Raw genomic sequence first — 72,089 nt, forward strand, 5'->3', positions numbered from 1 at the left:
CAAAAAAATAATTAAAAGCCGCAAGTCATCCGCCTGGGCGGAAATTCATGTCCGCTCGGGCGGGTCGCGGAAATTTTAAATGTGCAGACTTTCCTTTTCTCTTCCCCATTCAAACCCTACCCTCTTCCCTTCGAAATTCCGCCGCCTCCTCTCTCATTCTCGCTCAAGTAACTTATTTTGTGCCGATTTCAGGCCCAATATTGTGCCACCTTCACCAAGCACAAAGGACGTCAATTTTCCAGCTACCACTTTGTTTCCCCGGCCACTGCTGCAACTTTCCGGCCGCCACTGAGTTCCGACAACGCACCTCTTACTCCATGCTTCTTGTTCTTCACAAACCATCAACGATGCAGCCTAAGAAAGCTCGGGTAAGTCACGATGCTTCTTCGTCATCATCTCGTAATTTCCAGTTTTTTAAAAAATGCTGCTAAGGAATGCTATGAACATGAAAAAATACAACGAGCTTCGATTCGAGAGCGTGGTTTCCAGCTTGTGCAAAACATTTTTATTATAAATAAAATTGAAAATAGAGGATGGGGAAAATTTTCTACCCAACCGCAAGCCACGGTGGCACTAGTAGTGCGAGAATTTTACGCTAATGCGGTTGAGAGGAGCGATAATAAAGAAATTGTGAGAGGGAAGCTGGTGGATTTTAGTTCGATACAGATTAATAGGGAGCTTGAGACACCGGTTGTGGATGATTCGGTGTATATGGTATGGGCTGCAGATCCCGACTTAGACTTGATGATGCGCAGAATCTGCTATCCGGGGTCTCCGTGGAAGACACCTGGTTTGTACACTTGTTTCATCGAGAAATATTTGTTAGTCCCGGTTGCGATGTGGTATGCATTATTGGCCACACGATTGATGTCAGTCGGGCACAATAGTGACGTACAGAGGGAGAGGGGAGTGTTTCTTTACGCATTGATAACCCATATGCCAATAAATGTGGGGAAAATTATTTATCCACAGATCCAGCTGAGTATTCACAGATCCGGATGTGGCATTATTCTTTCCCCACATTATCACCGAGATGTGTGCGTGCGCTGGGGTCATTTTTCAGGATGATGATGAATGGTTGCCACCGACCAAGGCCCTTGATTAGGGGTGATCAAATTTTTTTATTAACCGACCGAACCGCCCGAATCGAATTGTACCACACCGTTTTATTAATCTTTTATAAAAACCGCGATTAAAAAATAGTAATCATAAACCGCACCGCATACGTCGTTTGGTTATTTTTTTCCCAAGAACCGCACCAAACTGCACCGTTTAAACAGCTTGTAATAATATTTTGCATAGGATTATAATAGTTTTTAAACAACATATTCAATTAAAGAATTCGTCATTTATTATATCTCAGCTCTCTTCAAAATTATTACTTCTACAAAGTAAACTTATCTTCTTCTTAATTATTCTTCATATTAATATTTTGTCATAGTATTTATTTCTTTTACCATAATATTTTGCTTGAAATTTGAAAGTAAAAAAAGATAAAATAGTACAAGTGTCATTTTTGTTGTAAGTGCGTTGTGTTGTTAAATTATTAAGTTAGTTTTGAATCTTGATTACTCTTTTATCTAATTTTATCTTTACATGATTTGAACTATATTTTAAATTTAAAGACACTATATTATTGTTGTTTTCAAATAAATTATAATATATATTCTAATATTTTTCATTTAAAAAAACCGTAAACCGACCGCAACCGCCTGAAACCGCTCAAAACCGTAAGATTAATTCTACATGTAAAACCGCGATTATTTTTTAAAAATACTAACCGACCGCATATGGTAATTCGGTTTGAATTTTTTAAAAAAAATCGCAAAACCGCACCGTGATCACCCCTACCTTTGATGACGCCAGCTGGCTACAGAAGACTGCAGTATGGCGGAAGATTTTCTCTCAGTTTGGCCCTATTTGGGACAGCTTGACTTTTGATCCACTGCCACAACAGCCCCTACCACCGGGCCCCACGACCTCACCGTCACCTTTTTCAAGACCGGATGGACGAATTCGCTGCATTAGTTGACCATCAGTTACAGTGGCAGGTTGTGAGGCAGACATATCAGATGACTATTGATTTTGTGCTTTGTCTGTCCTTGAGCCACAGTGGTATTGACTCGGCCCTTTTCCACAACCTATGCCAGCTTTCCCGCCGCCATTTCAGTTTCACTACGCCGATGATCCAGAGCTGAAAGCTGGCGTCAATCCCTTGGAGGAGCACTAGGAGGATGATCATTGAGAGGGGAGTCATTTCTATCCCTTCCTTTATTTCTTGTATTTCGTTTCGATCATTTTATTTATTTATGTTTCTGTTGCATGATTAGGTTCTATTGCATCCATTGTGTTATGCATTATCTGTCTCTTTTTCTATCCTCTGTTGCATTAGGGACACTGCTCGACTTTAGTATTGGGGAGTGTATGGGTATTGTTTTGTGTGTTTTCTTTTTGGTGCTTTGTTAGTTTTATTCGTTGGCATTTAGTTTTAGTCGTTTCGCATTAGTGTGTGTGTCAACCTACAGTGTTCGAAGTAGTATTTGTTAGCCAAGGATGATTAAGATGTGATGAGACATGCCCTGTCTATCGTATACTCGCATTTCTTTAGCACATACTGTGGTAAAGACATGAAGTTTCATTTAAAACGTTGAATTCTCTTTGCAGGAATGTTAGAACTAGAAGCATGCATGATAAGATGGTGGAAATTTAAAACTAAAGTGGGGAATATAGAGGTTTGAAGCTGTGAATTGAGCTTGACTATATTCTCTTGAATCGAGGTATCTATCAGCAGCGTAAAAAAAATAGAACGATAGAGATGTAAGATGTGGGGGAGCCGAATAAAGGAATGAAATCATATTCCTGGCTAAAGCTGGAGATATAAGGTGCTGGGGAGCCGAATAAAGGGATGAAATCTTATTCCTGGCGAAAAATGTAAAACACATGAATTTGAATCTGAAATGAAAGGTTTTCATATAGTCCTTTTATTACTGTATTCCAATTCAGTCAACAACAAAAAAATGTTGTTGCTGGTTACTGAGTGCAGAGGAATAGAGGAGAGTAAGATTTAACAAACTGATTGAAATCTCTGACAATGGTTGAGAATGGATCTCTCTATCATATATGATGCTAGGACTAATGACACACACATATATGTTCAGGATTTATTTGAAACAATTTCTAGACCCAAATTCGAAAAAAAATAGAATACTTTATTTGCGAAGAGTTGTGCTTTTACATTGATCAACAAGAGAATATGTTGAGTTTCGCTGAGGCTAATTGATGACTATGAATTCACTGTCGAACTATTTGGGTCATGCTCTGTTTTGTTGTGTCACAAGTTTTGCTCGAGGGCGAGCAAAATGTTAGTATTGGGGGGTTGAAATAGATGGATTTTACTTGTTTTTCATGTCATGTGATATCTCATTGTATTTCATTTATCGTTTAGATTGCATGAATTTAGTGTTGTTTTGGCATAATTTATTTTTTCTTGTTGCTCATAATGCTCTTGGTTGAAAATGCAAGCAATTCGTGAATAAATTGAAAATAATGGGAAATTTTTTAGAGCTATCCACCCGGGCGTACATTTATGCTCTCCCAGGTGCGTCAAAGAAAAATTGAAATACAGGATTTGCGAAAACCATCCGCCCGGGTGGAAACTTATATCTGCCCGGGTGGAGTTGATTTTTCGGAAAGATTTTTGACCGATTTCTTCCCTTATTTTCTGAAGGAGGCTGATATGGACGGGATTTGGGGATGATTTTGAGATGATTGAGACATAATTCAGCAGCCTAGGGAGGAGAATAAGGGAGAAAAAGCTTGGAGCAATTGCTTGGAGTTGAAGATTCGAAGATTTCCCGGCGTCATTCCTCGCACTTTCGTCACAAATAGTATTTCTAATTTAGTTTTATCATTTAAACATTGTTGTGTTTATTTTACTATGAATTCTAGTAGCTAAACTTAATTATTTGTTGGGATTTAAGGGGATCATACCTCGAACTTTGATTTAGTTAATTTATGTTTCGATTTTTGCTTTATTCTTGAGTGTGCTATTGTTTCGCATTGTGTTATTAAAGCGTAGCTACCTTTAATAATAATTTTATATTGCGAGTGAGTTCGAGAGAATAGTGTGTGATAAGAACGAGTAGCATAGTCCGTAGATCTACAATTTGCATAGACTTATGAAATTGGATACGCGCCGATAGTCATAGTCCGGTAAAGCGAAAACTAGGGGATTTCATAGATCGATACGCGATTCACTCTTGATAAATAATTAAAGACATTTAATTACTTCACTGAGTAGAATTAGTTTGGCATAACTCGAGAGGTTGTGTTCAATTGAATAGGAAATCCGGTCAGAAGCGTAAATCATTATCGAACGAATTAATTAATTAAAGAGAGGTAGGTAAATTGAAATTCCCAACAAATTTATTTCTCATTGAAATTTAATTAATTGGTCTAGATTCTATATCTCATTATTTAATTCTTGAATTTTATCTTTGAGTTTTAATTTAATTTTAGTAGTCATAAACAATCATTCAAATTTCGTTGCTAAAGATTTGATAACTGGAAATATTAATTGTAAAATACAGTCTCCAATGGAACGATACTCGTACTCTCGTACATCATACTATTACTTGACACCGTGCACTTGTGATTAATTTTCGAGCATACAAAACCATATTTTTATTGAGGATTCCACAGTGCAAGTTTAGCTCGATCATTACATAAGGTTGGTGCCATAAGAAAAGGATTCGAATCAATGATCTTAGGCTAATATTATTATTGGGTCGAGATAATGTTTAAATTTTAATTGTATTTATCGAGGATAGAAATCGATCAATAAATTTTGGTGATAAAGTCTCTTAAGTCGAACTGCATAAATGATAATATAATATGTCAATGAACTTCCTAGGTATAGTTTAAGAAAGTAAGATGCAATAAGTTCGGACTGCAATTTCTAATGTTGAGAATTTTGAGAAAAGTAAAACTCGAGGCCTGAGTAGAATAGAACTAAGTCGCCATAAGTCGTTCTAAGTTGCGATTCGCAAATAAATATTTCAATAGGCAAAATAATTAGGATTGAGGAGACGTAAGGACAACTTAACATTTATTTTATAAGAATAGCGCAGCGGAAGCATGGATTATTGGGATACTAAAATTAAGAGTCTAAAATTTTATATTATCAAGATAAGCGAATTTCGGGGACGAAATTCAATTTAAGGGGAGTAGATTGTAACATCCCGAAAATTTGAAGGTTCACGTGAACCACATGCATGCAAGTTATTAAATTTCTTTGGTATTTTATTAAATTGTTTTAAAGCATTAAATTAATGTTTATTTCATTAGTTTGTGTTTTAATTCATTGTTTATTTAAAGTTCATGCATAATGGTTTTTAAGATGCATTTCGTGCTCGAACGAGGAACGTAGACCGGATAATTATCAGGAAAATTATTTTTAAAACCTGATTAATTTTTATTAATTAATATAAGGTGTTTTAAATATATTTTGTTTCAAGAAATGGGCTTTGTTGTACCCGCCTGAGCATATTTTTAATCGGTACGTAAATTTTATCGATTCGGGGGATTTTTTGAGTGCTCGGACAATATTTCAAAAACGTACATGAACGATATATTTTTCTGGAATGTGTTTGGGCTTGTTTGGGTTTTTTAATTGCTAAATGGGCTTAAAACCAGTTTAATTCCTTTAAAATCCAAATTAGGGCCATTAGTGCAATGTTTAATATTTAAATATAGCTTAAGCATAACCTAAACCTATTCCTCCACAAATCAGCCGCCCACCCCAACCTTTCAGGATCTTCCCTCACATGTTCTTCAGCAAAAAAATTCCAGCAAGCTCGGCCAGTGAGAATTTCTTCAAGAAAGCTTCCTCCCGCCTCCCCGTTTCACGTCCCGCACGCGTATATTCAAGCTTTTCATCATATAAATGCTAAGGCACAATTGTATCTCGTTTTCTCTTCATTCACGCCATAAATATGCTGAAACATATGTATTTGCATGTCCCTCCTTCGATCTTGCTTGTGTATTCATTTTTTTGAAAAGTTTTACATGAAATTCGTTTATTGTTGCATGATACTCACGTTTTGTTGTATGGTTTCAAAGGGGGCCTCCGATTCTTGATCATTTAGGGGCGAAAATGTTGTGTTTAAGGTGACATAATGATTGTAGTCTAGAGTGTGCTCGATTCTTGGTGCATAGGCTGAAGGGTTCCACTGTTTGCTTGAGTTGTGTGTCATAAAAAAACCGTCGCCCTCTATTATTTAAAATTATGCGGCTTACAGGTTGGTTTTCTGAAACCGTGTTCAACATATGATTCATAGCACTCTTTGTTATCTTCTATTAGATATCAAATACGTAATTTTTTTATAAAAAACGAGGGAGATAAGTATTTTATCGTAAATCCGCGCAAGCTGTGAAATATTTGTGTCACAAAACCCGTCACCTTCTGTTATTTCAAATTCTGCGACTTATATGTTGGCTTTCTGAAAATGTATTCAACATATGATTTGTAGAACTCTTTGTTATCTTCGATTTGATAGCCAATTCGTAATTTTATGATAATAAAAGAGGGAGATATGATTTTTATCATAACGCCGCGCAAGATGTGAAATCTTTGTGTCACAAAACTCGTCATCCTCTGTTATTTCAAATTATACGACTTATAGGTTGGTTTTCTAAAAATTTCTTCAACATATGATTGTATCGCTGTGTGTATCTTCGATTCGATAGCAAATTCGTTGTGGGGCCCCGGGTCCGATATCTAATACTAATAATTTTAAATGTATCAAACCAAACGATTTAATAAAATATATAATTTATTGTTCACAAACTGACATAAACATCGTCAGAATAATTTAATGGTCTCAAATGTTTGAAAACATCGTCAGAATGATTTAATGGTCTCAAATGTTTGAAATATAATTTTCAAACATGCCAACATAAAGTAGTGGGCCAAAAAAAATCCAAACATCATCACATAGCTCCTAAGACCCGAGAATCTCACTCTAACTCGTATCTCCTCGTCTGGAGCTGGACTCTGGCATCCCAAGCCTCGCCTCACCTACCTTCAAGCACATGAAAACAAGAGGTAGCCGACGTGCCGGTGAGTATAAACCCAGTATTATACAATCAATAACATATGAGAATTAAAATTTCAAATATCTCATATAAAATTCATAAAGATGCAATAAAATGCAATGCATGATCAGAAGCTGTGGGCTATCAATAAATCTCAAAATCAAGTGAATCATCTGGTCATAGGGTACCCAAGGGAATAGAATCACCCAGCAACATCAACCGACTCAACCGCTTGGGGTGGGGTGCTGTGTTCTACAATCCCAGGACTATGGTGCGCCTATAGAGAGTGTTCAGGCCATAGCAGCGACCTCCGCATGCACTATGCCAACTCAACTATAGCCCCATACGTCCAACAAATCAATATATCAAGGCGACCTCCGCCATATCAAATCTGAATCAAAAAGTGGCTCAATATGCAATGCAATGATGCATTTCAATCTCATCAAGTCAATATCATAATAAGCTCATCTCAAAAGATCAATCATCAACAAATCACAAATAATTCATCAAGCCATCGAATTTTCAATTTAAAATAAAAATGATACTTTTACCTCGTATGTTACCGATCGTAACATACTTTTCAAATATTACCAAAGGAAGATCGAAATGTGTAGGTGAGAAGTCTTGAACCTTTGAATTCTTCTATAACTCAAGAACATTGATCATCTATCAAAACAGAGTATTTTCTGTTCAAAATTCATAATTAATTCAATACCGCTTCGAATCAATATCCGTAAATTTCTTAACCATAATATGCCATAAAAATATTTATTGAATCATTTTGTCAAACACATGGCATGCATGCTAAATAAATTAGCTCCTATACTTTGCCATCGGCTTCAATTCCATTTTAAATTCAAACCAACACAATTTCAACATCTCCAACATCTCAAATATCAACACAAACATCAATTCTAAACTTCATCCCATTTCCAAACTTGAATAAAAATATAAAATACTTACACCATCTTGAAGATCTTGGAGAGAGGATCACAAATCTAACTTCATTTCATAATTTCCTTGAACAAATCTCCCATAGATTGAAGAAGAAATTAGAAGATGAAAGGAAAAATGAAGAACCCTAGCTCTAAACCGATGGAGTAGGAAAAAAGGAAGAGAAAATGATACAAAAATCATTCCCCAATCAAATATATACCATCCAAACCTCAAAACACGTTTTTTGTACAAGTGCTGGGCGCCATGGCACGTGATTTGGCGCAGGGGCCCGCACCATAGTGCCCAACACCCAAAGTTTCAGCAACCCGCGCGCTAGGGCGCCTGATCCTGCGCGATGGCGCGCGGTATTCTGCCCAAAACGCATTTTTAACTTCAGAGTTTGCGAAAGTGGTAAACTACAAAGTTGTAGCTCTATGTCTTTTCTTGCATCTCCCCAAATTTCAGGCAATTTAGAGATCTGAGTAAAACGTTATGCCCATTCTTCCAACATGTGTTAGTGCAGGAACGACGATACACACGACACACTTCGGGCCACTTTTGTCTCGTCTTCTCTAATGATTTGACCAAAACTCAAAATAAAAAAGTTATAGCCTTATGTCTTATCTTTCTAATGAAAGTGACCTCACATCAATTGGATCAATATACAAAACATTATGCTAAAAACCACAACTATTGCCACATTTTTCATACCGTTTCTGCACTTCCATTACCTATTTAGCTCAAATTCAACTTTTGATTCTACCCATCCATTATCTATTCCATTCTATAACATCATTACCATTCATACCATAACGTAAAGCCAAGAACCATCACAACTACTGCCATATTATATCAAAATTCGGGCATTACATTCGTAATTTTCTAATAGGAAACGAGGGAGATATGATTTTTAAGATAAAGCCGCGCAAGCTGTTAAATTTCAGTGTCACCAAAACCCGTTACCCCCGGTTATTTTTAATTCTGTGACTTATATGGAAATGTGTTCAACTTATGATTTGTAGAACTATGTGTTTTCTTTGATTCGATATCAAATTCGTAATTTCTGATAAGAAATGAGAGGGATATGATTTTTATCGTAAAATCGCTCAAGCTCTGAAATTTGTGTGCAAACGTTGAATAATTCCAGCAACCTTTGGGCTTGTTTCGTGGGGGAATGGGTTGTTTATAGGCTGGTCATCTAGGTTTAAGTCACGATTTAAGTTGGAAAATAATCGGTTAAGTTTCGAATCGATTCGGAATAAAACCGAGACCCCGATCCAAGTTTTAAAATGAAACGGTTAAGTTTGGTATTGTGCTCGAGTTTACATTTGATAATGCTTTTAAATATGTTTTTGGACATTTTAAGGAGTTTAGTAAGCTTTGGGTCAAAATTTAGAGGTCCAGGGGTAAAACGGTAATTTTTGGTTTCTCCGGGGTGAGATTTTGGTCCTGCCAGTGCCATGAGTACAAATTTATCATGTTTTAAATTTTTACGCATCAAGTTTGTGATTTTTATGAAATTTTGATAAATACGGTGCATGCTTGGTTTTAAGAAAAAAGTTACGTATATGCATATTTTTCTTAAGTGGTAATATGATGATGTTTTTGAAGGATGAGAATCGGCTGTGACTGACCATGTATATATATACGATGACATGAGATATGATGAGCTGAGGCCAAGGCTCAGTGGAGGGGTAATGTTGTTTCTGATGTCCCCGCAGCCCGGTACCGTGGTTATACGTAGATGGATCCATCGAATAGAGCTGATACGAAAGTCACAACTAATTAACTGAATTCAATTGAAAGAAAATGTATACGTATATGATGACATGAGATGACATGTTTTGACAAGATATGATTTTACACGACACGTTTATGTTCATGCATTTAAGTTCACGAAATATATGTTGAGTATTGGTATTTTGCACTGCTGTGTGTCATGTATACGTACTTGTTATTCTTGGTATAGGTGTGTTGATTCTTTAGACTCACTAGGCGTGTGTGATGCAGGTGAGCTTGATGATGAGGGGACTGAAGGTGCCGAACTCTTAGTAGGCAGAACTGGTGCGGTGACACGACCCGAGGACTGTATGTTTTCCGCATTACGAGTTACGCGTTTTGAGAGCATATGAACATTTTCATAACGTTGATGATTTTAAGATTTTATACGTTTATGTTTACGTATGATTTTGGATGAGTTTGGTTATTTTAAACTACATTATTTTTACTGTCAAATATTTAAGATCATTTTTAAATGTTATATTTTTCTATAGAGTGTATGCATGCGAAACTTTTAAATGTTATTTCGAAAATTCGAGCTTTTATTAAAAAAGAAAAATATTTCTCCACTTTTAAAATAGTAGACGTTTCAGTCATAGTCATCTATCATCTTTTGGATATCTCTAAGATATCCGGAGAGTTTAGAGTAATGCAAGACCATTTTGAGGAACCTATTACTTCGAATCATAAGTTTATCTTAGAATTCTATTGTTTTCCTCTTTGTTCATGAAGTCTAACATTGGTTAGCTTTTCTTGTAAATATTCAAAAGTATTAGAATAAGTTTGTAAATATTTAATCTCGAACATATGTTCAGATCGAAAGTTTTTGACAAAAAAATCTCCTTATCAAACGTTTAATTAAACAATAATAATGACAATGTATGTTTGAAATAAATTTACCTTGGTTCTGATGTCATTTCTAGACTTGTCATAGAATCAAGGATATTTTGTCAAAAATTGGGGAGTTCAAATTAAAATTTTATATCATATGGAATAAATTCTAAAGTGAAACTTGAATTGAGAATTTTCCTCTAATTTATACATGAAAAAACAACAAAAAGTTATAAACAACCAATTCATCATAGATTAATACATTTGTGAGCTGAAATTCCATCACGGCGTCAACTATATTCATTAGGTTCACTCATTACATGTAAGTGCAATATTGAAATAAATAAATAGCAATCATGAGCAAGTGGAAAATTAAATATATTTGTCCATTCATGAAAGTGAAGTTTGTGATAAATAAATACACACAATAAATTAACTAATTGTCTGTTGCCAAATTGAACTTTGTTTCCTCAATCATCTAACAAAATATAAGGATTTGATTTATAGTAAATTATTAAAAAAATTATTACATAAATAAAAAATACATATATAAAACATCGATAAAAAAAAAGAAAAAATGTAAATCGATATAAACTAGCCCTTCAGAATGTAACATAATAGTGAATAAATTATTACTAAAAAACTATATATTTAAAAAAATTAAATAAATTAAAATTTGGATTATCTTAAATAATTAAAATAACTGTTAATTTTTTTCTTTAAAATACCATTGAAAGTTAAAAGAGGGCCTCATACTAAGTGCTCTTGTTTTATATAGCAACTACTTGGTTGTTGGGAAGAGACGTGAAAAGATGCGTAATAGAGATTAGCGGGTTGTGGCACAAGTTTATCAAATTTACTTTTATTTTAGTGTCATTTATCAAATTTGAATAAAATATATTATGTATTTTATTAATTATTTTAAAGACACTTAATTCTCCGTTCTAAAGCACGAGCTTAAATTATCGAAAACAATATCATTTTAATTAATTTTCTTGAATACAATTTTTTAAATAAAAAATCTGAACCAATAAACAAAAAATCTCAATCAATAAACTAATTAATGGTTAAAACTGTTAGAGTAGGCAAGCTAACGGTTGGCTAGGGAATTTATTCACTCAAGTGTAATAAACAATTTTTATTTTAATATAATTTAACTTTTCATGGTCTTGTTTTACTTTATATGTTGTATACACATGCAATCAGCATAGATAAAGTCCTTGATTACTTAATACAAATGAATCGTAATTCGATGTTGAAACTCATTTGTAAACACTGTATAATTTAAATTCGTTCCTAGTCGATTCAGCCGCCTAAAACATGGATAAATGTCGCTTGAGCTCGATACTAGCATCTTTGATATTGTGTACCGCGTTTCTTGGTAAGGGTATAGAGATGTCCAAATATGCAGATAAGTAGTCATTTGATGATTATACTGAAGTACCCTCCATCGGATTTTCCAAGGGGTTATCATTCATCGAGAGGATAAGTCTGTGGTTATGATTGTACACCATTAATCCTTACGACCCGGGACAACACTGAAGCTCTATATGCTAGGGCTGTGCTTTGACTCGTTTACTGACTCCAGGAGAGTGATCAGGTGGCGAGATTGGGTACATTTGCGATACATGTAGGAGCCAGTACATTGTAGTCGGGAATTCATCGCTCACCTACAATTGTAGATATCCTATGTAATATGATGAAATAATAATGCATGGAATCTCTTGCCAGAGTATGAGATGTACGTTATAGAAGGAGTTCTCCAGTTATACATGCGATGCCACTAGTTATTCTCAAAGATGTGTCACATAGTTGTCGAATTATTATGCAACCCTCGATGAACCAATGGTTGCAGATTCGATCTGGATATATGAGATGAAGGGTCCGTACTGTACGGTAATCATAATCGATTGGTTCTTGCAGGCACTATCAGTGATACCTAGGGAATTATGGGGCGATACTACTAGACGCTCTTACCATGATTCGATGAGTTTAATCAGAAATATGATTTCTGAAATTCTCATTATCAATAGTTGATACATAGAAAGGGGAAAATTAGGATAAGCCCGAATAAAAGATTATGTCTTGAATCACAAAGAGTTGTGTATCCCTGAACCATTGAGGGCCACACAAACATTGATTTACTTGTTCTCGTTAAAATAATAAATTCAATAAGTTGAGTTTATAAGAAATAAGTTTGATATGGTCAATTGATAAGCTTATAAATACAGTTTATAAAAGCTTATAAAAATTTTGAGAGCATGAATGCTAAAATAGTCAAAAAGAGTGCACTTGTCTTATTTGGACATTGATGATCTCTAAATTAAAGTTTGTATCAAAATAACAATAAGTTGAAATTGTCACATCGATGATGTTGGATCGTCGATCGAGATTATGATGAGACTAATGTAATGAGACCATGATACATGAGCTTGTAAGAGTATAAGCCCATAATGCTAATTTATTAAAGTTCAAATGAACTTTAATAATTAAATTTTCAAGGAGCAGAAAATTGTTTTTCGCTCTTAAAAATGGAACAATTTTTAAGGAGAAAAAAGTAAATTTGAACTTCGTGAATTTTTAAATCAAGAGGGAATTTTAGTAAATATTGCAACCAATCACATTACGGCACTGTTCTAAAAGGTGGCGTCTAGACCGTAGGTAAGACATCATGTATGAGTCAATTACTGAATATCATATAATATTGGTCATTAATATAATCCACCCCTTATTTTTTCTATCAAATATGTATCCATAGGTTTATCAACCGGTTGTAAAATACAAATATATGATATTAGTTTTAAAGATGTCTTTTCAATTAAATTAAAAAAACAATTCTCCATTAAAATTTTCGTTAGCTCTCTCATTTGTATCAAATATCTTAAATAAATTACCTATGTCATCACCAGATTAGTGTAGGGTGTGTTTGGCCAACTAGTTTAAGTAGTTAAGCAATTTTTAGTGTTGCCACTAAGTACGAATTAAAAAAATCAAACAAATTTTAGGAAATTTAAGTCAACTTATATATTTTAAACAACATCCCAATACCCTAAACATAAACAAGAGAGCTGATATATATTATACCAGAGATTAACATCAATAAATTTACAATTTCAAATATATTTTTCTTGTTTGAATAAATTCAAATCAACCATGTGTACATACAACACTCCCCCTTAGATATTGATTGGTGGGAGATCAATGATTTCTCGTTAATTAAAACCTTCCTCGTGAGTGTAGCTTAGTGGGAAAAACCTGATTCATTCCATTTTGACATATTGATTATGTTTGGGGACATCAATTTTCTGTGGAGCATTCTTTACTTGTATGTGTGACTTTGACACATTTGTATTAAAAAAATAATTAGGCAATTGATTTTCTATTCTTTATAAGTCTGATTATTTCAACTTCTTGATCATATTGATTATATTTGTGAATTATAGTGAGATAATGTTTTTCGTAACAACCATTTTTTCGGTGTTATTAAGGATACAACTTTGCTCTCCATATTGTTGGTATTTATTTATTTTTAATGAAATTGGCAATCTGAAAATTTTGCATTAAAACAAGTTATCTAATAAGCACTAAAAATATCTAATAATGGATTGTGGATCATATCTCACGTAAATCTTAAATCTAGGTTGTAGAGGCATTAATTTTGGTTCATTGTGTAGGTATAGGGATGTCAATGGGTAAGATATGGGTCGGATTTTATACATATATCCACATACTCATTTATAAAATTCAACCCCATACCCAACCCCATATCCATCGGGTAAGGAATTTCATCCCTATCCCCATACCCATCGGATTATCGGATACTCATACCCTACCCAAATACCCTATTATTATATACAACTGAATTTTTTCAAATTTAAATTGTTTCATTGAAGTTATGAATATTTAAAAAATTATTTAAATGAACAATATGAAAAATTATTAATGATAAAAATTTACAAAATAAACTTTATAGAAAAAATAACAAAATATTAAATAATTTTATATTAATTAAATAAAAGTATGCAATTCAACAAAAATAAAATATTTTTCAATTTTAGAAGTCAAACATGGAATAAACTTACCAATGGAGAAGATGAAAAATTGAATGAAAAATAAAAGAGCGATAAAAGCTTGAAACGTAAAATTGAAAGCGAAAGGGAAGAGAAAAGAAAAAGTATCGATTTACTTGAATTTGAGAAGATGAATTTTTAATATAAATAAATATAATTACTATATATATATACATATATATATATATATATATATATATATATATATATTTAATTTAAACGGATATTCGGGTCGGGTGTTGGTCGGATTATATCAAATCCTCCTCCATACCCAAATCCGAAAATCCCCATACCCGATTACCCAATTATTTAATCGGGTCTAAAAATCCTTCCATACCCTCTTCTATTCGGATCGAGTATCGGATTCTCCAACGGGTTCGGAGGAAATTGCCATCTCTATGTAGGCATAGGATAATGACTTTTACTGCAAAACCAAATATTTGGAGGTGAGATATTCTCACCATAGAGAAGTTGTAAAAGTGAGTAATGGTGATTATTAGTTAGTTTTAAATGAATCTATGATGCAGTATGTAGTATGCCGTGACACATTCATGAACCGTCTAGAAATTAATTGTTAATGTTTAATAAATGATTATGCTAGGCTATTCTATGAGCATAGGCAAATAAATAATTTGGAGTTTCAACATCAATCTTTGCAGGAGAATCTCTTATAATTAGTATGTATTGTGAATAAGCCAAACAATAGAAATCATCCTATAAAATAATTTTTTTCTTCTTTAAAGGATGACCGTGTGAATTATTTATATTACGCGCATCATTGTTACTCAAGATGACCAATTCAGTCGTGCCATAATATGAATCTTTGGTAGTGAACCAACTTCTGCTTTGTTAATGTTTTTCCCTCAATTGCTTTTATTATTGTACAATAAATACCAAAATGGAGTGAGAGTAATATTTTTTAATCTGATTCTAGAAGTATATAATTGATGTAATGAAAATGTATTCGATTTTTGTATCGATGTTTCAATATGATATTCATTTAGGTAGATATCTTTAAACTTAAACAAGTTTCTACTACATAGATTTTTATCATTGGGTAAAATCATAATCGTTTTTATCTGGCTTTAAAATTGGTAGACACGCTGCTCTTAGGAAGCAGTGCTAGAGATCTCGGTTCGATAATTTTTCATGCACGAGTAATATTAACATTATTTCCAGATAATCACTACAAACAAATATATCATCAACAACACTCATACGACAACGGTTTTTATTAAAACCGTTGTGTTTTTTCTTTCAACAATGGTTTTAACAAAAACCATTGTCGTGACATACAAAAACCCGTTTATAGACAACGATTTTTAAAAAATCGTTGTTTTTGATGTGTCTACGACAACCCGTTGTCTAAGAGCTTTTTTTGGGCTACAACAATGGTTTTAACAACCGTTGTCTCTGAGCGTTTTTTTAGGCCAGTTTTTAAAAACCGTTGTTTATATAAGTTTTTGTTAAGGGTCAAAGACAACGATTTTTTAAAATGTTGTCGTTTTTTAGTGTTTTATTTGGTTAACGACAACGGTTTTTCGTAGTTTTAATTTTTTTTAAAAAAATCGGTTATATTAAACTTTTTCAATATTTAGCGACGGTTTTTTTTAAATTGTGGCTAAATATAGCGAATGTTTCATATTTAATCTTAGCGACGGTTTTAACAAAAACCATTGCTAAATATAGCGATGGTTTCATAAAACCGTCGTATTTTAAATTTAGCGACGATTTTAACAAAAATCGCCGCTATATTTAGCGATGATTTCAATAAAATCGTCGTAATTTTAAATTAGCAACGGTTAATTTAAAAATTGCGACAGTTGTTTAAACAAAGCGACGACTTTAGCTTAACCGTCGCTAATAGCGACAGTTTATTAAGATTCGTCGCTAATAGCGAAAGTTTAAGTCAAAACCGTCGCTAATAGTGACGGTTTAAACAAAAACCATCGCAAATTGTATTAAAATATCTGCGTCCTCATTCAATTACTTCCCATAATAAATTTTTCTCTCTTCCACGATTTTAATTTCGCTTCAATTCTAAGTGTTAAGATTATAAATATTATTAGTTTAGTATGATAGTAAGGTTTTTTTGTTAGAATTATTAAATTATAAAAATAATTTTTTTTTATTTTACGTAAAACAATAGCGACGGAAATCATATGAACAACCGTCGCTAATCATATGAACAACCATCGCTAATTAGCGACGATTTTTATAAAACCCTAATTAGCGACGATTTTTTAAAAAAAACGACGGTATTTCTAGAAAACCCGTCGTAATATTTAGCTTAACAACGATTTTTCAATGCTACGACAACGGTTTTGCACCATCATCTTGGACGTCTACGACAACGGTTTTTGACCGTTGTCTTTGAGTGCACCCTTTAACCACAGGACCTTTTACAACGGTTTTACAAGATCTACGACAACGATTTTTCATCGTTGTCTTTAGACGTCTACGACAACGGTATTTCACCGTTGTCTTTAGCCTTTTTTTGTAGTGAATGTTAATTCCAAAAGATACATTCAGCTTTGAAAGATGATATGTGTTATTGAAACTTCTACTATTTAAAATTCTACTGAAATACACACTCACACACAAACACACACACACACACACATATATATATATATTGAAAGCTATGTTCGAAAATACTCATACACATGCATGAGAATAAAAGCAGTCAACCATGCATTTTAAGAGGTCATCCAACTACTGAATAAAAATAACTGCAGTTAATTAAATCATAAAATGAAATCAATATCCTAGTCTACTGTTTTAAAAGAGAAGCTCAAATAGATGCCCAAAGTCTGACGAATCAACAACGTATAACAAGATTAAAAAACTTTTAAAAATATTGCTTAAACCCATGTCTCATAATCATATTATACTTTAGAAACGCATAGTCCTCTGGTTTTCACGTGCACCCCCAGCTCAGCCTACTCAGTCTTCAGCGTCTCCAATCTCCTAAACCACATGATCACCTGCATCAATCACACCTAATGAGTCTAAAGACTGAACACACCTGAACCATTATAACGAGTAAATATACATATCATGAAGCAGTGAAAAGTACTGTAAAAAATTAACTTTCACGATCTTCAAAAACTTTAACATAAACGTAAACATATTCATATCAAATCATGTGATATCGTGTCATCATATAAGTATTCTTTTCCTTAATTGAATTCATATAATTAGTTGCGACTTCCGTATCAGCTCTAGGTCGATGGATCCATCTACGTGTAACCGATGTACCCGACGGCGGGGACATCAGCGACAGCTTTACCCGTCCACGAAGCCTTGGTCTTACATGTTCATATTCGTGTTTGTGTTCGTATTAGTTACAACCAAGTCAACCCCTTCAAAAACAAGTCATCGTATTCATCACTTGTAAAATTCATGCATATACATAAATTTTCTTAAAAACAAGCATGCAACGTATTTATCAACATTTTCGTAAAAATTTATATTTATAATTAACGTATACATTTTATACATGCATTTTCAGTTATCAAGGCACTGCCAGGACTGCTAACTCGACCTGCTAAAACTTATCAAACTCCTTAAACATACTTATAATTATTTCTTTAAACGTATCTCGAACCCCTGCATTAACCTCTATATTTTGTTTCAAGGTTTAGACCGGGGTCCATTTTAACCCGAATTAACTAGAGACTAGATCACATTTTAAGCATAGTTCAACGCCTCCTAACCAAACCCCGTATGACTCAACATAAATCATTTATAACCACAAACATGTAGGTATAACTTATTGGAAACCCCAAATGAGCAATATCCAAAAAAATGAGAAATATCAAAAAACGGTTCGACAATACACGTAAAGTTAGGGCGCCTAGGCGTTGGGTGCTTACCCAGTGCCGCAACACTACAAGCTCTGAAGCGTCAGCACTACAACGCCACAAGGGCAGCATCGCGGCGCCAACTCTACGGGAAAAATTAAAAAATCTTTCAAAGCCAAACTCTACCTTACTCCCAACCATCCTGGACCAGACTCGAACTAAACATTCCTAGACCAAATTTGAACCCTCTTGGACGGACCTAGTCATGGACCCTAGCCCCATGCACGTTATTGAGCTACTTTCACCCGAACGCCACAAAACCGAGCCTGTCTAACCACAACTCCCTAGCCCTTGATTACCCATATCGAGCCATCTAGGACAACGTCTCAGACCCACCAGGGTCTGATCAAAGGTCTGGAGCGACCCTTGCACTGTTGTACCCATCGCATCACCCTTCGAGCCAATCTATATCCCAAAATTTGAAGATTCGATCGGTTCTCCCTTAGAATTGCATCAATCTCAAGAGTAGCATATATGCTCCTACATATTTACTATTAGATCACTCCTAAACCTCGAGTCTTGGCAGCCCTTCAATATAAGTCAAGAAACGTGAGAAGCATGACTAGAAAAATGCGTATTTTAGTGTAAAATTCAAGTAAAACCAATGCAGAAGACTATATCCCCAATATATCATGCAAATAATTTTTGAAACATGTAATATGATGTGATCGATGCAAAAATAAGGGAATTGTGTGTGCCTTTACGTGTGTACGCTCGAAAAACACGTTAAATATGCGAGAGACGGACACCGGAGAAACGGGGCAACATTTCTTATGAAAATTCTTGCAACACTCAATCAAACATGCCACTGGAGCTCACGAGTGGATGCGAGAGACGTGGGAGGCATGAGTGCTAGGGTTTGGGGTAGGTTATAGTGAAATAACAAAAATGGGGTTTTGGGCTTTGGTTTTTAAAATAACATGTGTAGGAATCTAGGCCCAAAAATATAATAAAATAGGCCCACCAAGCCCAATAACACACTTGTAAATATTTCGTTTAAATTCGTTTTCAAAAATATTACCCGAACCCTTAAAAAGTCCTCCGCTTTGCTAAAATCGCCTACTGGTTTAAATACGGCTCAATGCATAAAAATACCTTGAGCCTCTGCAGTTGACGCCGAACCTGTCTTTCTAGGAAGGACCCACTCAGATTTGGATAGACAAGAAAGAAGACTCCGCAACAAAGTGATTCAAATGGTCAAAGTCAAGTGTCTAAATCATTCGGAGGAGGAAGTTACTTGAGAGACTGAGATTGAGATGAGGAGTCGCTGCCCGAAACTTTTTGGTAAGTTTTAAATTTCGAGGACAAAATTTAATTTAAGGAGGTGAGGAATTGTCGTTTGAAATCCTTTACGTAAACGACATGCATAAGAATCTATCAGTCTCTAAGTTAATTTAGTTAAATGATTTTAAATTCCTAAATGCGTTCTTTTATTTTGATTAAAGGTTTATAGGCGTTTTGGTGCATGATTTCAGTTTTTAGGAATTTTCAGGTTTTTATTTGATGCTTGGTCGAGAAAAGGAGACCGAGGACGAGCGAGGAAAAACATTGATTTCATTTTATTAAATTGATGGGAGTTGAATTATTTTTCGAATCTAGCCTTATTTTATTTTAGAAATCAATTTTTCGTCAGAACGAGGGACTTTTTGAAGGCTCGTAATTTATTTTAGAGAAACGCTTTAAAGCAGAACTTTTATGCAGAATTAATTAGGCCTAGTTGGACCTAATTAATTATATTAATGGATTTTTAACCCACCAAATAATTATCCAAAAAGGCCTAGTCTCCAACTCCACCCCATTTTCGAAAATATTAGGCAAAGGCTAGGGTTTGAAGTAGCTGCTGTAGCCATCCCTTATAGCAGTCCTAGGAGGAGATTTTCGAAGGATTTTTGAAGAAGAAAGCATAGGAAATATGTCTCTCAATCGTCTCTATCGTTCCATCGCACCAAATATCGAGTTTTGAGTACTTAAATCGCAAAGGCAAGACCTATATCCTCGTTTTCTCATCTTTCACGTCATATTATGTATTTTGAGTCTATTTTTCATGATGAATGTATGACTTAATGATTTGGATCGATTTTACACGTTTTTCTTTTGGTATATTGATTTTATTTGCATGGTGTATCACCTTTTTGACATGTCTTGCAAGGGGCTGCCAGGATCGAGGGTTAGAGGACTCAAATCACCTTAGGTTGATGATGTTAAGTGCTAGGTTCAGATCTGGAATGATTTGGTTTGAGGCCGAACAAATTTCTTGTTTGAGGCTTGGTTTTGGGGCGTTCGGGTGGTTCGCGCGCATTTGAGTGCATGGGGCTGAGGGCCACGGCTAGGGCAGTTCAGGAAGAGTCAGTTGTGGCATAGGAGAGGTTGGTTCGAGCCTCGTCCGGGCAGAGTGGGCGTAGGATGGAGTTGGCTTCAAGGTTGTAGTTTTTGTTTTGTTCGCAAGAGTGGCGCCGCGGCGCTTCCCATTTAGCGCCGCAACACTTGAGCTTCGGTGCTTGTAGCGCTGGTGCATGGCGCCTAAGAGCCACATCGCTACACATCCAGCACCTAGGTGCTAGTCCAGTACATGAGGTTTAATGATTTTAGTGAGCAGTCTCATTTTGGGTGTTCCAGCATGTTACGTCGATGAGTCTGTTGTTATAGATGGTTTAAATATAGGTCATAAACGGATTGGTTAGGAGTCTTTGAACTATTGTTAAAGTTTGGAATAAAACCATGACTCCGGTCCAAGTTTTAAAACGAATCATAGAATTGATACATGGGCTCGATTTTATGTCTAAGTAATGATTATAAGTATTTTTTAAGATTTTGTGATGAGTTTGGATGGACTGGGGTCAAAGTTTTAAGGTCCATGGGTAAAATGGTCAAATTTAGGGTTTCAGGGGCAAAATTGTCATTTTGCACCTGAGTCGAGTTAGCAGTCCTAGCAGTGCCCTGGTAACTAAATATTTGCATTTAAACGTTTATTTTAAATGAATATGGAATTTTTATGAAAGTGGTGAAAATACGTTGCATGCTTGGTTTTAAGAAAATATATGTATATACATGAATTTTACAAGTAGTGGACACGATGACATGTTTTTGAGGAGGTGAGTTGGTTGTGACTACTAAGAACACGAACACAAAACATGTAAGGCCAATGATCAGTTGACGGGTTAGAGTGTTGCTGGGTTAGAGTGTCGCTGATGTCCCCGTCACCGGGTACCATGATTATGTGTAGATGGATCCATCGAACAACAGCTGATACGGAAGTCACGACTAATGATATGAATTCAATAAAAGAAAAATGAATACGTATATGATGATACGATATGACATGATTTGAGATGAATGTGTTGTTTATGTTTATGTTTATGCTTTGAACGATCACGAAACTTATTTTGGTAACAGTTCTTTTCACTGTTGTGTGATATGTATATGTACTTGTAATAACAGTTCATGTGTGTTGCATCTTCAGACTCACTAAGTATAATTGATGCAGGTGATCATATGGATGAGGAGACTGGGGACGTTGAAGACTGAGTAGGCTGAGCTGGGCACGTGAAAACCCGAGGACCTTGCAGTTCTTCCGCACATTATGATTTATGAGACATGGGTTTAAGAAATATTTTAAATTCTTTATAATTTTTTTTGTACGTTGTAGATTTGACAGATTTTTGGTAACATGTTTGAGTTTTTCTTTAAAAATAGTAGACTAGGAGATTGATTACATTTTTAAGATTTGATTAATTGTAGCAATTTTAATTCAGTAGTTGTACGACTTTATAAAATGCATGGTTGACTTATATATATGTACAATAGTATGTGTGCATTTTCAACCATAGTTTGAAAAAAAAATTAGTAGTGTTAGAGTAGTTGACGTTTTATTCCGACTATCTAAGCATTTTATATTGCTTTATTGCTTGAATTAATAAGCATGCATGCTAGGATTAAATTGAGGAGAATTGAGAATTGAGGGATTGAATTAGGTCAATTTAGAAATCTAAGGGACTACTTAGCAATTTTCAAAATTTATTGAGGGTGAATTCGACATGATTCGAAATATAAGGGATTTAATTGCATTTTTTGAGTGCCATTTGACAATTTTCAAAGGATGCAAAGGTTGATATGGCAATTTTTGAAAATAAAAAGGCATTTTGCGATATGTTCGAGACATTAGGGGCAAATTTGCTAATACGGGAAACTAGAAAGGCTCTAGATGATAGGAATTTTTTAATTTTATGGCCTTGTTTGAGTATAATGCGATTATTATCACAGGCAGATTATTGTTAGCGGATGTAGCTGCCTAAATTTTGTTTGATTCTGGAGCTACGCATGCTTTCATATTTAAATCCTTTATGAAGCGATTGGAAATCTTAACAGAGGACGTCGAGTCAGGATTCAGAGTCACGGTGTTTTCGAGCGAGCATATGATCTCTACAAGTATGGTTAAGGATGTGGAGCTCAAATTACAGAAGAATGCCGTTCGAGCGGACCTTGTTGTATTGTCGATGCTCGAGTTTGACGTTATTTTGGGCATGGGTTGGCTCACACTTAACGGAGCTACTATCGATTTCCAGCATAGGTCGGTATCTATTAGACCGCCCAACAAGAAATTGTTCATATTCGAGGCTGCGCAGAATCGACAGATGTCGCGCGTCATTTCTTGCATGCGTGTAAGGATGCTTATTTGAAAGGGCTGCCAAGGTTTCCTTGCCAGTATTATATCCGTACCCGACACTGGCACTCGATCGATAGAAGACGTGGAAATTGTCAAGGTATTTCTCTATGTGTTCCATGACGACGTTTCTGGCATTCTACCTAAGAGAGATGTGGAGTTTTCTATTGAGTTGATGACATGTATTGTGCCGATCTCTAACGCATCATATCGTCTAGCACCTGCTGAGATAAAATAGATGAAAGATCAAATATAAGAGCTTCTAGAAAAAGGATTTATTTGCCCTAGTTTTTATCCATGGGCGCACAAATGTTATTCGTGATGAAAAATAATGGGCGTATCAGACTCTGCGTCGATTACCGAGAACTGAATAGGGTGACAGTGAAGAACAAGCATCCATTGCCTCGAATCGAGGATTTGTTTGATAAACTACAAAGAGCTTCTTTATTTTCAAAGATAGATCTTCGATCGGGATATCATCAGCTGATAGTAAAGGAGACAAATGTGCATAAGACACCTTTCAAAGCGCGCTATGGGCCTTATGAAATTTTGGTGATCTCTTTTGGACTAACTAATGCCCCAACGATATTCATGGATCTCATGAATCGTGTGTTTCAGCCATACCTGAATCAGTTTATCATTGTCTTCATTGATGATATTTTGATCTATTCCAGAGTCGAGATGAGCATGATCAGCACTTGAAGGCGACTTTGCAAGTATTGCGAGATCGAAAATTAAATGAAAAGTTCATTAAGTGAAAGTTTTGGCTAGAGAATGTGGCATTCTTAGGCCACATCATTTCAAGAGATGCAGTAGAAGTCGACCCATCTAAGGTCGAGGTAGTTAAAGAGTGGCTGGTGCCTAAAAGTGTAACAGAAATCCGTAGTTTCTTAGGCTTAGCAGGCTACTATCGCAAGTTCATTAAGGGATTTTCGTCCATTACAGTACCCTTGACATCTCTGACAAAGAAGAATGCGAAATTTGTATGGGGACTGGAGTGTCAGAGCGGTTTTGATCACTTGAAGCAAGCACTCATTACTGCAGCAGTTCTAGCTATCCTGATTGATCAAGGGGAGTATGTGTTGTATACTGACGCTTCGAAGCTATAATTGGGTGCAGTTCTCATGTAACATGATTGTGTTATCACATATCCGTCTAGACAGTTGAAAGTCCATGAGAAGAATTATCTGATGCATGACCTTGAACTTGTAGCAGTCGTATTTGTGCTTAAATTTGGAGACACTACCTATATGGTGAAAAAAGCAAGATATTTATGGATCTTATCTTAACTCAAAAGGAATTGAATTTGAGACAACGAAGATGGCTAGAGCTTGTGAAGGACTATGACTGTGACATTAGCTATCATCTTGTAAAAACTAATGTAGTTGCGGATGCTTTGAGCAGAAAAATGGCAATCTTGGCTCAATTTTCAATACAGAAACCTCTGCAGACGGAAATTCAGAGGTTCGATCTTGAAGTTTATACTAGGGGCAAGGCTCCTAATCTCGCTACTTTAGCAGTACAGTATATTCTGCGAGACAGGATTCGAGCCGGGCAGAGTAATGATGAGCAACTGTAGAAATCAGACAGTGAGAGGAGTCTAGAGGTCGGATGTTGTATACAGACAAGGATGCCATTGTCAAATATCAAGAACGACTATTGCTTCCTAGTGGAGATTAACTTAGAGTTGAAATTATGATGGAAGTTCATAGTACCCCTTATTCTATACACCCCGGAAGTACAAAGAATTGCGACTTTTATATTGGTGGCCGGGTATGAAACGAGTATGACATGTCAACAAATGAAGGCAGAGCATCAAAGGCCAGTAGGAATGCTCCGACCACTCTCCATCCCTGAGTGAAAATGGGAGAACATTACGATGGACTTCGTGGTAAGTTTACAAAAGACAATAAAAGGGTCCAATGCCATTTGGGTAATAGTGGACAGTCTTACTTAGTCAGCACATTTCCTTCCAATAAAGACAACTTTCTCCATGACACAGTATGCAGAGGTGTATATCTAATAGATAGCCAAACTGCATGGAATTCCAGTTTCCATAGTGTAGGACAGAGACACATGATTAACTTCATCGTTATAGAAGAGTTTTCATGCATCCTTGGGGACCAAGCTACTATGCAGCACAACATTCCATCCACAGACAGACGAGCAGTCTGAGAGAGTCATACAGATTCTAGAGGATTTACTCTGAGCAGGGTGATCAATTTCCAAGGGACTTGGGAACCGAAGCTACCTCTAGTGGAGTTCACCTATAACAACAACTATCAGTCATCCATAGGAATGGCTCCATACGAGGCACTCTACGGAAGGAAATGTAGATCTCTCATCCATTGGGACGAGGTAGGAGAAAGAGATACGATGGGACCAGAAATAGTTTGGCACACCATAAATTTAATCTCCAAGATCCGAGACAGGATGAAGACTACTCAGAGTCGACAGAAGAGCTACGCAGATAAAAGAAGACAAGATCTCGAGTTTACAGTAGGTGATCAAGTATTTGTGAAGATAACACCTATGAAGGCTGTAGCTTTCACAAAACTTGTCTTATGAGGAGAGACCTACTCAAATTTTCGGCAGACAGGAGAGAAGGTTGCGGAACAAGGTGATAAGGAAAGTCAAAGTCAAGTGGCTAAACCACTCAGAGGAAGAAGCCACTTGGGAGACCGAGACTGAGATGAGGAGTCGCTACCCGCAGTTGTTCGGTAAGTCATAATTTTAAGGACAAAATTTTATTTAAGGGGTGGGAGGAGGATTTGTAACGTCCAAAAATCAGTCTACGTAAACCGCATGCATGCAAATTATTTCAATTACTTATTTATTTTATTTTATTGATTTTAAATTCTTAAATAATATATTTTATATGATTAAATGTTTAAATTGCATGATTCATGAAATTAAAGATTTTGTCTGAATATTTGATATTAGGATGGGGAAAGGAGACCGGGGACGACCAAGATGAAAATATTTTTTGGTAAATATTTTTAAGGCTCGATAAAATGATTAAATATGATGACAATTTTCTAAAAATGTTGGAGTCTAAGTTATTTTAAGAGTCAACCCTTATTTTATTTGGGAAGCCAATTTTAGTCAAACGAATGACTTTTATGAACCCAAAAGTTATTATTTTTGAAAAATATTTTGTAAACTTTTATTTTATATTTAATTTGGTCTTAATAGGCCTATTATATCTAGGATTAATGGGCTTTATTACTTTCAAAGCAAGAGTCCTAAAAAATCTAATCTCTATACTTCTATTTCACCTAAAACACTAAATTACAAAATCAAGATCATAGGCTTCTAAAGACTGCTAGTGGCCGAAAATTACACACACCACACAGACACAATTTTCGAAAATTTGAGAGCAAGAATCCAAGGTTGTTCGTCTCCCGTTCGTTCCTCTTTGCAACTCGCGCCAACGATTGAATATTCGAGCGTTATCAACGTGATGGCATGATTCTAAACTTTGTTTTTGAACCATTCAAATCATATTATGCATGATTTATTTTTTCTAGTAGGAAAAAGGGTTTAGATCAAGTTATTTAAGATTAGATGTATATTTTTCAAAGTTGTGACGATTTTATGCATATACGAAGATGTCATGAATTCTAAAGGGTATTGTTGCCATATGGAGATGTTAAAGGAATGGAAAAGGAGTCGTTTAAAAGTGGGACGAGGTCTGGACAATAGCGTGAGGGTCGTACATGGTTTGGAAGTCGAATGTAGGGTTTCTTCATGAGTTCCTTGAGTCCATGGGATGATTAGGGAGGAATAGCTCCAGGGCTTGGCCAGGGCCCTGTGTGCGGCTTAGGGAAGAGACGAGGAAGGGTCCTTGAGGGGCTGGAACGGTGGCTTGATGAAGGGCAAAGGCCACGAGCCCTAGGGTTCTCGTGCATGGTGCGCGTGGCGTCGGGCTGCGTGCTTGGATCGGGGTGCAGCTTGGGCTGTCTCTGTGCTGGTAGGGCAAGTCCAGGGTGGACCAGGAGGGTCTAGGCATGGGCTGGTTCAAGGTGGCTCGAGAGTTTTGGAAATAAAGTGGGTTGATTAGGGTTATGGTTCGAGAATGGCTAGGAAGGGAGATGGGGTTCGAACCGTGGTTCACGGGCGTTGGTTCATGGTTCACGGGGGTAATTTAGGGATGAAAAACTTATGTTTAAAATTTGGATTTAGAAGAAAATGTTTATAAAAAAAATATTCCTAGTATTTATTTAAATTTAAAAGTTAAAAATAAGGGACGTTTCACGAACATAGGCTGAAGGATAAATGATAGTCACTTTCAAGTATCAAAATTCACCCAAAATGATATACTATGATGAAAGGCTTTATGATTTAATGATTTATTTGCCATTACAAGTTTGATTTTAGCTTATTCTAAATAAAAGTATCATTTTTAAATGTGTGTGCCTGTATACGTATTATTTGTTATTTACAGTTTGAACATGCTGAGACATTAGACTATTAGGTTTGAACGGTTGCAGGTGAGGATGATCTTGAGGGAGGTGCTGAAACTTGAGTGGATTGAGCCCGACAGTATACTCCCGAGGGACAAATATCTATTTTTTGCATAGCTTAGTATTTAATGTTTAAGAAAATTTTGAGGATTTTTTAATTGAAATGTTATGTTTGATTTCGAAGCTTAAATTGCTGGATTATTTTAAGTCGACTTACATTTTATGATTGACGATTTACGGATTTTTATGAATTTTATATTTTAATTATTAAAGTATTTAGGGGGTGTTGGTTTCGAATTTCCAGAAAAGCAATTTCCGCAGTATTTATTTAAATTTTAAAATTAAAAGTAAGGAACATTTCAATTCATCAACATTTGTTTCGTAGTTCTTAACGGAGCATAATGGTTACCTATGACCGGTTCAGGTGGATGATTGTTACTACACTGATAGCGTGGCCCAAGTGTATTTTTATCATTAATTGAGACTTGATTTGAAGTATGACAAGATTAATATTCAACTAGATCAACTTGATTTTTAACTTGAACCGGATCAACTTGATCTTCCAAGATTGGGTTGATAACCTCACCGGCTTGTGTAGTAAAAAGTTTGGATCACATGGTAGATCATCTGTACTTCTTATCTGAATCTCGTCATCACTTTTATACTCAATATAAGTAGTTTTCAGTTTCTTACTTATATAATTTAATTTATCATTGTTGATAGATGATTGTTAAAGAACAACATGTATTGAAAGCAACTTGTTGGTGAATCAGATCCTAGATCACTCCTAATTTTTTCAACCACTAGGGTTTTTTCATTCAATATTTGGCCGACAAGTGACCAAACAATCCTTAATCAATCTAGAAATATTCTTGAAATTCAAATGATTTTACCTTTTATGGCAACCCCAATTTTTTTGAGAATTAACAGCAACAAAAAAAAATCTAATCAGACAGTTGATCAACATACCAGTCTACTTTATAGGTATTACGTGTTCTATGTCCTATCAAGATAGTTTTACCATTTGAATATTTAACAGTGCATGTATGCTTGTGAAATTCTACAATATATCCATTAATGTTAATCAAATTATGATAAAAATATTCAAATTAAAGAACATCTTTAATATTAATGTTATCGTGAATGGTTTTACCTTTACCAACCGTTTTACTTTTGCAGTCATTTTCCAAAAATGATCTTAGCACCTTGAAATCAATGATTTTGGATAGCAATTTATCATTTCATGCCATGTTCCTGAGCATATACTATCTAAGTATCAGGTGGACTTCTTAACAGCTTAGTTTTATTTGCTTCAATAATAGTAAAAAAATAACGTTTGGTACCATGTCTTATATAGGTCCAGATTGGATAGTCCTTTCAGGGCCCACACCTGAATTATCCGAAAAGATATTCCATTGTGTGTTTCTAATAGAGTGTGTGATTGTGTTGAAATCTTACTATTGTTGTGTGGTGTGTGCTTAACAAATCTTTGTTTAAGCATTTCTTTCGAATCAGAAAGCCTATATCTTTCCTGAACTGATTTGTAATTGTAGTAACGATAATGCTTAATCCTTATATAATTTTATCTGATATGAATCTTATCAAACCAGCTTGATTTGGAATGAGAGTCATATCAGCTTAATAGGTTTTTGAGCCAAATTGATTTAGAATTATCATGTTCTATGTATCTGATGTGATCATGGTAGGACAAACTCCAAGGAAAGCATGTGACCTGTAGAGTTGTCGGAGGGACCAATCACGAGGGTACGATTGAAGAGATTCAAGGAAGCATTGCTTGCGCTTATGAGCGGACTTACAAGCGGGGTGCAGAGTGCCGGAGGGTTTCGTGATGCATGGGAGTAAGTCTGGGAGTCACAAGAATATTATTCAAGTGACAAATGATGAGGAGTCCACAAGCAGCGGCGCCCGAGCTGCAAAATCTTACCGCCCGAGCACCACGCTTACTATTCAAGATGAACGATTTCCGGAATGCTCCGCGCCTGAGCGGTAAAATCCTACCGCACGAGCGCCAAAAGTCCAGAAGACCCCACACTCGAGCGGTCAAATCCTACCATCCGAGCGCCTCCCAGCTATGAGAAAATCTTTAGTTTCCTAGTTTAGAGTTTTAATTATTTTGGTAATTAGATTTGATATCTTTGAGTATGTAAAAAACATATACACGAAATTTGGGACACAATTCAGATTATTATTGATATAATTCAAAAGTTTTAGAGTTTTTCTCTCAAACGTTCAAAACATGGCTTTGTTCTTCAAATCAAACTTATCAAAGTTTTACTTTGTGGCGTTTGTCGATCTTCTTACGCGGATTGTCAAAGACGAGTTCTTTGAAAGTTCGTTTGAGTTTCAATTGTTTATTTGTGATTATTTGTTGCTAAGCTTTTCATAGTTTAGAGGTGAAATCATGTACACACTTGATTCAAAAAATCGGGACACAACAATGATCCTTGTTCACTATTGAATTGAGCGCGTGATTATAATTTAATCGTGTTTTTCCTTTCTTAGGATCGAATATTCATATCATTTGGTATCAGAGCTTTGGCTAATTGAATTCAAGTAATTTTAAAACTATATTATCTCGTTCTATTATCAAATCTGTTTATTCTTTCATTTCTTTTTCAAATATTTTTTTCTATTATTCTTCGTCAGTTTCTCAAATTTTGGTTTTTTTTGAGGGATTTTCGATTTGCACTCGGCAAAAAAAAAAAAAAAGAGTACCAAAATTCCTAAAATTCACCATTATTTTGTTTTGATATTTTATTCTATTCTCTATTTTGAGTCATATTCAAGAGTCTCTTACAATAAAAAAAATAATTTTCAAATTTCTTGTCTGCGCAGTCGAAGTGAGTAGATCACAATTGCTCACAAGTTGAACTTTATTGTTTGATATACACAAATATAAAGCTTGAACATCTTTGAGGGAACTCTCGATTTCGAGTGAAAAATATTTGAGTGCAAGTGAATTTTTTTTGAAGTGACCGGTGAGTGTTTGTAGTGAGAAAAAAAAAGAGGAGAGACAAGCGAATTTTCTTTGGAGTGACCGTGAGAATGTGGGTGAGGAATATTCTATTTTATTTCTACTAATGTTTCTTGCAGGTACAATGTCCGAAAGAAAAATTGAGAAGGAGGCAAGAGATAGTTCTAACCAAGGTTTGTCTAAGGTTCAAATGGAGGCGTTGTTTGGACATTTCTCTAGGATCATGAGGGCCGAGTTGGAGCCGTTACATGAAAGAATGAGTAGGCTTGAAGTTAGCACTAATGGGAACAAATCTAAGCCTAAATATTTTGGTAGAGGAGAAGACGAGGAGGGATATGATTGGGGTGGAGAGGAGGAGAGCCAAAACGAAAATTGGGGTAAGAACGGACGAGATAGAGGATTTGGTAGGGGAAGAAGAGAAGCCGTATGGGGTAGATACAATGATGGGAATAGGGAGGATGGTAATATGGGTAGTATTAAGATGAAAATTTCATCGTTCCATGCGAAGTCTAACCCGGAGGCTTAATCAGAATGGGAAAAGAGGGTAGAGTTTGTGTTTGAATGTCACCACTACTCCAAACAAAAAAAGGTTAAGTTGGCGATGATTGAACTTCTAGACTACACTCTCATTTGGTGGGATCAACTAGTGACCACTAGTAGGAGGTCTAATGAGAGACCCGATGAAAATTGGGATGCAATGAAAAGGGTAATGAGGAAGAGGTTTGTACCCAACCACTACTATAGGAGGATGTTTAAAAAGTTGCAAAACTTGAAGCAGGGTATGAGGAGTGTCGAGGACTACTATAAGGAGTTAGAAGTAGTCATGATTAGGACAAATATATGGGAGGATAGTGAGGCGACGATGACACATTTTCTTTGTGGTTTGAACAGGGAGATTCAAGATCAAGTGGAGCTTAGTCACTACTTGGATCTAGACAAGATTGTGCAAATAGCAATAAAGGTGGAGCAACAACACAAGAAATGAAGAGTAGGCCGCACCAATCAAACTGAGAGTTCGTCATCTTTTGGCGACCAAATGTGGTGAAACGTGAGGAGAGTAAGGTGATACCAAGCCCAAGATTGAGACAAAGCAAGAGACGCCTAAACAAGAAGTGCAAGGTAAATCTGAAACTCCTATTAATCGTTCTAGAGGTATTAAATGTTTTAGTGTCAAGGGGTTGGTCATATTACTAGCCAATGTCCTAATAAGAGGGTAATGATATTGAATAGCTATGGTGAATATGAGTCTCAAAGTGAGGGTGATGATGATGAGATGCCTGCGTTTGAGGATCCTGATGAGGGATATGAAGCGGTTGTAGGTGAAGCATTAGTGACTAGGTGGATCATGAGTGTCCAAGTCAAGGAGGAGGATACTAATAAAAGGGAGAACTTATTCCATACTAGGTGTTTTTTAAATCAAAAGGTTTGCGATTTTGTCATAGATGGGGGAAGTTGTACTAATGTGGCTAGTGTAAAGATGGTGGAGAAGTTGGGTTTAGATACCTTGAAGCATCCTCAACCATATACGCTTCAATGGTTGAATGATTGTGCGGAATTGAAGGTAAATAAGCAAGTTTTATTTGCGTTTTCAATTGGGAAGTATGTTGATGAGGTATTGTGTGACGTGGTGCCAATGCATGCTTGTCATATTTTGCTAGGGAGACCATGGCAATATGATAGACACGTGATTCACGACATGTTCAAGAATACGTATTCTTTTGTTCTCAAGAAAGAACCCATTTTTTTACTTCCTTTGTCCCCAAAACAAGTGATGGAGAACCAATTGAATAAAGAAGAAGAGATATGAGGCCGAAAGAAAGAGTGATCAAAAAAGTGAGATGATCTTTGAAAGGAAAAACGAAATGGCTAAAAAAAATAGTGATAAAAATAGTGAAACGACCATACAAAAGAAAAAAGAGAGGAAATAAAATGAGGCACTACAAGAAAATATGTCTTCAACAACACTCAAAAGACAACGGTTTTATTGGAAAACCGTTGTGTTTTTACTTTTAACAAAGGTTTAAAAAAAAACCGTTGTGGATCAGCGTGCTTTTTGGACAAACGACAACGGTTTTGTTAAAACCATTGTGGATTAGTGTGTTTGATGGACAAACGACAACAGTTTTAGAGAACTGTTGTCGATTTGCGTGTTTTTTAAACAAACGACAATGGTTTTCGAAAAATGTAGTGGATTAACGTGTTTTTTAGAAACAACAACGGTTTACTAACCGTTATGAATTAACGTGTTTTTTTTAGAAACGACAAAGGTTTTAGTGAACCGTTGTTAAAATAGCGACGGCTTAAAAAAATCATCGCTAATTTAAAATTGTGACGGTTGCTATTTTGAAATTTGCGACGTTTTAATAGTTTTATTAAAACCGTCGCAATTTTTAAAATAGTGACGGTTTAAACAAAAACTGTCGCCAATAGAAACATCTTTTCTAAACCGTCGCTATTAGCGACAGTTTAATAAATTAGCGACGATTTTTGCTTAATTGTCGCTTAGGGACAGTTTAATAAACATGAGCCACGGTTTTCGGTAAAACCGTCGCAAATTGTCTATAAATACTCGAATTTTTGGTCCATTTTACTCCACACCTTCCACATTTACAATACATTTTTTTCTCTTATATGATTTTATTTTCGATTTAGGGTATGTTTTTCGCTACAATTCTTAGTAAATTTCTAATTGTTAGTTAAGATCATGAATTTTATTAGCTTAGAAAGATAGTAAGTTTTTTTTGTTAGATTTATTAAATTATAAAATTAATTTTTTTTTATTTTACTTAAAAAATTAGCGATGGATTATGTCTAAACCATCTCTAATTACGGACATTTTAGTAAAAATCATCGCTAATTAGCGAACTGTCGCTAATTAGCGACGGCTTAGTCAAAAATCGTCGCAAAAATTAGCGACGGTTTAGACATAATCTGTCGCTAATTAGTGACTGTAAAATCCGTCGCTAATTTCAAAAACCATCGCAATATATAGCTACGACAACAGTTTAAAACCATTTTTGTAGAACGCACTTTCAACAACACTGCCAATTAAAACAGCTTTAAATGACCTACGACAACAGATAAAATCTGTTGTCGTTATAGCGTTTTTGTTGTAGTGAGGGGAAAGAAAATGAGAGGAAAGATGCTAAGAAAAAAACATATATGGCCCAAAAGGATGAGTTGAAGCAAAGTTTGCAAAAACATGAGCCACTTGTGTTTCACTCATGCAGGAATTTGATGATGTATTTCCGGAAGAGCTACCTCAAGGACTACCACCTTTGAGGGGGATTGAGCACCAAATTGATTTTGTGTCCGGGAGTACATTGACGAATCGTCCAACTTATAGAAGCAATCTGGAGGAGACTAAGGAACTTCAAAGTTAGGTAAGTGAGTTGTTAGATAGGGGTTTTGTGTGTGAGTCCATGTCTCCTTGTTTTGTACATGTTTTATTAGTTACTAAAAAAGATGGCTCTAGCGTATGTGTGTGGATTGTAGAGCAATTAATAATAAAACCATCAAGTATAGGTATCCCATACCTAGACTAGATGATATGTTAGATGAATTGCATTGTGCATGTATTTTTAGCAAGATTGAATTGAAGAGTGGCTATCACCAAATAAGAATGAGGGAAGATGATGAGTGGAAACGGCTTTTTAAACCAAATATGAGTTATATGAGTGGATGATATGCCTTTTGGCTTAACTAACGCTCTTAGCACTTTATGAGATTAATGAATCATGTCTTGAATGCATACATTGGGAAATTTGTGGTTGTCTATGTAATGACCAAGAATTAATCACTGTAATTAACGATGATTGATTTATCATGTCATGTGATTAGGAAGGGATTAATCGGGACACCGAGAAATGTATTCAGAAATAAAATTATGAAAAATATGAGCATGCAAGACCACACCCGCGGTAAGGGGAGGACCGCACCCGCGGTGGTGCTACGGGAATTTGAAAGAATCGATACAGTAGGGTGACCGCACCCGCGGTGTTAACGCGACCGCACCCGCGGTGCAGGACCGCACCCGCGGTGCAGCAACGACCGCACCCGCGGTGTGGCGTGTTGTACGCAAATGCTGCCACTTCGCCTTATGCATGCACGGCTATATATATAAGCATGCAAGTCGGTTTTCAAAGGAAGAAAATCGAGAAAGGGTCTGAAGAAGAAAGGAGAAAATCCTTACGCCTTTTGCGAGAAATCCGTCCGTCTGATTTTGAATCCGACTTCGGTATTGAGTTCCTGGCAACGTAGGCTACAACTGGACGTAAGTTTTACTACGTTTTGACATGTTTTAGAATTATGATATTGTCAGAATTGAATGGAATTCATATATGATGTTCTTGACATATTAGACATCGTAGAATCGAAGTCAGATTAAGAAACGGACTGATTATGAAATTGTTATGAATTTTCTGGGGTATAGTGATTTATACTGGACAGATTTGAATTGTGACGGGATTACAGATTGTATTGGATATGAGTTATGGATTGTAACTATTATCTGTTGATTGGTATTGACGGGGATATATAAATTGTACCGTTATACCGTTGATTTGAATTAAATCCAGATTCATCAGATTGTTATTGAGTTGAACTGTATATTGACATGAGATTATTGATATTTTCATTGCCAGACAGGCTGTGAGTTCAGGACATCGACTGATCCAGAAACCGACGAAAGAAAGGTATAAGTCAATGTGGTATTGGGAGATCGACTTGAGTCGGATTAAACTTGAGTTTCCCTAAATCACATACTTTACTTTATTGCATTGATATTTGCATTGATTTGACTGATGTACTTGTTCTCTTGACTATAGATAGCAGGTATCAGATGAGTTATCTTGTGACAGAAGTTCCTGATAGTGATGGAATCGCCACGGGAACATTGCACGATGTCTCAAGATAATGATATTAGCGATAGAGCTACAGTCCATGACGGATAGGTCAGGACACCAGATGTTTGGTTATATCGAGTAATAGGAATTGGAATTCTTCTATTACGGAATTCGATATAGGAACACCATATTTGGTTATATCGAGTAATAGGAACGGAGTTCCTTCTATTACGGAATTCGATATAGGAATACCACATTTGGAAACCGGGATCCCTAGACTAGGATTGAGTCTAGTCTGAATTGTAGAATTGTAATTATGTTTCAGATTTGGATACATATTACTGTTACCTGATTACATGCTTTATATTTGTTTATATGATTGCATGTTTCGTTGATTTATACTGGGATTTATTCTCACCGGAGTTATCCGGCTGTTGTCTTGTCTGTATGTGTACATGACAACAGGTGGGACAGGATCAGGGTCCAGGAGATGAGGAGAGATCGTGATTAGAGTGGAGGCTCCGGACTTGGATTAGAGATAGGGTTGAACACTTGACATTAGTTGTTAAACCTTAGTTTATTTTGAATGCAGTACAGGACTTGTATTGTATTTTATACTGATATGTATATGAGTTTGATGTCACTACGTTCCGCATTTTAAAAAAAAAAATTTAGACCCTGTTTTAATTGATTAATTAGTCCCAATTATGATTAAGAACTTGATTAGCGTCCGGGTCCCCACAGTCTACTTTGATGATATCCTATTGTATAGCAAAAACTTGGATGATCATGTTAATCACTTGAGATTTGTGCTAATCACACTAAGGGCTGAAAATTTATATGTTAACTTCTCTTTCTTGGTTTTGTGGTAAGTTAACAGGGGATACAAGTTGATGAAGACAAATTAGGTTCTATTTGAGATTGGCCAACGCCTACTACTGTTGGTCAAGTCCGAAGTTTTCATGGTCTTGCAAGCTTCTATTGGAGGTTTGTAAAGGATTTTAGCACACTGGCAGCACCGATGACGCCGGTGATAAAGAAGAACGTTCCATTCTATTGGGGCGAGGAGCAAGAGAATTCCTTTCATATCATTAAGAAAAAATTAAAATTGTGATGCCTCAGGTGTAGGTATTGGGGGAGTTTTGATGCAAGGAGGAGGCCGGTGGCATACTTTAGTGAGAAGATTAATGAAGCAGCGCGGAATTACCCGACATATGACAAGAAGCTCTACGCGCTTGTGAGGACTCTAGAGACGTGGCAGCACTACTTGAGACCTAGGGAGTTTGTGATTCATACGGATCATGAGTCTCTAAAGCACTTTAAGTGGCAGCAGTTGAACAAGTGGGTGTCATTCATAGAGACATTCTCCTACATAATCAAGTACAAACAAGGTAAAGAAAATGTAGTGGCCGACGCACTATCACGGAGGTACATACTAAACTCTACTTTGGAATCTAAAATTTTGGGGTTTGAGCATGTCAAGGAGTTATACGTGCTAGATGAGGACTTTAAAAGTGTATTTGAAACATGTACACATGGTAAATATGACAAATTTTATTTGTATCATGGTTTCTTATTTAGAGAAGATAGGTTGTGCATTCCTAAATCATCAATTCGTGAATTACTTGTTAGGGAGGCACATGTGGGTGGTTTGATGGGACATTTTGGTGTGGCTATAAAACCTTAGAGTGCTTTGCAAAAACATTTTTATTGGTCACATATGAAACGTGATGTTGAGCTTGTATGTGAAAAGTGCATAACATGTAGACAAGCTAAGTCTAGAATGCAACCACGTGGATTGTATACAGCACTTCCTGTCCCTAGTGAACCTTGGATTGACATATCTATGGATTTAGTTTTGGGTTTTCCTAGGACCAAGAAGAGGAGGGACTCAATATTTGTTTTTGTTGATAGATTCTCTAAAATGACAGATTTTATTGCTTGTCATAAAAATGATGATGCATCTAACATTACAGATTTGTTCTTTAGAGAATTCGTTAGGTTGCATGGTATGCCTACATCTATTGTATCTGATTGTGATGTTAAGTTTTTAAGTTACTTTTTGAAAAATTTGTGGGCTAAACTTGACACAAAATTGTTGTTTTCTACTACGTGTCATCCTCAAAAGAATGGACAAACTGAAGTTGTTAATAGAACTTTAGAAACACTTTTGCGTGCTATTCCTAAAACGAACTTAAAAAATTGGGAAGAATATTTACCATTTGTTGAGTTTAATTATAATCGTAGCGTGCATTCTATTACAAATTATTCGCCATTTGAAATTGTGCATGGTTTTAATCCTTTGAATCCGTTGGATTTGATATTTTTACCTGTGAGTGAAAGGTTAAATATGGATGACCAAAAGAAGGCTGAATTTGTTAGGGGTTTCCATTAAAAGGCCAGGGCCAACATTGAGAAGAAAATGAGCAATATGCCAAGCAAGCCAACAAATGGAAGAAGAAGATGGTATTTGAGAAGGGTGATTGGGTATGGGTACACTTGCGGAAGAAAAGGTTCCCCGAGAAGAGACGTTCAAAGATGCTACCTAGGGGTGATGGACCATTTCAAGTCCTTGAAAGGATCAATGACAACGCCTACAAACTCGATCAAACAGGTGAGTATAATGTGAGCTCTACATTAATGTCAGTGATATTTTGTTGTTTGATGTAGGTGATGAATAAGATTTGAGGAAAAATCATTTTAAAGAAGGGGAGGATGATGCGATCATGGTAGGCCAAGCTCCAAGGAAGGCAGGTGATCCTTTAGAGTTGTCGGAGGGACCAATTGTTGGATCTGGGTTTTCTACACGCCCAAACACAGCGGAAGTTTTAAAATTTTTAGATCTTGACATTCAAGATATGTTTTGCTTAGGGCGCTCGTATGATTTTAACATAAACATTCATAAGAAGTTTAAAAGTTATACCTTTTGTGAATAAATCACATGGCACCAACTGATCCGATATGACGGATCTAGCTCTTGATGAATTCCTACGAACTTTCTTCAAGAGACTCCTTTCTTTCCTTCTAATTAGGTCCACGACTGGATGATCTATTCCTCTTCCAATTTGCACTAGTAAATTGAGAGAAGTTTTGCGTTTAGAGATCAAGGTTTGAGAGACGGCTCAACCTTTTCCCCAAAAATAAGTGGCCGAAATTTAAAGAGGAGAGGAGGAGAGCTTTTAGAAATTATGGTGTGTTATGGAGGCTAGTGTGGGGACCCGGACGCTAATCATCTTTTTAATCATGATTGGGACTAATTAATCAATTATAGTAAACAAGGTCTAATTTTTTTTTTTAAATGCGGAAGGTAATGGAATCAAACTCCTATACATATCAGTATAAAAGTATAACTCTGATAAAATATACAATCATACATACTCAGGTTCAACAACTACTATCAAGTGTTTAAACCCTATCTCTAGTCCAAGTCCGTAGTCTCCACTCTAACTCGATCTTTCTTCACCTCTGTGACCCTGTACCTGTCCCACCTGTTGTCATGCACACATACAGAGAAGACAACAGCCGGATAACTCCGGTGAGATATAAATATCTCAGTATAAACAATGTATACATGCAATCATATAAAACATATATAAAAGCATAAACAAACATCAAAACATGTATCTAATCTGACTACATGAATCAATGACTCGTGATCTGATCTGATCCGATCCTATTTCTAATCTAGGGATCCCGATCTAAGTTAGACTTTGGTATGCTGTATCGAGTGTCTACAATAGACGTCGATCTACATCTAAGCTCATCGATACACCGTAAGTCTAGGGTCTGAGCAGTTCTGACAAAGACCTAGACTTGGGCATGCTATATCGAGTGTCTACGATAGACGTCGATCTACATCTAAGCTCATCGATATACCACAAGTCTAGGGTCTTAGCAGTTCTGTCCAAGACTCGGCGTTTCTGCCCTAGTTAAGCTGTTCTGCCCTAGACTCAAACTCTGACTCTGCTCTAAGTCAATAGATTAACATATCAATCTGATAATCTGCAAATATCAATGCAATAAAATAAAGTATTTGATTTAGGGAAACTCAAGTCAAACCTAACTCGAGTTGTGCAATCCCGAATCAACATTTATTTACACCTTTCTTGCTGTCAATCTGATACAATCAAAGTCTTGATTCAAAGTCTGTCACTGTTCAATTTGGAAAAATGACAATATTAATATTCTGTATCAATATTCTAATCAAATCACAACATCTCTGTTTTATCAAATTCTGACAGTGCAACAGTACATTCTTGCAATATCTGTGCTACCAACCCAGTATCTACTAATTCCCATAATTTTACAATCAACCACAGTACAAATCTGATATCAATTCTAGTCAATTTCATTCTGAAATTCATAACAATTCCATATTCAATGTGTTTCTTAATCTAACTTCGATTCTACGCTGTCTAACATGTCAAGAACAACATATATGATGTGTATTCAATTCTAACAACATCATAATTTCCAAACATGTTAAAACGTAATAAAACTTACGTCCTGTAGTAGACTGCGTCGATAGGAACACAGTGTCGTACTCGGATTTACATTAAACGGACGGATTGCTCGAAATCAAATTGAACGTGATTTCTCCCCGGAAGCTCTCGTTCTTTTCCTCTGAGATTCTGAGGAAATTTTGCATGTATATATATATATATTTATATATATATTATATATATATATTATATATATATATATTATATATATATATATATATCCGTAACATGCATCAGGACGAGTGGCTCGATCTTGGCTCAACACGTCTCGCGCATATGCGCAACTTCCTCGGCGCATATGCGCGAGAACTTCGGGTCTCCGCGTTGAAGCTCTCGGCAACTCGCGCATATGCGCGCCCCATCGCCGCGCATATGCGCGAGACCTACTGTCTCGTGCCCACCTACACTCGCGCATATGCGCGCCTTACTCGGCGCATGTGCGCGAGGCCATATCTCAAATTTGCCAAGTCTCGGGTACCCTCGCGCATGTGCGCGAATCCAAGTCGCGCATGTGCGCCAATCTTTCTGGAACCCTCGCGCATATGCGCGCATATAGTCGCGCATGTGCGCCGATGCTACTGTTCTCGCACATCAATTTTCACACGCGATTTTTTTTTCGTGTCTCGGTTAGCCCTTTCATAATCGTCTCGATTAAAAATTAATAATCGTAATTTAACACGATATAAAATCTTGGGCATTACATTTCTCCCCCCCCCCCCCACCTAAGATACGATTTCGTCCTCGAAATCATAAACATTCAATCGTATCAATCAGGAGTATATATATACAAAATTGTATAATAAATTTACATTATCGAAACAACTCTGGGAATTCTTGTCTCATAACTGATTCAGTCTCCCAAGTTGCTTCTTCAGTGCCATGACGAGTCCATTGAACCTTTACAAGTGGAATAATCTTCGTTCTGAACTGTTTTTCTTTACGATCAATAATCTGAATCGGGTTTTCAACATAGCTCCACGTCTCATCCAGTTCGGCCTCGTCTGGTTGAATAGCATGTGAAGCATCTGGAAGGTATTTCCTTAATAACGATACATGAAAGACATCATGTATCCCAGATAATGAAGGCGGTAAAGCGAGTCGATAGGCACGATCTCATATCTTCTCGAGAATCTCATAAGGCCCGATGTATCGTGGAGACAGTTTCTCTTTCTTGCCAAATCTGACAACTCCTCTGAAAGTGAAATCTTTAGAAATACTCGGTCTCCTACCTCAAATACCAACGGTCAACGTCAAACATTGGCATATTTGGCATGTCTGTCTTGTGCTGCCTTCATTTTCTTTTGAATTAGCTTCACTTTTTCTGTCATATCTCTGATAATATCTGGTCCAATCTCAGGTACTTCAGAGATATCATCCCAATAGAGAGGGGATCTGCACTTCTTTCCGTACAACGCTTCAAATGGTGTCATCTCAATACTCGTCTGATAGCTATTGTTGTACGAAAATTCACAAAGAGGCAATGCATCTTGTCAATTAGTGCTAAAATCTAGCACTACTGCTCTCAGCATATCTTCCAATTTCTGGATAGTCCGCTCTGACTTTCCGTCGGTCTGTGGCTGATATGCGGTACTCAGATGTAACTTTGTACCGAGAGCTTGCTGCAAACTCTGCCAGAAGTGCGAAGTAAATCGTGGATCACGGTCTGATACAATTGACTTCGGCACTCCATGTAATCAGACCACTTCTCTGACATAGATCTCTGCCATTTGGTCAAATCTGTACGTCATCTTGTACGGTATAAAACATGGGGATTTGGTCAATCTGTCAATAACGACCCAAATCGCATCACAACCTCGGGAGGAACGCGGCAACTGCGTCACAAAGTCCATGGAAATATGATCTCATTTCCATTCAGGAATGGACAAGCTCTGTAATAAACCTCCTGGTTTCTTTCTTTCTGCCTTCACCTGCTGGCATTTCAGACATTTGGAAACAAATTTGGCAATGTCAGTCTTCATTTATTTCCACCAAAACTATCTTTTCAAATCATTATACATCTTTCTGCCACCAGGTTGAATACTGAATCGACTGTTGTGCGCTTCTGACAATATCAATCGTCTCAAATCTGAAAAATTCGGCACAACCAGACGATTATTCACATACAAGACATTATCACGTACCTGATATTTTAATCGATGTCCTGTTCTAACCATCGATACTGATTTCTGTACATTCTGATCAACTTTCTGAGCTGCTTTGATTCTCATTATTAGTTCTGGTTCTACTTGCACCGTATAAAGTCTCAACGGTCTATAATCTGTTTCAAATGCTAATCCAGACAAACAGCAGTCTTCTATCAAATTTGAAACACTCATCGTCGACAAGGATAAAGAGCATATCTTTCGACTTAGTGCATCAGCTGCTGCATTAGACTTTCCTGGATAGTATTTGATTTCACAATCAAAATCTTTAAGCAAATCAAACCATCTTCGCTGTCTCATATTCAATCTAGATTGTGAAAACAGATATTTCAAACTCTTATGATCAGAATATATCTTAAACTTCTCCCCATAAAGATAGTGTCGCCATATCTTTAATGCAAAGACAATGGCTGCCAATTCTAGGTCATGAATTGGATAACGGTTCTCATGTGGTTTAAGCTGTCTTGAGGCATAAGCAATAACATGCCCTCGTTGCATCAGAACACATCTCAGCCCTCTGTGAGAAGCGTCGCAATAAACCACAAAATCACCAGTACCTGACGGGATAGTCAACACCGGGGCACTGGTCAACCTCTTCTTCAACTCCAGAAAACTGGTCTCTCTTCAGACTAAACAAATGGAGCATTCTTCTGAGTCAGCTGAGTAATTGGTTTAGCTATACTCGAGAAATCTTTAATGAATCGACGGTAATATCCCGCTAAACCCATAAAACTGCGAATTTCGAGCACTGACGTCGGTCTTGGCCAAGAAATCACGGCTTCCACTTTACTGGGATCCACTGATATCCCATCTCCGGATATAATATGACCCAGAAATACTACCTGTCTTAGCCAAAACTCACATTTCGACAGTTTAGCATATAATTTCTCAGCCCTTAAAATTCACAACACAGTTCTTAAATGCTCAGCATGCTCACTCATATTCTTTGAATAAATCAAAATATCATCGATGAAAATAATCACAAAATCATCGAGATATTTTTGGAAGACACGGTTCATTAATCCCATAAACACAGCTGGAGCATTCGTCAGACCAAACGGCATGACAATAAATTCATAGTGTCCATACCTGGTTCTGAATGCTGTCTTGGAGATATCAGAATCTCTGACTCTCAACTGATGATATCCCGATCTTAAATCAATTTTGGAATATACTGAGGAACCCTGCAACTGATCAAATAAACCATCAATACGAGGCAAAGGATATTTATTCTTTATCGTTGCCTTGTTCAGTTGCCTATAGTCAATGCAGAGTCTCATCGAACCGTCTTTCTTCCTCACAAACAGTACTGGAGCACCCCAAGGAGAAACACTAGGTCTGATGTACCCCTTGGCCAGTAAGTCTTCCAGCTGATCTTTTAATTCTTTCAATTCAACTGGTGCCATTCTGTACGGAGCTCTAGAAATTGGTACTGTACCTGGCATCAGTTCAATGCTGAAGTCTATCTCTCTAACTGGAGGTAATCCCGGGATCTCATCTGGGAAGACGTCAGCAAACTCACGTACCACTGGCAGATCTGCCAATTCTGGACTCGACTTCAGTAAATCTACTGAATATATAAGGAATCCTTCTGCTCTTTTCTGTAACAATCGAGTCATAGATAGTACGGATACTAAAGGAATTCTCGATCTAGAACCCTTACCGTAAAATTTCCACTCTTCAGCCATATCTGGTCTGAATCTCACTATCTTGTGGAAACAATTAACAGTCGCTCTGTACTTGGTCAGCATATCAATACCGACAATACAATCAAAATCAGACAACCCAAGTACGATGCAATCTAATTCAATCTCATGTCCGTCATACTGTAGTACACAATGTTTAACCGAATTTACAGATATCAAAGTTGTCCCCAAAGGCGAAGAGACAAACACTACAGTAGCTAAAGACTCTACAGGCAATGAATGAATTAATGCAAATCGTTCAGAAATAAACGTATGTGAAGCACCGGTATCAATCAGTACATAAGCAGAGTAACCACATAAAGAACAGTTACCTGCCACAACATCATCTGGTGCTTCCTGGGCCTGCTCCTCTGTCAAAGCGAAGACTCTGGCCTGCTGTCTAGGAGGCTGACCAGCTGTCTGGCTTCCTCCTGGCCTCTGCTGTGACTGAGCTGGCGCTGGCTGGAATGTATGAAAAGCAGCTGATCGTCTCTCAGTCTGTGCTGCTGATCCCGATGACTCGGCCCCCTGAGATCTTTTGGAACTTCTCTCGGGACACACTTTAGCAAAGTGTCCCGGCTATTTACAAATGTTGCAACTACCAGTCACTCCCTGGCATTGTTCGGTTGCATGTCTTCCTCCGCAAGTCTTGCAATAAACTCCAGTGTAACTCTGGCTCTGTCTGGAACCACCGGAGCTAGACGAACTGCTGCCAGATTTCTTGAATTGCTTTCCTCTGGCTTTCAAAAATTCTTTCTTTCCTCCACTGCTGCTGCCACCCTCGAATCTGGGAGGTGGTTGCTGTGGTCTCGGTGCTGGAGGCACAAATGAAGCCCCTTTCTGTCTCATCAGACCGGCTTCTGCTCCCTTAGCTCTGTTCAGGGCGTCAGTAAAATTATTCGGTCGCCATGTGTTCACCAATGTGAAAATGTCGGGGTTCAGGCCATTGATGAACTGGTCGGCAGTAGCTTCTTCGCTGTTAACTACATGTGGAGCAAATTTCAGCAAGGAGGAGAACTTGGACACGTATTCTTCTATGTTCATCGGTCCTTGCTTTAGATTGGCAAACTCCGCCCCCTTGTCCTTGCGATACGACACTGGAAAGAACCGTTGATAAAACTCAGTTCTGAATATATTCCAGGTAATAATCGTACCTCTATGCTCCATGGCTCTCTTTCTTGTAATCCACCAGTCCTTGGCAACATCGTGCAACTGATGTCCAATCAATTTCACTCTCTTTTCATCTGTATACTCCAAGGATTCTAACAGCATCTCAATATCATCAAGCCAACTCTCATACTCTACAATGTTATCTGTTCCTTTCAAAGTCGGCGGATGAAATGACTGAAATCGTTTCAGTAATGTTTCCATTGGAGTCGGTGTTACATCCATTGGAGGATTTGATGTACTTCCCTGTTCTGGTACTCGTCTCGGAGTCATATCTAATAATCAAATAGATTAGTAACAAGTACAACAATTCTGTTGCAATCCTCCTCTGATCATCTTACTGCTGATCTAGAATCAGTACTGATCCAATTTCAATAAAACACACTACTATATCAAATTATATAAGCAGGTAATATGTATTAAAGCAGTAAGACATGCTAGCATTCAAAATCAGGAAAGAAAACCTCAATCTACCCCGCTCACTAGCCTCTTCTATCTTAGTCTAAAGGATCTATCGCTCTGATACCACCTGTTGTGGGGACCCGGACGCTAATCATCTTTTTAATCATGATTGGGACTAATTAATCATTTATAGTAAACAGGGTCTAATTTTTTTTTTTAAAATGCGGAAGGTAATGGAATCAAACTCCTATACATATCAGTATAAAAGTATAACTCTGATAAAATATACAATCATACATACTCAGGTTCAACAACTACTATCAAGTGTTTAAACCTTATCTCTAGTCCAAGTTCGTAGTCTCCACTCTAACTCGATCTTTCTTCACCTCTGTGACCCTGTACCTGTCCCACCTATTGTCATGCACACATACAGAGAAGACAACAGCCGGATAACTCCGGTGAGATATAAATATTCATTAAAAACAATGTATACATGCAATCATATAAAACATATATAAAAGCATAAACAAACATCAAAACATGCATCTAATCTGACTACATGAATCAATGACTCGTGATCTGATCTGATCCTATTTCTAATCTAGGGATCCCGATCTAAGTTAGACTTTGGTATGCTGTATCGAGTGTCTACAATAGACGTCGATCTACATCTAAGCTCGTCGATACACCGTAAGTCTAGGGTCTGAGCAGTTCTGACAAAGACTTAGACTTGGGCATGCTATATCGAGTGTCTACAATAGACTTCGATCTACATCTAAGCTCATCGATATACCACAAGTCTAGGGTCTTAGCAGTTCTGTCCAAGACTCGGCGTTTCTGCCCTAGCTAGGCTGTTCTGCCCTAGATTCAAACTCTGACTCTGCTCTAAGTCAATAGATTAACATATCAATCTGATAATCTCCAAATATCAATGCAATAAAATAAAGTATTTGATTTAGGGAAACTCAAGTCAAACCTAACTCGAGTTGTGCAATCCTGAATCAACATTTATTTATACATTTTTTGCTGTCAATCTGATACAATCAAAGTCTTGATTCAAAGACTGTCACTGTTCAATCTGGAAATGACAATATTAATATTCTGTATCAATATTCTAATCAAATCACAACATCTCTGTTTTATCAAATTCTGACAGTGCAACAGTACACTCTTGCGATATCTGTGCTACCAACCCAGTATCTACTAATTCCCATAATTTACAATCAACCACAGTACAAATCTGATATCAATTCTAGTCAATTTCATTCTGAAATTCATAACAATTCCATATTCAATCCGTTTTTTAATCTAAATTCGATTCTACGCTATCTAACATGTCAAGAACAACATATATGACGTGTATTCAATTCTAACAACATCATAATTTCCAAACATGTTAAAACGTAATAAAACTTACGTCCTGTAGTAGACTGCGTCGATAGGAACACAGTTTCGTACTCGGATTTACATTTAAACAGACGGATTGCTCGAAATCAAATTGAACGTGATTTCTCCCCGGAAGCTCTCGTTCTTTTCCTCTGAGATTCTGAGGAAATTTTGCATGTATATATATATATATTTATATATATATATATATATATATATATATATATATATATATATATCCGTAACATGCATCAGGACGAGTGGCTCGATCTTGGCTCAACACGTCTCGCGCATATGCGCCACTTCCTCGGCGCATATGCGCGAGACCTTCGGGTCTCCGCGTTGAAGCTCTCGGCAAATCAGGCATATGCGCGCCCCATCGCCGCGTATATGCGCGAGACCTACTGTCTCATGCCCACCTACACTCGCGCAAATGCGCTCCTTACTTGGCGCATGTGCGCGAGGCCATATCTCAAATTTGCCAAGTCTCGGGTACCCTCGCGCATGTGCGCGAATCCAAGTCGCGCATGTGCGCCAATCTTTCTGGAACCCTCGCGCATATGCGTGCATATAGTCGCGAATTTGCGCCGATGCTACTGTTCTCGCACATCAATTTTCACACGCGATCTCTTTTCGTGTCTCGGTTAGCCCTTTCATAATCGTCTCGATTAAAAATTAATAATCGTAATTTAACACGATGTAAAATCTTGGGCATTACAGCTAGGGTTTACGTCTCCTACTTAAATAAAGCCTCCATGACCTAAATACCATAAAATAATACATGGGCCTGTTAAATAACATTAATGTACTTGGTTAATTAATTGGACTAGTCTAACTAGTTTAATTAATCAAAGTCCATTAAAACTTTAGTTATTTAGTATGTTGGACTTGTACTCTTACAAGCCCATCAAACACGCTTCTCATTATATTTAATTTATTATTTAATAACTCAACTATTGAGCTTAATAAATTAAATTCTTTATAAATTCAACATTTGAATTTATTATTAAAATTATAAATTCAACTCCTTGAATTTTATCAGCTCCAAAATTTAATATTTAATAAACCCAACTTTTGAGTTTAATAAATTAAATTCTCAAATTTTATAAATTCAACCCTTTGAATTTATTATCTCCATATTTCATAAATTCAACTTCTTGAATTTACTATCTCATAAATTCAACTCCTTGAATTTATTTTTCTCAAAATTTAATTATCATAAATTCAACTCCTTGAATTTATTCTCTCAACGGGAACAAACAACCCAGTACTTGTGTGACCCTCAATGGTTCAGGGATACAGCTAGCTGTTGGTTCACAACTCATTGTGATTCAAAATAATATTTATTCTTATTCGGGCTTACCCTAGTTAGCCTCATTATTTTCATCAACACCTAGAATAAGAATGTCAGAACTCATTTCTGACTGCACCCATCGGATCATGGTAAGAGCGTCTAGTAGCATCGCCCCATGATCCCCTAGGTATCACTTATAGTGCCTGCAAGAACCAGTCGATTATGATTAACGTACAATACGGTCCCTTCATCTCATATATCCCGATCAAATCTGCAACCATTGGTTCATCCAGGGTTGCATATTAATTCGATCATTATGTGATAACTATAATAGTGGCATCGCGTGTACTATTGGAGAACTCCTTCTCCAACGTACATCTCATACTCTGGCCAGATATTCCATGCACTATTATTACATCAGATCACATAGAATATCCACACCCGCAGGTGAGCGGTCAATCCCCGACTACAATGCACTGGCTCCTATATGTGTCGCAACTATACCCAACCTCACCACCTGATGACTCTCCTGGAGCCGGTAAATGAGTCAAAGCACAGTCCTGGCATATAGAGCCTCATTGTTGTTCCGAGTCGTAAGGACTAATGGTGTACAATCATAACCACAGACTTATCCTCTCGATGAATGATAACCACTTGGAAAGTCCGATGGAGGGTTGCTCGGTATAATCATCATATGACCACCCATCTGCATGTTTGGACATCTCTATGCCCTTACCAAGAAACGCAATACACAACATCACAGATGCTAGTCTCGAGCTCAAGCGACCTTTATCCATGTTTTAGGCGGCTGAATCGACTACGAACGAATTTTTAGATCATACAATGTTTACAAACGAGTTTCAACATCGAATTACGATTCATTTGTATTAAAGTATAATCAAGGTCTTTATCTATGTTTGATAACATGGGTATACAGATAAAGAAATAACAAGACCATATAAAGTTAAATTATATTAAAATAAAGATTGTTTATTACAACTGAGTCAATAAAATCTCTGGCGAACAATTGGCTTGTAGGGCATCTACTTTAACAATCTCGCACTTGCTCAGAGCCAACTACCCATATTCCCATTGCTTCGTGATGCTTTTCAAACAATGGTCCTGGCAAGGGCTTTGTAAGTGGATCAACAACATTATCTGCAGAGGGGACTCTTTCGACTGATATGTCTCCTCTTCCCACAATCTCCTGTATGATGTGGAACTTCCTCGGTACATGTTTGGATCGCTGATGAGACCTTGGTTCCTTTGCTTGGGCAATGGCACCAGTGTTGTCCCAGTACAACGGGACTGGATCAACTCCATTAGGAATAACACCCAACTCTTGGACCAAATTCCTCATCCAAACTACCTCTTTGGATGCATCAGATGCAGCAATGTATTCAGCTTCAGTGGTGGAATCAACAACGGTGTCTTACTTGGAGCTTTTGCAAGAGACAACCGCACCATTAAGCATGAATACAAAGCCAGAGGATGATTTCGAATTATCTACGTCACATTGGAAGCTAGAATCATTGTAGCATTTAAATTTCAATTCTCCACCCACATAGACCATGAAAACGTTCTTAGTCCTTCTCAAGTAATTAAGAATATCTTTCACGACCTTCCAATACATTGGATCAGTGTTCTCTTGATATCTGCTTGTAATACTCAGAGCGGAAGCAACATCAAGACGTATCTTTATCATACCATAAATGATACTACCAATGGCTCACGCATATGGATTACGTGTCATCATCTCTATCTCTTCATCAGCTATGGGACACATAGCTTTATATAGAGTAATACCATGACACATTGGTAAGTATCCTCTCTTGGACTCTTCCATAGATAATTGTTTCAAAATGGTATCGATATAAGTGACTTGGGTGAGTCCTAGCATCCTCTTTGATCTATCTCTATAGATTTGTATTCCCAATACATAGGATGCTTCGCCCATGTCATTCATGGAGAATTTACTTGCTAACCATATTTTAGTTGATTGTAGTAATCCTACATCATTCCCAATGAGCAGGATATCATCAACATAAAGTACTAGGAATGTCACTGCACTCCCACTAACATTCTTGTACACACATGGTTCCTCAGGATTCTTAGCAAAACCAAACTCTTTGATAGTGCTATCAAATCTGAGGTTCCAACTCCTTGGCTCCTGCTTGAGACCATATATTGATATCTGAAGTTTGCATGCCTTGTGCTCACTTCCTACTGATGTGTATCCCTCGGGTTGAGACATATAAATTTTTTCTTTGATGTCTCCATTGAGGAATGCAGTCTTTACATCCATTTGTCATATCTCATAGTCATACCATGATGATATGGCTAGTATTATTCTAATGGACTTAAACATAGCAACTGGTGAAAAAGTTTCCTCATAGTTAACACCTTGCCTTTGAGTATAATCTTTTGCAACCAGCCTTGCTTTGAAGGTCACTACCTTCCCATTCCCCCCAAGCTTTCTTTTGTAGATCCATTTGCACCATATGGGAACGATTCCCTCAGGTTGATCCACCAATGTCTAGACTTGGTTTGAATACATAGAGTCCATTTCTGACTACATGGCTTCAAGCCATTTGGTTGAATCAGTATCAGATATTGCTTCTTTGAAATTCATTGGATCACATCCAACATAATGCTCATCGTGGCTTTGTTCATGAAGAAGCGTATATCTTGCAGGCGATCTAGTAACCCTATCAGACCTTCTAGGAGCTTGTACTTCAACTACTGGTTTTTGGAAATTAGGTTCAACTGCAATAGTTGAGGGAGTATCTTGAATTTCTTGAATTTCTTCAAGTTCTATCATCTTGCCTTTTCTATCTAATAGAAATTCTCTTTCCAAAAAGGTGGCATTTCTTGAAACAAACATTTTTGCTTCATTGTGATGATAGAAATGATATCCAACAGAATTCTTTGGATATCCTACAAAGTAGTACAAAGTGGATCTACTATCCAATTTGTCTCCTACTGTCTGCTTCACGTAAGCAGGACATCCCCATATTCTATCGTAAGAATATTTGGGAGTTCTTCCCATCCATATCTCATATGGTGTTTTATCCTTAGCATTTGTATGGACATTATTCAACAATATTGCTGCAGTTTCAAGCGCAAAGCCCCAAAACGATATAGGCAATTCAGTGAATTCCATCATAGATCGAACCATGTCCATCAAGGTTCGATTTCAACGTTCAGAACCATCATTCAATTGTGGTGTTGCTAGTGGAGTCCACTGTGAGAGAATCTCATTCTCTTTTAGATAACCCAAAAATTCAGCACTTAAGTATTCTCCACCTCGATCAGATCAAAGTGCCTTAATACTTCTTTCCAGCTGATTTTCTACTTCAAATCTGAATTCTTTGAACTTTTCAAATGCTTCAAATTTGTGTTTCATCAAATAAATGTACCCATACCTCGAATGGTCATCAGTAAATGTAATGAAGTAGGAATGCCCAAATTTTGTGCTAACACTTAGCGGGCCACAAACGTCTGTGTGGATCAAATCCAGTAGACCATGTGCACGTTCCACGTTTCCATCGAATGGAGTCTTAGTCGTTTTTTCTTTTAGACGGGACTCACAAGCAGGTAGAGAATTTATGTCTGACAAGTCAAACATGCCTTATCCCACTAGTTTGTGCATCCTTCTTTGGAAATGTGACATAGTCTAGCGCGCCATATTTTTGTGGGATTTGGATCACCTAACTTACTTTTGTTTATTGTGAAAATCATGTTCACTTATCATTTTCAGAACATTTCTGGCACATATAATTTCTTATGTCCAGACTTCTTGCAGTGAAATAAATATGTTCTAACTTATCGGGCTTTGTAGGCCTTTTGAGTGTCCTTCAGAGTTTGCCTCTTATTGGGTTTGTTTTTCCTGTGAGGGGCAAAACATTTCTTTCCCTTACCTTGTGGCCTATTTCGTCTGACGAGAGGCCCATAAGAAAAACAATAATTTCCTGTTTTATGGTGATCTCATAAGTTATAAGCGTATTGACTAGCTCTTCATAGTTATCATCTATCTTATTCAAATTGAAGTTCACCATAACCCCGTCAAATGAGGAGGAGAAAGACAAAATTTGATGTCATAAATTAACTCGTTAGGAATCACATATTCCAGGCCCACCACATTTTTCAATAAGCTCAATCATATGTACACCACACTCATGGGCTAGAGCCCCATCTTGCATGCATGTAGTCACGAGCTTTTAAAATGGTATGCATCACTGTACGAGTTTCATGTATCATGCAACTCTTGCATATTTATTCGAATGTCAGCAACATTCAACATTTCCTCAAACTGTCCCTACAGTTCATTTGACATAAAAGCGAGCACATTAAACTTTAGCTTGCGCACTATGGTCCCACCATCTTGCATGCATTGTCAGTTCAATAAGACTGACATTAGTGTGTATGTCATTATCTCCGAATTCAGAATAATTTTTCCAACCAGTCTTGAAAATTAGATTCGGTTAGCTTGTTAATAACAGAAATGTATTACGTGACTGAAATCGAAAATATACTGATACGGAAATAGAATAATGGTTGCTGATTATTTTAAAATAATTTTAAGATATAAAATATGGATTTTATTTTATAAATCTCTCTCCCACTATTTTGACATTTCACCACCCTATGATGAAACAGGGAAATCGTATTTCCTTAGTAGGCACGTAGAGACCAATTAGAAATTATAATCTCGAATAATATCAGCCAATTATAATTTCTAAAAGGTAGAATCAAATTGCATCCCTATGCAACCTCCGCGTATTTTGCCTCACGTTTAATAAGGACCCAATAATATGACGCCGTTTATTTTAACGTGTCAAACCAACTCATCAATCTTGTATTGTAGTGGACAGTCGCCATGATTTCCCCCAATAATATGAGCCGAAGTCATAGGAGTTCCACTCAATTCACATCATATGTCTGGTGGAAGTCACAGCTTTCCGGTGTATAGGTCTCCCCAATAATATGAGCCAGACACTGTCCGCGGGTAGCGATCAACATGCAACCACGGTTGATGGAAGGCAAGGAAAAATTAAACTCTTTTAATTTTTACTTTTTCGGTTTGATATAAATTTTGAATCTCATTCAAAATGAGAGATTTTAATATTAAAATTTGTCTCATCTTTTTAATTTAAAAATCGCGTGCCATGTTTGTATATTTTCCGGATTCATGCAACTATATTATCTAATAATATACATATATGCATACTACTATATATCGCATATATCATGATATGTCATTCAACAATAAATAAGGATGATCGATTACCAACACTATTAGATCCATGTGAGTCAAACATGGATCCAGGTCCAAAACCTAGGTGAATGCAGGGATGCAAATGCAACTATTACAAGTGCTTCCAATATTTTACATGTCTTCATCTCGTTCATCGGGCCCACCATCTTCCAGTCTTGATCTCTCACTATTTCTAATAATTACATTTAAATAGTCATGGCACATAAGAGATACATCTCATGGGGTGGGAACGAGCCATAAGCCAGGCCCACTTTAATAATATCAAATATTAACAAAATGAATTAAACAATTTAATTAATTGATAAATCACATATCTAATAATTTTATCACTAACCACCACAATTATTAAATAATTTAATAAATTAAATAAACTCTTTTATTTAATTTTCAATTAAATCAATAATAATTGATTTCTTATAAAACTCATTTTTACCATAAATAATTAAAATCATATTCTAATTATTTATTTTACAAGAAAATTATTAATTTTCCAAAAATTAATTTTCCAAAATAAAAGTTGAATCAATTTTCAAAAATATCAATTTTGCCCAAAAAATTGAAAAATCAGAAAATCGCACCCTGGGCCCAAACAATTCAAGCCCGCCATTCAGCACGCTTCCTGAGATGATCCCGGGCAGTCGTCCCTCGCTGCCCGCCCGTTGCCCGAACGTTTCGGGCAGTGGCGGCACCCCTGTGCGCGCAGGGGCGCACAGGCGAGCACGGCGCCACGCGCAGCGTGCGGACGCTCCGCGCTCCGCGCCGCCACCCGCACACTGCGTAGCACTGCTCATCTCTGCACACGTCCCTGCACGCGGTCTGCCCGGAACAGTTTCGGGCAGATTCGAAATTTTATTTTTTTGTTTTCTGGGAAAAAAAAAAATTTTTATGGTGCTATAATTTTCTAAAAATTTTCTTGTGTGTTTAGAAATAAATTATTCAATATAATTTAAAATCTTACGATTCAGAAAGCTTGGCTCTGATACCACTGTTGGATCTAGGTTTTCTACGCGTCCAAACGTAGCGGAAGTTTTAAAATTTTTAGATCTTAACATTCAAGATGTGTTTTGCTTAGGGCGCTTGTATGATTTTAACATAAACATTCATGGGAAGTTTAAAAGTTATACCTTTTGTGAATAAATCACATGGCACAAACTGATCCTGTATGACGGATCTAGCTCTTGATGAATCTCTACGAACTTTCTTCAAGAGACTACTTTATTTCCTTCTAATTAGGTCCACAACTGGACGATCTATTCCTCTTCCAATTTGCACTAGTAAATTGGGAGAAGTTTTGCGTTTAGAAATCAAGGTTTGAGAGACGGCTCAACCTTTTCCCCAAAAGGAAGAGGTCGAAATTTAGAGAGGAGAAGAGGAGAGCTTTTCGAAATTATGGTGTGTTATGGAGGCCAGGGTTTAAGTCTCCTACTTAAATAAAGCCTCCATGACCTAATTACCATAAAATAATACATGGGCATGTTAAATAACATTAATGTGCTTGATTAATTAATTGGACTAGTCTAACTAGTTTAATTAATCAAAGTCTATTAAAACTTTAATTATTTAGTATGTTGGACTTGTACTCCTACAAACCCATCAAACACACTTCCCATTATATTTAATTTATTATTTAATAACTCAACTATTGAGCTTAATAAATTAAATTCTTTATAAATTCAACATTTGAATTTATTATTAAAATTATAAATTCAACTCCTTGAATTTTATCAGCTCCAAAATTTAATATTTAATAAACCCAACTTTTGAATTTAATAAATTAAATTCTCAAATTTTATAAATTCAACCTTTTGGATTTATTATCTCCATATTTCATAAATTCCACTTCTTGAATTTACTATCTCATAAATTCAACTCCTTGAATTTATTTTTCTCAAAATTTAATTATCATAAATTCAACTCCTTGAATTTACTATATCATAATATAAATTCAACTCCTCGAATTTATTCTCTCAACGGGAACAAACGATCCAGTACTTGTGTGACCCTCAATGGTTCAGGGATACAGCTAGTCGTGGGTTCACAACTCTTTGTGATTCAGAATAATATTTATTCTTATTCGGGCTTACCCTAGTTATCCCCATTCTATTCATCAACACCTAGAATAAGAATGTCAGAACTCATTTCTGATTGCACCCATCGGATCATGGTAAGAGCGTCTAGTAGCGTTGCCCCATGATCCCCTAGGTATCACTGATAGTGCCTGCAAGAACCAGACGATTATGATTAACGTACAGTACGGTCCCTTCATCTCATATATCCCGATCAAATCTGCAACCATTGGTTCATCCAGGGTTGCATATTAATTCGATCATTATGTGATAACTATAATAGTGGCATCGCGTGTACTATTGGAGAACTCCTTCTCCAACGTTCATCTCATACTCTGGCCAGATATTCCTTGCACTATTATTACATCAGATCACATAGAATATCCACACCCGCAGGTGAGCGGTGAATCCCTGACTACAATGTACTGGCTCCTATATGTGTCGCAACTATACCCAACCTCACCACCTGATGACTCTCCTGGAGCCGGTAAATGAGTCAAAGCACAGTCCTAGCATATAGAGCCTCAGTGTTGTTCCGAGTCGTAAGGACTAATGGTGTACAATCATAACCACAGACTTATCCTCTCGATGAATGATAACCACTTGGAAAGTCCGATGGAGGGTTGTTCGTTATAATCATCATATGACCAACCATCTGCATGTTTGGACATCTCTATGCCCTTACCAAGAAACACAATACACAACATCACAGATGCTAGTCTCGAGCTCAAGTGACCTTTATCCATGTTTTAGGCGGCTGAATCGACTACGAACGAATTTAGATCATACAATGTTTACAAACGAGTTTCAACATCGGATTACGATTCATTTGTATTAAAGTATAATCAAGGTCTTTATCTATGTTTGATAACATGGGTATACAGATACAGAAATAACAAGAGCATATAAAGTTAAATTATATTAAAATAAAGATTGTTTATTACAATTGAGTCAATAAAGTCCCTGGCCAACAGTTGGCTTGTAGGGCATCTACTCTAACACCAATCACGAGGGGACGACTGAAGAGATTCGAGGAAGCATTGCTTGCACATATGAGCAGACTTACAAGCGGGGTGCAGAGTGCCGAAGGGTTCATGATACATGGGAGTAAGTCTGGGAGTCATAGGAACATTATCAAGTGACAAATGATGAAGAGTCCAGAAGCAGCGGCGCCCGAGCGGCAAAATCTTACCACCCGAGCGCCACATTTACTATTCAAGATGAAGGATTTCTAGAATTCTCCGCACCTGAGCAGTAAAATATTATCGCTGAGTGCGAAAATAGAAGACCCCGCGCTTGAGCTGTCAAATCCTACCGCCCGAGCGCCGCCCAAATGCGAGAAAATCTTTAGTTTCCTAGTTTAGAGTTTAAATTATTTTGGTAAATAGATTTGATATCTTTGAGTATGTAAACAACATATACACAAAATTTTGGAAAAATTCAGATTATTATTGGGAGAATTAAAAAGTTTTTGAGTTTTTCTCTCAAACATTCAAAGCCTTGCTTTGTTCTTCAAATCAAACTTATCAAAGTTTTAATTTATGGCGTTTGTCAATCGTCTTACGTGGATTGTCAAAGACGAGTTCTTTGAAGGTTCGTTCGAGTTTCGATTGTTTACTTGTGATTATTTGTTGCTAATATTTTCATACAAATGATGAGGAGTCCAGAAGCAGTGGCGCTCGAGTGGCAAAATCTTACCGCCCGAGTGCCACACTTACTGTTCAAGATGAAGGATTTCCATAATGCTCCACGCCCGAGCGGTAAAATCTTACCGCCCGAGCGCCAAAAGTCCAGAAGTCCCCGTGCTCAAGCGGTCAAATCCTACTGTCCAGCTGCGAGAAATCTTTAGTTTCCTAGTTTAGAGTTTAAATTATTTTTGTAATTCTATTTGTTATATTTGATATCTTTGAATATGTAAAAAACATATGCAAAAAATTTTGGACACAATTCAGATTATTATTGATAGAATTCAAAAGTTTTAGAGTTTTTCTCTCAAACATTCAAAGCCTTGTTTTGTTCTTCAAATCAAACTTATCAAAGTTTTGCTTTGTGGCGTTTGTCGTTTGTCTTATGCGGATTGTCAAAGACGAGTTCTTTAAACGTTCGTTCGAGTTTCGATTGTTTACTTAAGATTATTTGTTGCTAAGATTTTCATAGTTTAGAGGTGAAAATCACGCACACACTTGATTCAAAAGATTGGGACACAACAAGGATCCTTGTTCGCTATTGAATTGAGAGAGCAATTATAATTTAATCGTGTTTGTCTTTCTTATGATTGAGGATTCATATCAGTATGCAAGACCAAGATGCATTACTTTGTTTTTATGATTAAAAAAAGTCGACTGATATGAATTCATGGCTTTAAATGTTCATATGTTTTACTCGATATGGCAAATCTGTGAATTTATAATTTCCTTTCTCAGACACAATTGAGTACTTGTTTCAGAAGAGTTGCATTCATTATTTTCAAAGCCTAAGTCTATATGTCACCAACTTGCTTCTGACCTTCATGCATCTTCCCAAATGAAACAAAATTCTTTGTCCAAGTGTTGACTAACTTGTTCCACCTTTGATCTTCAATCATTATTACTTGAACCTCAGATCACGTGTTTTCATTTTCAGTCATTAGCATATTCACTTTTGTCTTCAAACTATCCAACTCATCAGACTGAATGCAATCTAACTTGCTGAACTTATCTTCTAGATATTTTTTTCTACCTTGATTGCTCAAATGTTATTGAAAGTATTTTTTACTCCATAACCATCTCATTTAGTGCACTGACTAAGTCATCTCGTGTAAATTCAACAAGCAAAGTTAAATACGTCATCAAGGTTAGATTCTATATCATCATCAGTCATTAGAAACTTGACCGACTCTTCATCACTTTGAATGGATGCATCATCTGAATTGGTGGTTTCTAAGTCTGACTTAGCTCACTTGCTTTTATTTTCTACTTCCATCAATACTTTGTTCTTTTTTCTTTTTGAAAAACTTCTATTCATCTATGGATCTTCTCTTTTCAGATGACTTCTTCTCATCCTTTTTTGGTTTGGCACAGTCAGAAATGAAGTGGTCTGTTTTTCCACAATTAAACACAATTGATCAGAATAGTTTGATTCTTTTTTATAATTGTTCTTTTTACTGAAATTTTGAAAATTATTATGATACTTCCTCATGAATTTTCCAAATTTCTTGTCAAATATCATTGCTTTGTTGTTCAACAGATTTTGATGGGGATTCTTCTGTTCTAACAAGAGCTTTCATTGGTTGTGAGATTGATGGTTCTTTATCATTCTTCTTCATATCTCGAACTCATAAGCCTTTAGATCAACAAACAGATCGTTCCACTCAATTTCTCTTATATCTTTGGATTCCTGCATGGCTGCAGTGTAAAGCCCAAAATCAGTACACGTATAACCCATGCTTTTATTTAATTGTTAAATCATTTATTTAAGTTTATAATGATTTCTAGTGATGCATGTTTTATGGAATTTGCTTTATTTTAAATTAATTATGCTTTTTGATGCACGTTAAATATTTTCTCGAATTTTATGTTTCAGACGATTATTCGATGCGGGACCGAGGAATAGAGATCGGTGACGATTTTGGTAATTTTAAAATGTGGTATTTTATTTTAAGTTGAGTTTGAGGCATTTTAAATAAATTATTACGTTTTTAGCATTTTTTGAGTCTAATTGATTTATTTAACGAGTTTAGAATTTTAAAACTTTTAAACTTGGCTTTGTGCAATTTATTTTGTTAGAAATGAGAATTTAATAAAATTAGTGTGTATTTTATTTCAATTAAGGGAATTGTTAAGTTAGTGCTTGATTAACTTTTATTTAGTGGTTAATTTTTAATGAAGCAAATCAATTCCCTAAATTACTCTAAAACACACGCACACATACCCTTACACACACTCACACGTAAAAACACACAACACACACCTACACATTTTATTTTCCATATTTTAGAGAGACAAAAACCTAGGGTTCTTGAGAGAAAAGAAGTCGTCCCTTTCCTTTGATTTTCCAGCAAGTTTTCGGTGATTTTTATTGCAAGAAAATCGCTCCATGATCGTCTCGTATCAAGCCTCGCACCGTCTCCGCTTCAGTATCGCCGTATCGCGAATTTTTCACATCAAAGGGCACGTATATTCTATTTTTCATGCGTCAATCATATCATAGTATGTGTTGCGATGTTTTTATGCGAGAAAATACATGTGTGATGTGTAGAAGTTTGAGCAAATATGTTTGGATGACTTTTGAAACCACTTTTGGGATCTCAAATCAAGTTTTTGTTGTTCTTTCAAATACTGCGATTTTTCGGTCGAGATTTTGGGAAATCTTTCAACATATGAATCGTAGGACATTTTGATACCTTCGATTTGATATAAATTTTGAAATATTTGGATACAAATTGAGTGAGTTATGGTGTTTTTTATGGTTACAGGCTTCGTTGGAGATCGACGGGTGAGTGCTGCTGCGTTTAGGTATGTCGTTAATGACGTTGGGGTGGTTATTGACATTTCTTTTTGCGTCATTAGACATTTGGGAGATTGAGTAGTCGTTAAATAGTTTCGTTGTCAAAAGTCGAGTTCACGGGTTTGTTGAGTTGCTTGTGATGCGTCGTCGTTTTGGGACAATTGAATAGGCTCGAGTCAGTGTTATTGTATCCTAGGATGGGTCTCGAGGTGTCGATTCATAGTCCGTAAAATCGAGATATGGAGAATTAAGCATCATTTGTATTGAATTTTCGTCGGTTCGTGTCAACAGTGGGTACACGGACCCGTACACAGACCCTGGCACAGGTTCCGTGCCCATGTTTCTTCCAAAGTGTCTTTACAAAGCCTACACGGACCCTTAGACGGACCCTAGCACGGGGTCCGTGTCCTTCCTTCTTTTTGGTGTGTCTTTCCAGAGCCTACACGGACCCAGAGCCGGACCTGGGCACGGGGTCCGTGTACCTCCTGTTTGGGAATAGTTTAGGCTTCCCTTTGAGATTTGTTTTGGGGTTCTATGCCATGGGTTAATACGATGATTAAGCGAGGTCAAGTCCCGAGTGATTTAGAAGGTCATAAGCTATTGATTGGACTCGGTGGTGAGAGCGAGCTACCTACGTCTAAGTTATGCAAAATAAGTGGTTGAACTCATGTTAGAATGTGCAGCAGTGGCCCCACGCGAGATCCAACTAATCCTTCAATGCCAAGTAAGTATGTTTGACGTGAAAAGAAAATACTTGTAAGTTTTTGAGATATGCTAAATGTCTTGTGACCAATTAAGTATGGGATTGGAAAGCGGTAAAGCATGACCAGAGACCAATCCACCCTGTTAAAGCACTAACGGGTTTAGATCAGGATTGAAAATCGTCAAAGCATGAATGGGGACCAATCCACACGTTAAAGCATGAACAAGGATCTCATGTATGTGGCAGTGGATCTTCTCTGTCAGCCCAGTACTGTAGGTTTAGTATAATCAGACATTTTATGTATGGGTCACTTGCTTTGAAACATGCCTCTACGCAAAATGATGAAGTTATGTATGTTCAAGTATTTACAAGAATGCAAGCATGTTTAAGAAAAGTTTCACGTTATGGCACGTCTATGTAAGTTCAAGCTTTTATACGCACCTTCAAGTTCAAGTATGTATGTTCTATTTTGAAGTCGCATGTGATTTTATTACATATTACTCGTTACTCCTAGTGTATGCGTGTAGAGTCTTTAGACTCACTAGACTTGATAGATGCAGGTGAGGATGCATTTGTGGAGACGAGAGATGTGGACCAGTGAGCTGGCTTCGACTGGATGGGAGGCTAAACCCGAGGACCGCCAATTTTCAAGTTTTATGAAATGTTTAAAAGTACTCTGATCTACGTTACTGGTTATGAGATTTTAAGCAAATACCTTTGGCAAACTTTACTTTGAGGTCTTTATTCAACTACTTTGGGGATGAACAGTTTGTTTTATCGAATTTTGAAGGTTCGCAATTCATTTATGAAAACTTTTATTTTTACGCAAATTTTAAGTAGTTAAAAATACGGTACAGTACAGTTGATATCAGAGCGGTGTTCTTGTAAAGAGTTATGCTTACTGCTAGTCATAAGAAGCTCACGAAGTCACACATCAAGTCTGTAAGCTTTAAGGTTTTAAATTATGTTATGCATTAAGCATTAAGTCATGATTTCAGCATGTCAATGTTTTAAGTTCAATTACGTGCATCGTATGTTATTGATATTATGTTCATGCATATTGGGTTTACGTGTTGGGTAAATTATTGGAACAGTATGCCTCCTAGACGTTTGATTAACCATGAAGCTAGGGAAGAGGACCTAGAGCCTCGAGATGAGGTGAGGGCCAATCCCCCACCTCTACCTCCGGATATGCAGGCACAGATGCTAGCAGGTATGACGCAGTTCTTCGCACAGTTTGCGGGGAACTAGGCTGCGGCAAACACAGAGGCGAGACCCAGACCAGAGGCAGTATACGAGAGGTTCAGGCGGATGATCCCAAAGGAGTTTTCGGGGACAACTGACCCGATGATAGCCGAGGGATGGATTAAATCCATCAAGGTGATTTTTGCCTTTATGGGGTTGCAAGATGCAGATAGGGTCAAGTGTGCCACATTTCTACTGACCGGGGACGCCATACTTTGGTGGGAGAGCGCGTCTGTAGCAGCTAATTTGCATACCCTTTCTTGGGATGGCTTTAAGGAGGTATTCTACTCCAAGTACGTCACTGAAGAAGTACAATCCAGACTGACCAGGGAATTCATGACACTGCGATAGGGAGACAGCAGTGTTGCAGAATTTGTCAGAAAGTTTGAAAGGGGGCATCACTTTGTGCCCCTGATAGCTAATGATGCCCAAGGAAAGTTGAGGCATTTCATGGGTGGGTTGCAGCCGATCTTGCGCCGAGATGTCCGAGTAGCTGGTCACATATGCAGTTTCTGTGTCTAGAGCTTTGGTGGCAGAGCAGGATCAGAGAGATATTGAGGCTGACAGGCAGGGCAAGAGGCCCTATCATGCCCCACAGCAGCAACAACAACAACCTCAGTTTAAGAAGCCATTCCAGGGGCAGCTAGGAAAGAAGCCTTATCAGGGACAGCCAAAGGGCAATGGTCATATGCCACAGCAAAAGGCGCCACAGAGGCTGGGAGAGCACCCGGTGGGCCCGAAGTGCAACCGCCAGCACCCGGGACAGTGTTTGTATGGGTCAGGTAAATGTTTCAAGTGCGGAGCCAGTGACCACATGCTGAAAGAGTGCCCGCAGTGGAGGCAGCCGACCCAGGGAAGAGTGTTCGCCATGCATGCTCAGGAGGCGAACCCAGACACGACGTTATTGACTGGTAAACTTTTTAATTAAGCACCATATTACTTTGCCATGCATGTGTTGGAATTTCATTTGGGTTTTTAGTGTGCTAGTAATATTTTTGGGTGTCATGGGATATAAATTTCTTCTATGCCTAAGATTAAGGTTAGAATTTTGAGGAGATAAGTTCTGTGATGTGCTAACGTCTCTCAGAAAATATATTCATAAAGAGACTAGCCACGAAGGCCCTGATAGACTCAGGAGCCACCCACTCTTTTATTTCAGAGACATTCGCTAGTCACCTGGACGTCAAGTCTATTGGACTCGACGTGAGATATTCAGTGACAGTCCCATCAGGGGAATAATTGTCAGCTACCACTACAACAAAATATGCATTCAACCACACTCAAAAGACAACGGTTTTGTAAAAAAACCGTTGTCTTTTGCTTTTTAACAACGGTTTTAGTGAAAACCGTTGTTAAAAAGCAGCAAACAACAACGGTTTTTAGTGAAAACCGTTGTTACAAAACCGTTGTCAGTTGACCCTCAAAGACAACGGTTTATAAAACTGTTGTCTATAAGCATGTTTTTTAGGACAAAAGACAACGGTTTTCGTTAACTGTTGTGGATTAGCGTGTTTTTTTGGAGAAACGACAACGGTTTTCGTGAACCGTTGTGGATTAGCGTTTTTTTGGGAAAGGACAACGGTTTTCGTGAACCGTTGTGGATCATCGTTCTTTTTTTTGGGAAACGACAACGATTTTCGTGAACCGTTGTGGATTAGCTTTTTTTTTTTAAACGACCACGGTTTTCGTGAACCGTTGTGGATTAGCGTTTATTTTGAGAAATGACAACGGTTTTCGTGAACCGTTATCTATTAGCGTGTGTTTTGGAGAAACGACAACGGTTTTCGTGAACCGTTATCTATTAGCGTGTTTTTTTGGAGAAACGACAACGGTTTTCGTGAACCGTTGTGGATTAGCGTTTTTTTTTCGGGAAAAGACAACAGTTTTCGTGAACTGTTGTGGATTAACGTATTTTTTCGGAGAAATGACAACGGTTTTAGAGAGCCATTGTTATAAATAGCGACAATTTAAACAAAAAACCGCCGCTATTAGTGGCGTGTTTACTAAAACTGTCACAAAGTTTAATTTAGCGACGAACTATAAACCGTCGTTAATTTTAAATCGGCGACGGTTTTAGAAAATTCCGTCGCAGATTTTAAATAGCGACAGGTTTTTGAAAACCGTTGTCTATTCAAAACTAGCGACGGTTTTGTAAACCGTCACCGATTTAAACGTAGCGACAGTTTTATAATTCGTCGCTAAATTAAAATTTGGTCATTGTCCTGTTTTTTAACTTTTTTAACAGTTGTTGAGTGTCTACGACAACGGATTTTATACGTTGTCGTTTAGCATTTTTCTTGTAGTGGATTTTTCATAAAACCAATGAATACTTGGTTAAAAATTTCCTCAAGTATTAAAAAATCATTTTCAGAACATTGAATCGATGGTAAGATTTTATGTCTGTTCTTTATGGAATTCGGAATTCCATGGATATGGAGATTACAACCAAAATTTCCTTGCTTATGGAGGGTTAGTTCACAAAATTTTGGGACAAATTATTAAGAGAAGACCCTGAAACAGGAAAGCTCTATAGCTCCGAAATTCTTCAACATATGGAAGAAAAAATTTCTTTATATCAGAAAGATTTTTATAAACAACAAGAAAAAGAGCAGGATTCAATGAGTCCTTTCAAGCTTCTTACTCCGAAATATTCTGATATTTATTCTAAAGAAAAGATGATTGAAGTCTACATTGAAAAACTGAAGAAAGATCTTTATAAGAACATTGCATGTTCTGACTCCAAATCAGATAAATCTATGGTATCTGAATCAAGTGAAAACCAATTTATCCATCTAATGTAGATACAAAATGCTCAAGACCCAAAGGAAGATATTTCTTCCCATATTAGTGATATTTTTGAAAATTATATAAATTCATTAAAAGAAAATATTAAAGATGATTAGGATATTCATCTTTAATAAAGTTGGTGGAATATCATTATAGACGTTTTGATTTTTGTAATCATGTTAGTATTTTCTTTTATAAAGTATTGTATTGTTTATATTTTTAGTTGGATGGGTTTGATGTCCGGCTCTTCCATCTATTTATAGGCTGTATTGTGTTTTTAGAAGAATACGGTCAAGTTTGCTCCCCTCTATTTCCTCTTTGTAAAAAACCCTTCTTAGGAATTAAATAAAAGCTTCAAGTTTTGAATACAACTTTGTAAGTTTTTTTTATTTATTTTGTTTTTATTTACTGTTTTATTTTTATATTTCAAGAGAATAGCCTGAATGACGGGCTAAACTACTCGTGTTAAATCATAACCTTACTATGACATGATCTATATTTATTTGTAGCTTGGAGAACAATTGAGATAATAATAAATTTATTTGAATTTGGGAATTTAATGTAATATAAGGGTTCTTGGTTAAAACATAAGGTAAAAAGATGAACCGGAAAATAGTAAACACAAGGTACGAGTAACCATGAATGTTGCTGGATAAGGAATCGCCATTTTGGAATCCAACTCTGTAAGTACGAAAATGGGTTTTTAATGGGCTTTCTATGTGTGGATTATATGCCAGGGATGAAATGGCAGGGGAAGGTTTTGATGCATAAATGTTGATGAGTTTGAGGAGATCGAGGCCGATGATGACAAAAGATTGCAGTATATACGTATTTTTTGTTTGGAAAATGTTGATATTGTGGGACTCTACTGTCACATTGTCACGTTGATGACGAACATGTATCAAGGTCAATTGCAATACTAAATTCAAATTTGTAAAATTTTTGTTTATCGTTGGCATATTTGGAAGATGGATTTTGAACATAACATAGTCACGGATTTAACGTGGTAAATATTTTGTTTTCAATTGTTATTTTTGGTTTAATTATTATATATATATATATATATATATATATATATATATATATATATATATATATATATATATTATAAATTAAAAGAAATTTAATACAAAAATTTTACCTAATGAAAAAAATTATTAAAGACAACAGTTTTGGATTCTCACTATAAGAAAAATGGTAACCGACATTTGTATAAGCGTATTTTTGAGAGACATTCGACAACTATTTAGCGACGGTTTTTTCTTTAATCGTCGCAAAAAGTAGCGATGGTTTTACTTAAACCGTCGCCGATTTATAATTTTGCGACGGTTTAATCTACACCGTCGCTAAATTTAGCGACAGTTAAAAAAACATGTCGCATGTTTAAAACTAGCGACGGATTTGCCAAACCCGTTGCTAAAGTTGGCGACCGTTAAATAAAAACCGTCGCGATATTTAGCGACAGTTTAGATTTAACCGTCGCCGAATTATTATTTCACGACGGTTTAACTAAAACCGTGGCCATTTTCAAAAAAATTCCTTCCCGCCTAAACTTCCCCCCATTTTTTTTCATCACTCTCTATAAATACATGCAAATGTGCTTCAATTTCTTCCACTTCACTTCACAACAATTAAAATTTTTCTCCCTTACACGATTTTACAACTTCACAACACTTAAATTTGAGTCTCTTCACGATTTTACAACTTCACAACACTTAAAATTTTTATCTCTTACACGATTTTACTACTTTACAACACTTAAAATTTTTATCTCTTACACGATTTTTTTACCACTTCAAAATGATTAAAATTTTTATCTCTTACACGATTTTATCACTTCACGACTTTTAAATTTTTTATCTCTTACACGATTGTATCAATTGAAAACACAAATTTATTAAATTCTTAAATTTTTTTATTTTACCTAAAATATTAGCGACGGAATCTATAAACTGTCGCTAAATAGAGACAGTTTTGCACATGAATACCGTCGCTAAATGTAGCGACGGTAAAAAGTAAACCGTTGCTAAATTTAGCGACGGGATTTTGAACTGTCGCTAATTAGCGACGGTTGTTATATATGGACCGTCGCAAAAATCTTTTGCGACAAATGTCAAAACCGTCGTAAATTGTAGTTTCGACAACACTTTTTATTTTGCGAGGATTTTAAAAACCGTCGCAAATTATAGCTACGACAACAGTCAAAAACTGTTGTCTTTGAGCGGACCATTTAACAATACTGACTTTAACAACAGTTTTAAAATAGCTACGACAACGGTTAAAAACAACGGTTTAAAACCCTTGCAAAACCGTTGTCGTTTCTAGAAATTACAACGGTTTAACACCGTTGCAAAACCGTTGTCGTTGATAGAAAAGACAACGGTTTAAAACCGTTGTCATTGAAGACACTTTCAACAACACCCTTAGTTACAACATTTTTAAATAGCCTACGACAACGGATTTTATCCGTTGTCGTTTGGCGTTTTTGTTGTAGTGTACTAGCGTGGTCAGAGACATCGATCTGGAACTGCAGGGCCACCTAGTGTACGTCGATTTGATTGTGTTGCCGATGCCAGAGTTTGATATCATTCTGGGAATGGACTGGCTGACGAAGAACAGAGTCCTTATCGACTTCTAGAAAAGGTGAGTGTTAGTAAGACATTTGGGTATGGAGCCATTTCTCTTCGAGCCAGCTAGATGGAGAAGTTTCCCTCGCATGATCTCTTGCATGCAGGCACGCAGACTTATTTCTAAGAGTTGCCAGGTCTTCTTGGCCAGCATTATTTCCACACCTGACATGCCCACTCCGTCTATGACTGATGTACTAGTAGTCAGGGAATTTCCTGACGTCTTTCCAGATGACGTCACAGGCCTTCCACAGAAAAGAGAGGTGGAGTTTTCAATTGATCTTATGCCAGACACTGTGGCAATCTCTACGGCACCGTACCGATTAGCCCCAGCTGAGATGTTAGAACTCAAGTAGCAGATTCAGGAGCTTCTTGACAAGGAATTCATTCGCCCTAGTTTCTCACCATGGGGCGCACCAGTACTCTTCGTAAAGAAGAAGGACGTGAGCATGAGGCTGTGTATCAATTACCGAGAACTGAACAAGGTAATGATCAAGAATAAAAACCCATTTCCAAGGATCGAGGACTTGTTCGATCAGTTGCAGGGAGCCACAGTGTTCTCTAAGATAGATCTTAGATCGGGGTATCACCAGCTGAAGGTGAAAGATGCTGATGTTCATAAGACAGCCTTCAGAACCAGATATGGGCATTACGAGTTCTTAGTGATGCCGTTTGGACTGACGAATGCTCCAGCGATTTTCATGGACCTCATGAACCGAGTATTTCAACCCTATCTTGATCAATTCATCATAGTGTTCATTGACGATATTCTTATTTACTCAAAGAGCCATGAGGAGCACAACTAGCATTTGAGGACGGTTTTACAGATCCTGCAGAGTCGCAAGTTATTTGCGAAGTTCAGTAAGTGTGAATTCTGGTTGGAGAAGGTAGCGTTTTTGTGTCACATAGTGTCTAGCAGTGGGAATGAGGTGGATCCAGCAAAGGTAGCAGCTGTTAAGGATTGGGTTGAACCGAAGAATGCATCATAGATCCACATTTTTCTGGGTCTAGCCGGTTACTACCTTTTACTCAGGGATTTTTGTCGATAGTAGTGCCGCTCACTTCACTGACTAAGAAGAATGCTAAATTCATTTGGAGTGATGAATGTAAGAAGAGCTTTGATACTTTGAAGCAAGCTCTTATTTCAGCGCCAGTGTTAGCCATGCCTTCGGGGCAAGGAGACTTTGTGTTATACACCGATGCATCTAAGCTCGGGTTAGGTGCAGTGTTGATGCAGCATAGTCGGGTCATAGCTTATGCTTCTAGGCAGTTGAAGGTGCACGAGAAGAATTACCCGACTCACGATTTAGAACTAGCCGCCGTTGTCTTTGCGTTGAAGATATGGAGACATTACTTGTACGGCGAGAAATGTCAGATATTCACTGATCATAAAAATCTCAAGTATTTCTTCATGCAGAAAGAGCTGAATATGAGACAAAGACGGTGGTTAGAATTGGTGAAACACTATGATTGCGAGATTAGCTACCATCTAGGGAAAGCTAATGTCGTGGCAGATGCCTTGAGCTGAAAGGTTGCAGTCATAGCACAGTTTTCAGTACAGAGATCCTCTTCAGTCTGAGATTCAGAGGTTTGGGTTAAAGGTTTATCCCAAGGGCATAGCTCCCACCCTATCTAATCTGACAGTCAAATCCGATTTTCTAGACCGAATCTGTAGAGCACAGCCTCCAGATGAGCAGTTACAGAAATGGAGACTGAAGGATGAGGCCAAGGGTAATGTACTCTACGCAGTGTCCGATGGTATTGTGAGATGCAGAGGTAGAATGTAGGTGCCTAGTGCTGATTCGATCAGAGAGGATATTCTGACAGAGACACATATATTTCCATATTCCATTCTTCCAGGAGGTACCAAGATGTACAAGGATTTACAGATTCTGTATTGGTGGCCAGGTATGAAGAGAGACATCCGCCGATTTGTGTCTGAATGTCTCACTTGTCAACAAGTAAAGGCAGAGCATCAGAAGCCAGCAGGAATGCTCAAGCCACTCCTATCCCCAAGTAGAAATGAGAGAATATCACCATGGATTTCGTTGTTGGTTTGTCGAGGTCAGTCAGAGGATCCAATGCTATTTGGGTTATAGTGGACTGACTCAACAAGTCGGCACACTTTTTGCCAGTGAAGACGACTTTCTCCATGACGCAGTATGCAGAGCTCTATATCGAGGACATAGTTTGATTGCACGGGATCCCAGTTTCTATTGTGTCTGACAGGGACCCGAGATTCACATCGTCCTTCTGGAAGAGCCTATATGCAGCCATGGGGATGAGGTTGCTATTCAGTACAGCGTTTCACTCGCAGACATATGGTCAGTCTGAGCGAGTGATTTAGGTTTTGGAAGATTTATTGCGAGCCTGTATAATCGATTTCCAAGGGAATTGAGAATCAAAACTACCTCTAGTGGAGTTTACCTACAACAACAGTTTCCAAGAATCTATTGGTATGGCTCTCTACGAGTCATTGTATGGGAGGAAGTGCAGATCACCAATTCATTGGGATGAGGTTGGTGAGAGAGCAGAACTTGGTTCAGAGATAGTTCAGCAAACTGCAGATGTGGTTGTCAAGATTCGAGACAAATTGAATGTAATGACGCGAATCCTTGTTTTGAATGAAGTATTAATTAAGACATAATTAATGAGTTGTTAATTAAGTATTATTAAGGAATTGATAATTCGGGATTAAGCTGTTGGTATCCACTGAATTTGAAATGGATAACCCGACCTACTTCGGATTACATTATCTCGAGAAATCCAACTAGACAAATGATATTCTGACACGTGGCAGATAAGATTGGTTCGGATTTTCTGAAATAGTCCGGATGCAGCCTATAAATGGAAGCCGATTCTTTTGTTTCCTTCACCGCATTCTTCATAGAGAATTCTAGTTGTACCTTAGGTTTTCTAGCCAGTTTCTAGGGCACTTTGGTGTGGGGAAGTTTCGGAGCTAGTATCGACTCGAGAAGGGGTCGGTGAACTGAGATCGAGACATCGTCAGCGGGCTGACGACGGAAGCAGGTATAATCCTAAATCCTTAGATAGTGATTTAAGGATCATTAGGGAGATCTTTGTAGCATGTTTGATCTGGTTTGTTAGTGATTTCATTATGTTGGTATTGTCTAGGTTCAGAGCTTTCTGCCAGATTTTTTTAGTGAGGTACGTGATGTACTGACTGAGATATCCAAGCGTAGTATACACACTTATATGCTGCATATTTATCTGTTGTATGATACATGTTTTACTGCTTTGGCATATTATGCATTACATATCATGTTGAGCCTGATATCTTTTGAGATATACCTCATTTTTGGGGCCGCTCAGCCCTATTCTGTATTGTGGACGATGGGGCATCGAGAGCTACAGTGTCCGACGGGATCCGCGGGCTCTGATGACCTGGACATTGCAGGTCCACGTCTTGATGATGAGTGTGGGAGCCAAAACATGCTTAGGGCAGATCAGAGACTACACACTCAGGCGCCTCTAGACTGAGCATGAGATTCTTGACTTGATCCTTGATATCCGAGCATATTGCATTTCGCATGCATCATATTATACTCGTACATTCTCGTATTGGGTGATTGTCGCTCACGTCCTTGTTTTCATCTTGGGCACCCCATTCCACAGGGCAGGTCTTAGGTTTGACGGTTCGGACGACCAGGGCAGTGGCTAGAGTAGTTGGGTTTTCGGTGGTGATCCAGTGGAGGTTTTCTGTGGTTTATCGTTTTCACGTTCAGAATCATGTATTTGTTATGGTTGTATTAATGTTTAAGACTGCTATTATTGTTTTGTTTTCATTTGGGTGGTAAGATGATTAAGTATTTGGTTTCCGCTGTTTAATTGTAGTTATTAAGTTTAATGTTGCATGTTTATTAGTCTGTTTAGTAGTGGCTCGGGTAAGGGCGCTACAATGAAGACCTCCCAGAGTCGTCAGAAGAGCTACGCTAATAAGAGGAGAAGAGATCTAGAGTTTTCCGCAGGTGATCATGTTTTTGTAAAGATAGCACATATGAAGGGTGTTATGAGATTTGGGAAGAAAGGCAAGCTGAGTCCGAGGTTTATTGGACCGTTCCAGATTCTTGACAGAGTTGGGATACTAGCCTATCGTGTTGCCCTTCCGCCGTTTCTGGCCGGGGTACACCATATGTTCCATGTCTCGATGCTAAGGAAATACCTAGCTAATCCTTCGCACGTGTTGAGCTATGAACCGTTACAGTTGGCTCCAGACCTATCATATGAGGAAAGACCCATCCAAATCCTAGACAGACAGGAGTGTAGATTTCGGAACAAGGTGACTAAGTTGGTAAAAGTCCAGTGGCTGAATCAATCAGTGGAGGAGGCCATTTAGGAGATCAAAGCAGATATGAGGAACCGCTATCCAGAACTGTTTGGTAAGATTTAATTTCGAGGACGAAATTTATATAAGTAGGGAGGAATTGTAGAGCCCAAAATCAGTACATGTATAACCCATGCTTTTATTTAATTGTTAAATCATTTATTTAAGTTTATAATGATTTCTAGTGATGCATGTTTTATGAAATTTGCATTATTTTAAATTAATTATGCTTTGTGATGCACGTTAAATGTTTTCTCGAGTTTCATGTTTCAGGCGATTATTCGATGCGGGACCGAAGAACAGAGACCGGTGACGATTTTGGAAATTTTAAAATGTGATATTTTATTTTAAGTTGAGTTTGGGGCATTTTAAATAAATTATTACGTTTTTAGCATTTTTCGAGTATAATTGAT

Source organism: Primulina eburnea, chromosome 3, assembly GCF_022965805.1.
Source record: "Primulina eburnea isolate SZY01 chromosome 3, ASM2296580v1, whole genome shotgun sequence".
Classification (NCBI taxonomy): Eukaryota; Viridiplantae; Streptophyta; class Magnoliopsida; order Lamiales; family Gesneriaceae; genus Primulina; species Primulina eburnea.